Source organism: Colius striatus, chromosome 1 (genome assembly GCF_028858725.1).
Source record: "Colius striatus isolate bColStr4 chromosome 1, bColStr4.1.hap1, whole genome shotgun sequence".
Lineage (NCBI taxonomy): Eukaryota > Metazoa > Chordata > Aves > Coliiformes > Coliidae > Colius > Colius striatus.
The window spans coordinates 126225044-126297132 of NC_084759.1; the positions used below are offsets into that span (position 1 = coordinate 126225044).

The 72089-nt window shown below is 37.8% G+C and overlaps 1 protein-coding gene across 1 annotated transcript; it reads right to left on the reverse strand.

The window, feature by feature from the left end:
* Nucleotides 1-18518: 18518 nt before the first annotated feature.
* Nucleotides 18519-37138, reverse strand: SHISAL1 (shisa like 1). The gene is made up of 4 exons (XM_010197625.2): nt 37072-37138; nt 27791-28004; nt 20182-20505; nt 18519-18552 (listed from the first exon to the last, which is right to left on the reverse strand). The coding sequence occupies exons 1-4, from the start codon at nt 37136-37138 to the stop codon at nt 18519-18521; spliced, it is 639 nt and encodes a 212-aa protein (XP_010195927.2).
* Nucleotides 37139-72089: the final 34951 nt, after the last annotated feature.

Here is a 72089-nt window from a genome sequence, read left to right on the forward strand (position 1 = left end):
CAACCCTCTTAGTGAAAATTTTCTTCCTTATCTCCAATCCAAACCTCCCCTGGTGCAACTTGAGGCCAATACATTACAAAAGTGAATGCTGTCAACTGTCTTAGACATTGGAGGAGCAGCAATGATTGTTTACAATCATCAAAAATGGGTTACTAGAAAAAGTCAAGTGTACAAATTATGAAGCGGTGCAATTAAAAAAAAAAACAAATCCATTTCAATACTTTGTAATGAGTGCTGGTAAATCTGACTTAAATTGCTTTCTCTATTTCTTAAGAATCTCACCTCTTTTAGCCTGGATTAAGCTTCTCTAACTCCTCTAAGGACTAGGGGGATAGAAATTGCATTACATCACTTGTGAGCTGCTCATTGGCTTTAAAGGAGCTTTAAAGAAAGCTTGGGAAAGATCTTGCATTCCAAGGGGTTAGGCTGGCTTGGGCACATGCATGGGAGAAGGAGCTGCTGGTGGATGGCAGGTATCTGCTGACAAGGTCCTTGGTTGTGCCGCAGTCCTGCAGAGGAAAGACTGGTGAGTCAGGAGAGGTGCAGGGCTACTCTCTGTATCAGAGGGAGATACAGAAGCTTGAAGGATTTACACTCTGCTGCTGCATATTTCTTAGCTCAGTATGAACCCCATACTAAGGCCTGCTAATTAATAACACGCTAGTGTGCATCAGACATGAGATAAGGCACCTCACATCAGTAAGAGTTTTTATTTGTCTCTTTAGGTTACTTTTTACATTGATTCCATGACTTCTGGTTGCTAATACAGAGTTCAAAGATGGGTTTAAGAGGAACACTTTGTCTATAGCATATGTTTGGGCTTCATCCTGGTGGATCCACTGGTTCAATATTGTATCCAAGGTAGTGCTCTGAGCTGCTAGCCAGAGAGCTGGGAAACAAATTGCAATCAGTTAGAAACTGCCTCCCAGCTCTCTCCTGCAATGAAGGGGAGGACACTGCACCAGCACTGGTTTTGGCATAGCATATGGCCTTTTTAAGAATGATCTGACTGCTTTTTTAGTAAGAGAAGCTTGAGATCTGCTCAGATCCCAAATCTATCTCACAGACAGATGCAGGAGAAGACTTGGCACTTGGAGTGAGCCTAGAGAGCTGCTGCAGGCAAGGACTTGCCTTCCCCGACTCTTCCACCAGAACCGCGACTGTTAAAAGAGCAGCTGGCTTAACTTTTGTTATTAATATGGCTGCCTGGCTAACAGACCAAAGCTAAGAGAGCAAACAGGTTTCCTGTAGAGTTTCTGGAATATCTATAATTGTACAGATTAAATTCGTCTTTTGTCCCATCAACTAGGTTGGGTGGGACAGGAATGAAACCACACAGGATACAATTTTCCCTATTTTTTACTAAAGGCCATATTTTACAATTCTCACTTACAAAAAGCAATGATGTGAAACCAATAGGGTTGCTAACATAAATAAATATTACTTACTGTGAAAAATGGTTTCTGAAGTAATCCTATGCTTCTGAAAGTCAGGTGTTTTTCAGTTAGTAGCAATGTTTTTCATTTGATAGTTCCTGAAATTGTTGATACTCCTGAACACAGTTCTGGAAAGTAAAAACATTCAGGAGAATTTCTGAGGGTTTTTAAAAAGGAAATATGAGGCATTCAAAGTTCTGATTTATAAGTGTTGAATAGAGGAACAGATGAAGTTTTGAGGACATAAGCTGAAAGATGATCACTGGGAAGCTGCATGTGTTTTACCTCACTGAAGCATTGCATTCTGACTGTTAATGGTCTGAAATGTTCTCTTCCTCCTCTTATGGTTATTTCAAAAAAATACTTAGAACACCCTGGGCCTTCCAAGGCATCTTAAAAGTATGTATGGCCAATTATAAGTAAAACTGAAAGTGTGTTGGACTTATCAATTTGCCAGTCTGACAAATTTGCCAGTCAAATTTTAGCCAGTTTGGCTAATTTGCCAAATTCTCCAGTCACTACCAGGGTGTCCAAAGCAGATGTTTCACTTGAGGCTGAGATTCATCTGGCTGATCGTTTCCTGCAGGCTAATGTGTGGCAGCTATTAAATTACTGATACATCTGAGGACAAAGTAATTTGCACGATTCACAAAAAAAACCTGCCTTGGTTTCATTATCTATAGGATTTGAATTGTCTTCAATTTTTTTCAAGACCTCAGTGAATCACAATGCCAAACTGAATAGTGGTAGCATGTCATGAACTCAAGATGCCTTGTTCCACTTAAGACTGTGCTCATTTTCACATATATTCAGCTAACTGGACTGCCCGGGTACATTAATTGCATTACTGTCATAGAAGAAGAGGAGTTGAGATGTTTAGACACATAAAGGCCAAGAGCAACTATTGCCAAAGGCAAGATAGTATATTTTCACTGCATTTTTAATATCTGGAGCAAGTACGTTGCTTTGGAGAGGAGGTTACTGCTATATGTAATTAAATGGCATAGATACTCTAAGTGAGTTTCATGTCACAACTTTAGACATCAATATGATTAGATGTCTTAATTTTCAGAGTCACCTCCAGCTCCTTAATCATCTACAGGAAGCAACAGGAACCTCTGCAGAGTTACTCTACTTGTGGTGGGATAGGCATCAAGTCGGATGAGTGATGTGGAGACGTTCTTTTGTCCTTACTGAAATCAAATGAAACCGATGGGTAATCAGTTCAGGTATAGGTGCCTAAAAGTCCCACACCTAACTTAGGGAATGAGGAGTCTCACAGTCCCCAAAAACTGAATTATAAAAATCTGTAACACTAGGACAGATTTCTGTTACCATCATATTTAGTCTCATACTGCCACATGCAAATATATAATCTTCTATGTAAATATATCCAGTATTTACAGTCCAGTATTGCTAAATCCAAGTTGTTTTGTAGTTTCCATGTTCTGTTTAGAAATCTTCTTCCCTCATGTTTATTCATAAGCAGATTCATGCATTTAAGACCTATAACATACTAAAATATTTTGATTGAAACCCCAAAGCCTGCTAATATTCCCCCACAAACATCTACCCCTGGGAAGAAAAGAAGCTTCTTACTCTACCCAAACAATTCTTTTTCCTCTCCTCCACAAATTTCCATTGTCTGAGTGTCAGGAGAGGTGTATTCCTGTGAGGCTTGTGACTATAGCTTGTGACTGACCCCAGGAGATGTTGCATGCTGCTGTGGATAGGGTAATACATGACTATTCTTTGAAGAAGGGCTTCATATTCCTTTTTTTTTTTCCCCTCTTTTTTTTTTTTTTTCATAATGAAATATCTTGGTACTGCTGTAAAAGCTTTTAATAAAATCTGTGAACCTTTGAATATTTCTACATCAGTGGTAAGGACGTAATTATTTGAATGTCTGTGATTTCAGCTTAGCCCAATTTTCCAAAACCTGATGTCACTGGCTTTCAAAGTCTACTCCTACAAAGGAGCTTTGACATATCTAAGATACTCATGTGTTCTTCACATTTGCTGAGCTCTTATACAGTAATGCCAATCCATACATCCAAGATCCAAGAAAGCACAATGAAAGGTACAAGAGGCCTTACAAGAGTGTGTCCTTCTATGTAGAATTCAAGTATGTTGTATGAGGAAAAGACTTCCTTTCCTGTAGGTTGCCGATTTGAATTTAACAGATCTGTTACGAATTGAAAGTGAGATTTAAAAAGTAAACAGTTGAACTTGCCATGTGATTTACGATGTAGCTTGCTAAGATGCTGCCATTCCCTGGTTATAAAAATCTCCTAATGTACACAAAAAGTTTATTGGGGGTATTTTAAAAACAAGCTCAACAAAATTCAGGTATAACAATAGTGTTTGATTCAGAAAGAAAAGCAGTTACAGAGTGTATTCTTCTATTAAGTGTAGTTAACCTCTGTGGGTTTTTTTGGTCATTCTTTTGCCATGCCATGATCAGTAATTTATTTATAAAAGGACATATTTTAAAAGATGTTTATGCAAGCTATACCCAGTGTAGTGTATCTTTACTCATGTGGATGGTCAATTCTAAGTGTTGTAATAGGTCTTTGTAACTTACAGCTGAGGTAAAATGCAGCTTCATTATGTAGGATGACGTATGTGGTTTGTACCTTGATATTAATTGAGCTGTACAGAAAAGTTAGTAATTGTGGCCAATCTAAGGAACTAGGTGGGTGTATGTATAGTGATACCAGTGCACACTCACTGTTTATGTATGTATGTGTATATCTGTATCTATGTATCTATTACTTCTTTATATGGCTCACAGTTTCTGTATATAATCTCACACATTTTATATATAGCTATAGCTTAATTTATTTGTAAAATTCAAGAATTAACTACTGAGCTAAACAAAAGCAGACCAACCTACATGAGATGAATATTTTGCTCCTTTCATAATCTCTTTTGGTCCTAGTGTTCTTTGCCACCTTGGCATCAGCAAAATCAAACCTATCAAAATTGCTAGCCAGTGTGTCCTGAAGTCCAACAGAGGACAAAATCAAATACATTAATAGAAATGGAACTGTTAAAACAAACTGAAAGGGAGGAAACTGCTAAGCTGAACATGTGATTTGAGTCTTTTGGTACCATTTGAAGAGTTTCAACGTGCTGACTTCTTTCAAGGCACATGGAAGTCAATAGAAATGAAAACCACTGAGATTTCAGGGGATTTTTGTTAGAAGCAGGATAAAATGTGGGGCTTTTTTCTTTTATTCCAGATTCGATTTGAAAGAATGGTAAAGTGGTAAAGTCGGTTTCCAAACTAGATCAGATTAATCAGTCTTCTTCCTTGGAGGTCTTCAAGACCCACCTGGATATGCTCCTATGCGACCTGATCTAGGTGAACCTGCTTCTGCAGGGGGGTTGGACTAGATGATCTCTAAAGGTCCCTTCCAACCCCTACCATTCTATGATTCTATGAATATATTGCTAGAACTGGATCCCAGCGGGATCATCCACAATTCTTAACAATGCTATGAGTATATTGCAGGTTCTTCTCGTAGCAAGGTGAGTGTTTCAGGGATAGAGGGGTTAGAACAGTGTCCCTGAAGAGGAAGGTGGCCAGCTCCTGTGCCTGCAGCAAGATAGGTGGTGAGCCTCCAGACACTGAAGTTGCTCCTCAGTCCCAACCTTGCATCTGCATTTCATTTACTAAGTTATTCCCCTTTCTTTCTACTGTTTCCATTTTTCTATCCTGTGAATTAAAACCCTCCTACAATAGCTGCTGCTTCCTCCAGGAGAGTTGATGTGCGTGCTGCTTCCCTTAGCCTCGCCAGAGGCTGAACTTGCTCTAACTGCAGAACAGTTTATTTAGCAATCGAGAGTCTGTTTCAGTACTTGATTTTTTATCCCCAAACCTGTACGTTAGCCCAGAGTTGAATATTTACTCAGAGTTAAATCAGCTTTTTAATTTACCTCCCATACTACTGGAAATGATTTAATTTCTGGAAATAAAATGCATATATGATTTTATGATTAACAGCAGATAAAAAAAAAAAAGTATTTCTTGAAATAGTTATTTCTTTTTACCAAAGAGCCTTTTTTCCTACTTTAAATATTCAGTATTAAGAGGGCTAGTCTTTTGACTCAGAGCTCAAGAAAAAATATGTAGTAACTACTGTCTCAAGAGCTGGATTTCAATTTATTATGAAAGATTCATTGTGTTTCCTGTAACTGTTCTTTCTGTGCATGTTTTTTTTTTTCCTCAACTGAATTTGTATGGCTCTTCTGGAAGTATTTATTTTAAAATAAATTTCTGAAGATACTTCAGAAAAGTGTATAGAAAAGCTTTTTAACATAAAAAATTATCAACAATTAAAAAAATGGGAATAAAGCTGTTGCAATTTAGTCTGGTTACAGTTTGACTTCCTGTTGTAGATCCAGTGTACACTTTGCCTATACAAGCAATAAACAACTTTTAACTTTGTTTTAGTTAGGAGCAGAATGGGAACATCCACAATAAAATCACTGGAAAAAGTACTTCATGTTGGAAAAAATGTTAGAAAGACATTTATAGGAAGGAATATCTCTTCTCTCTTTCCTCCTTGCATTTTTGCATCCTGTCTCACAGCTGCATCTAGACATTGGTGTGCTGGGGTGTAAAACATCCTTTGGCTGCAGTGGGGTCTTCGTGCATGGATCAATGACAGTGTATGACACCTGCTGAGGAGCATCTCTTGAGTCACAGAAAAAGAAGAAGAGCATTTGCTTGGCATCCTTGAGCTGAGGTATCCTTCTTGGTATGGTTTGGGTTGAATGATAATTTATGAAGCATGGAAATTTTTGTTTTGAACAATTATGACTGCCAGCTGGTGGATTATTCTCTGTTTGTGCTATGTTATTCTTCATTATTTACTCATTTGTTTGCATGTGTGTGCACATTTTGTATGGTGGACCCACTCATTTTCTCAGGTAGACATTTAGGCTTATTGTTGTTGCTCAGTGATGACTGTGGTTTTCAGGTGTGCGACTTAGTATTAGATGAGAAGCAGAAAGACCATAATAATTTACAATGAATAATTCAACAATAGATATCAATCACATGCACACACTATAACAGAGAATCCTGCTGTGCTGTGTCAATTTTCTTCAGTTCACTATAATCTTAGAGCACTTCCAAATGAAAAATTGGAAGCCAGTTACTTATATACAAAAATAATCTTCACCTCTTCAACTGTGCTATCGCCACTGGCTTTCTGTGCCTGTAGTTCGTGAAGAGGAGGATTTGGCAGCTTGTGCCAAGATGAGACTTTGCCCAGAGATTTCCATTCTTTGGCATGATTATGCAATCATCGTGTAGTCTCACTGGCATCAGCAACAATTATGCAGCAGCTGCATAATCAGGCGTTTATTGGAAGAGATGGGGAGGAAGAGGGACACGTTTGTCCCCTGTATTCCCTAATGGTAGAGGGTGAAACAATTGGAAAAAGCATTGTGTGATTTTTGATGTGCAGCTGTTGACCTTTGTTTTCTGACTGCTCTGTAAGTCTGATGGGAATGCAATGCTAGGAAAATGTGATGCTTAGGTCACAACCCCATGCAACACCATGGGCTCAGGGATATGTGGCTAGAAAGCTGTCCATCAGGAAAGGATCTGGGGCTGTTGACCTACAGCCGGATGAACATGTGCCACTGGTGTGCCCAGGTGGACAAGAAGGACAACAGCATCCTGGCTTGTATCAGAAATAGTGTGGCCAGAAAGGCCAGGGAAGAGATTATGCCTCTGTATTTGGCACTGGTGAGGCTGCACCTTGAGTACTGAGTTCAGTCCTGGGCTCCTCACTACAAGAAGGACACTGAGATGCTGGAGTGTCCAGAGGTGGACAATGAAGGTGGTGAAAGTGTTGTGAGGAGAGGCTGAGGGAGCTGGTAGGGTTTTAGCCTGGAGGAGACTGAGGGGAGACATGATCACTCTCTACAACTACCTGAGAGGAGGTTTTAGTGAGGTGGGGGTTGGTCTTTTCTCACAAGTAATGAGTGATAGGACAAGAGGAAATGGGCTTCAGCTGCACCAGGGGAGATTTAGATGTAAATTAAAAAAAAAAAAAAAAGTCACCAAAAGGGTTGATTGGAACAGGCTGCCCAGGGAGATTGTTGAGTCACCATCCCTAGAGGTGTTCAAAAGACACATGTTCAAAAGACACATAGGCTGGGGTAGGGCAGTGCGGTGTGCTTAGGGATATGGCTTAGTGTTGGATATGGCAGTTCTAGGTTTGTGGCTGGACTTGATGACCTTAAAGGCCTTTTCTAACCTAAATGATTCTATGAATCTATGAAAGTTGTTGTTGGTGTGAGTCTTCTGGGAATGAACCTCCACACATTCCTTAGACAAACCACATTTTAAATAGCCAGTCTCCTTAGAGTCCTCAATTTGGCCTCTTGTACAGACCAAGTTTCCCATCCAGTGGCTCTTGCTTACATTCCATGAACTCCCTTGATAGTTTAGAAATCACAAATAATGGGTAATTTGCTGCATTTCAAGACATTTCCTTGGTGAATCACCAACTTTGAACAGAAATGTACACTTAGGTGAGATGAATCCCACTGTCAAACTTCAGCTGGTTAAATGTTAGTGACTTGTATAAGCTCATCTTCGAGTATAAAGTCAAAAAACACAATAAAGAGAAGCTTCTATCCTAAGAAAGATGGGATGAATAGCCCTCTGGAAATGGCTCTTTCAATATGTCAGTGAGGATGCTTAAATATACAGTCGATTCTCAAGTTTTAGATGGCTAAATTGACTGAGGTTAATCCTGCTTTTTATTACCAGTCAATACTTGTATAAATCAGTCTTCTAGATATGGATCTTTTTCTGCCTTTCTTTGCTATAGTCCTCTATTATCAGAAATCTCCTTGCTATGAAGAATTTACAGACTGAGATCAAATTGCCTTTTAATGTTCTTTTAGCCTTGAGCTTCTTAAAATTTCTCACAGTTTGATAGACTTTCCAAAAGTCAGGTAAGCTCTGCAGCTCTTTCTGAATGTTTTCCTGTCTGTCATGACAATGTTTTCTGTTACAGGCTCTAATGAAGTCTACATTTCCCTCTAGCAATCTCACCATTGGTGTTCAGGTAGCAGCTCCTTGCTTCTAATTAGCATCTCTTTATATACTCAAGAATTGTATTAGCCTGTTCAGCCATCACACTGTATAAGAAATTGATGATTGTTTGTTACCTATTTTGTTACTGGTTCTAGGATACTTTGTATCAGTGATATCTACAAAATAACAGTAGAGAGTGAGCTGCGCCATTACTCCAACTTTATGTGCCTGTTTCTACTACTTAACGTAAAAATGTAATCTTACTGTTGTGAGCCAGGCACTTTGTGTGCTAAATTGCAGATACCAAAGATGAGTGTGGTATAATCAGCCTTTAAGAGCTGATTTTACAGCCAGATATATCTTTGATCTTTGCAATGCACTTGCAAATTTTTATATAACTATGGGAGACATACATACAAAATGGATGCACTGCCAAAAGTTTATGAAACCTTTAATGACTCCCTTCATCTTCTCTTAGACATTCTATAAGAATCTTGAAATCTTGATGGAGCATTAGATTATATGCTACATTTTGTGAGCAAATCTACTCCTGTGCTTCCATCCGCTCTCCTCATAGTACCTCAGGTAAGGTGCAAAACTCAACCAGAAGAATCAGCATTCACATATGTTTGTGTGTAGAGCAGGCTGAACCTGAGAGAGTCAAAGCTCAAACCAATAGGTTTGCCTCTGTACTCCCAGGATTACTGCCTCTCAGAAACTGTGATACGAAACTGAGAGTGGGGGACAATTACTTCCTCTTACAGTATACAGTACTACAAATTTTACAAAATTCTACACAAATGGCAACAATGGAAGTACTGTCAAATACTTTCAGTGTGGCCCTCAGTAATCAGATAAGCTTTTATGTCTCGTCTGTCACACAGAAGTAACAAAACATGACAAGCTCATGTAAGCACTGTATAGATAAATACATCACAGCCTAGTAACTACTCATTTATTTCTATAGTATATAGGAGCAGCGCTAACTCCAGCTATAGCCAGTGGTCATGGGAACTGCCTTTAAGAAAGACAGGGAAATGCCAGCCAATCCCCTGGATCGTTTTTACTAATTTTGTTTTTTAAACATTCTAGGTGAATTCTTGATCCACCTCACTGTCCACACATCCAACCCGTACTTCTGAGCTTTTCTATGAGGATGTAGTGAAGGATGGTGTCAAAACCCCTGCTGAAGTCAAAGTAGACAACATCCACTGCTGTCCCCTCATCTAGCCAGCCAGTTACGCCATCATAGAAGGCTATTGAGTTGGTCAAGCAAGATTTCCCCCTGATGAATCTGTCTTGACTCCTTCTGATAACCACCTTTTCCTTTGTGTGTTTAGAGATGACATCCAAGATAAGCTGTTCAGGCTTAGGGCTGACCTGCTGGAGAGCAGCTTTGCAGAGACTGACCTGGAAGTTCTCGTTGATAATAAACATGAGCCAGCAATATGCCCTCATGGCTGAGAAGGCCAGTGGCACCCTGGGATGCATTAAGAAGAGTGTGACTGCCCTGGTGAGGCCTCATCTGGAGTACTGTGTCCAGTTCCAGACTCCCCAGCTCAAGAGGGACAGGAATTTCTGGAGACAGTCCAATGGAGAGCTACTAAGATGATCAGGGGACTGGAACATCTTATGAGAAAAGATTGCAGGACCTGGGGCTGTTTAGCCTGGAGAAGGGAACACTGAGGGAGGAACCTCGTTAACACTAAAGGGTGGATGTCAGGAGGAGGGGGTGATAGTTCTTTTGTAGTGTTCAGCAACAAGATGAGGGGTAATGGGCTGGAAAAAAAAAAGTTCCATTTAAACACAAGGAAAAACTTTCATGTGAGGGTGAGGGAGCCCTGGCACAGGCTGCCCAGGAGGGTGTGGAGTCTCCTTCTCTGGACTCACCTGGACACGTTTCTGTGTGACCTGATCTAGGTGGACCTGCTTTAGCAGGGGGTTGGACTAGATGTTCTCTAGAGGTCTCTTCCAACCTCTACCATTCTGTGATTCTATGTTTACACTAATCTAAATAGAATAAAGGAAAAAAGAAAATGAGGCAGAGAGTGCCTTCATAGGTAACATTTGTTAGGGTAATGAACTTGGAAAGATTAGGACTTAAAAATGAGAAGATGTGGATTGTTCTTGTCACTATCCTAATGCTTAAGGAGCTTTTTCTTTTTTTTTTTTTTTTTTTCCCCTATTGACCTGTCTCTTAACTCCTCCGAAAGCTGTCTCCTACAGCTAGCATCATGTTGTAGACTTTCTTAAATATAGTTGTTGGGCTGCTTACTTTTGCTTTATTTATTCCCAGGGAAAAGATGGGAAGAGCCAACCTGAGTGAGAGTTGGCAAAAGCCAATCCAACTTTTTTATTTTTCCCAGTATCATCACAATGATGTTGTATTTTGAACATAGCAACGAAAATGCATCCTTTTTTTTTTTCTTCAGTTGTTCATACAAGCAGTGGGGCCTTTTTTAAAATTAAGATGCCGTTTTTTCTTGTGAGTTTTGAGAGGCTTCAGTGAATAGTAAAAAAATCAACTCCCAGCCCCTCATATAACTTTCTTCAAAATGTCTTAAAATACAAATTAAGTGGGTGTTCTTCTAGTTGATTTCAGTTGTCAACTTCAGCAAGAAGAAGTTCAGGAGATTTGTTGGTGATGGAAAAGGGTGAACTCTGTCTGTTTTCCAATCGCAGTTTCTTCAGAACTTTTTAGGTGAAACTGTGCTGGAGATGAGCTGTTAGCATAAGAATGATAACAGGTGCAGGGTTCAGCAGCTCCCTATGACTCATCACTTTTCAGAGATGAGAAGTTGAGAATGCAATAGAAAATAACTTGCCTCGCTCTTTCGCGTGACTGATTAAAATCTGTATCACTTATCAATGTAGAATATAGTTAATGACTGTTTAATTAATTTACTGTAATGTTTGATGAAGCTCACTGCAATTAACTTTCCATATGCGACTAGATGACAGTAAGGGTTTTCAACAGGAAGAAGGCAGCCTTTGTAGTGTGTGTCAGCTCTCAGAACAGCATCACTTTAATGACTGTAAGAAATTGCTCTAATACAGACCGGCTCAGAGCCCTAGCTATGCAGGTTCCTTTGTGCCTAGGCAACTCAACTATGCACCAGTCCTTCAGGAAGAAAAACTGTAGCTGGACTTTGTCCCGTTTTAGTTTTCAGCCCAATAGTCATTGTTCTGCCAAGCGGTCCAATAAAGTGATGTGCAAACACCTTTCATTGCTGCTTTTAACACTTATTGTAAATGGTTATGGCTTCACATCATTTCACTTTTGAGATTCTTTGCAGCCTAAATAAAGGTTACCAGTACATACAAACACCAGGAGACAGAGTACTCTATTGGGAAGTGCAGTAGCTTATTTATTTCACATATAACCACCCTTTACAATTATCTTTATCCTCCTGCATTTTGTGATTGGTGCCTAGTTTCCATCATTTATTCCTTTGATGCTGCTCTGTGGGTGCTATGCAATGTTGCGCTGATTAATTTCTCTGGTGTTTAAAGTAATGCATCTCACTTGTCCCAAGATCAGCATTTCTGATTGTGTTCCACTGACATTTATAATATTCCTGCCATGTTTAATGTCTTAAATTGGTGTTATCTTTTTAGTATTTTCAAATTCCAAGAAAATTTTATGATGGATTTCAAAGTCTTTTTAAAGGCATGGTTTTTTTTTTCTGCAGTGAATAGATTTCGTTCAAAACTACAGTTGTATATGTCTGTATATGTACTCATGACAGTGTCGACCACGTAACTTCTCCAAAATCTTTTAAGTTCTTGAAAATTGTTTGCTGATTGATATGGATGTTCTCTCATGACTTAATGAACAGTAAAACAACTCTACTGTTCCTCCAATTTCAATGCTTTGTGATCTATTTTGCTTATGAGACTTAAACAGCCACATATCTGGTATCTTCCTGATGATGAACAGACTGACTGCGTCTAATTGCTGGCCTTTTCTTGAACTGTGCAGTGAAACATCATTATAAAAGTAAGGTCATACAAACATGTTTTATCACTTTTCTGATGAAATGCCTAATTACTTGCTGCGGTTGTCTTTGTCATGATCTAATCAGGGAACAGTGACAATAACAGCAATGCTGTGGTAAATCCTTGACCTCAGCTCCCGCTGCAAATAATTGTCTGACATTATTACCATTTATGGTCATGCACTCAGCATTATCACATAAGCTTTTGATGATTTCACTACACTCTCTGGTATTCTGCAGTATGCCATTATTTCAAGTAGAAATTTTTTGCATACAGTAAAAGATCTTCTCCAACCCCATAAAAGGATTATTTATTACATACGGCATTTTGTTTAATAACAGCTCTGAGAATAATAAACTGGTCTATATACACTCTTGAGCTCTACTACTTGCTTGTTCCTCCTTGAGTTAGGGAGTTCTGTTTCTTGACATTCAAAATAGTTGGAAGTTGATTTTCGAATGGGATTTTACTTCAGAGACTCTTATTTTCATCTTCTTCATTCTCACTTCTGTTAAAAGCACTGACTAGACATAGATGTTTTACAAGTGGTCTTAGTAGTTGGTCTCTGGACCATAGCCTACTTAAAATGGACAATACTCTGTCCATTACTGTCTTTCATGTTTTTCCCCCCTTTTATTTGAAAAGCCCCTTTTTTCAGTTTGGACATGAGTTACGTTAAATCTCCTGCTTAGAAATTCTGTTGCAACTTTGCAACACAGGAAGGCTTGCCTGTTTCTTCCACCACTTGCAATATCTTTGGCTGATGCTGTTTATTCTCCTTGTTGATTGCTTGTCCATCTGTTTTATTTAGTCTCTAGAAAACTAAGAGCAATTAGTTGAATTTTATCAATGCAATTAATTGAATTTTATCAATGTAATAAAAGCTGCAGTCCCTGACAGTTAAAGCTTAATACAGCTGAGACTTAATAATTCAATACAAGGTACGGGAGCTACTCACCACTTCATAACTTTGCTACTCTAGATCCAGCTACTCTTAAAAGCATGCCAGAGACAACTAGGCTGATTTTCAATTACACTTATGTTTACAGATCTAAATCAGAAGTGACTGTGAGCATCCGACTTAGCTTTTTAAATGCAAATGTCAAAGTGAAATCAGCCAGCCTGGACACCTTTGATGAGAGAAATGGCATGAAGGTACAAATGTGGGTATGGAGCTCAGCTGTTGTACTCCATTAGACTTGCAAGGTGGCCTGGGCTGTTTTAAAATTTCTCTATGATACTTCAGAATCTAAGTGAGGAACTTTAGAACAACCTTGCTGTTTTATTTTCAGTGCATATATAAAATGTGTAAAATGTGCATGGGCTATTACAACTGCTAGTGAGCACCTAAGACGATGTAAGAGGTAGGAGTTTCATAACTACTAAAATAACCATAGAATCTTTTAAAATTAAGTGGTTTGTGTTGTGACAGAGAAAATGGAGTTGGTAGACAGAGCTTGGGACATCACTGTGTGATCCTGTTGTGTTGTGACTTTGTGCAGTACAATTGTGGGCTTAATTGGAATCTTAGGATTTCACACAAATTCTAGGCTGCTATCTGCTACTTCAGTAGCAGTTGTTTGTTACAACAAATCCAGTTATATGGATTTGTTATACTAAGATGCAGTAATGATCTAGCTGCAAAAAAGTCTACTCAAAATACATGAGAATGTAAATATGGAAAATGCTCACAACTGGTTTCTAGTATTTTTACTAGCTTTCATTTCTCAGTGTACAGAGTTCACTTAGCAGTAGTCGTCAGATAATCTTTTTACTACTCATTTTATTACCGTATTTAGGTTCATTTAAATCACTTCAACTGTACAGACCATTTAAAAGAAAGACTTTCCTGAAGGTGATGAATATGACAGTCCCCATTTGATGGAAAGGCTGAGAAATAGATAAAATGGAAATATCAATCAGCCCATATCCAATGAATTTGCAGATAAAGAGAAGGTAGAGAAATAAATGTTGCAATACAGGGTCTATAACTTTAGGGGGAAAAGGAGAATACGGCATGAAATGAACAAAATGTATTATATATGTATCAAGGAAAGATGTGGTGTCTATCAATATAAAAAAGATTGCCTATATTCAGATTGAAGTGGACAAAAACTTTGCATATTGGCTTAACTTTACATGCTAGTTGTAAATTTCTAAATACAAGGTTAAAAGAATGCACTAACTCAGGTATCTTGAATAATTTGTATTCAAATGACAAAAAAAATCAAACCAAAATCTTCCCATTTATTTGCATAATGATAGTACTGAGGCAAGTAAACAAGACTCAAGAGTATTACAGATTTTGAGATGTTTGTTTCAAGCCCAGTGTCGCTTTGTGCTATTGGTTTCCTGCCCTGACATCAAATAGAAGGCTAAGCAGGAGAAGGGCTAATGCAATGCAAAACAAGTTTCAGCATCTGGCTTTTCCAGGAGAGAGTGATTTCATTAGCTGTGCTTTTGTTTTTAAACAATTTCTGTTTTTGCAGTTATGCAGTTCCTAGCAAACAGACAAGAGTATTTAAAGAAGACATGTTCAACAATACCCGTTCTTCTAATCCAATATGTTTTGAAGAGAATGGAGGTACACATATAATGGTAGATGTCTGTTACCAGAGAGATTCTGCAGATGATTTTAATTCCCAGTTATTTCATAAAAGCACTGTAGGAGTATTCCATTTTATTCCTTTCCATTTTTTTCAAAAAAAGCCTATTGGTGCTCTGGTTTGCTGTATTTCATTTGTATACAATATAAAAACCAAGGTAGGAGCTGTGAAAAAAAGCTATGCTTTGCCCTGTGATGAAAATTTTGCATCTTTAAAACACTATCATTGTATTCTTGTTTAATGTAATGATTTTGCTAATGTAAGTTTCAGGCTTTTCTTATTTTCAAAACACATCATAGAATCATAGAATGGCAGGGTTGGAAGGGAAGGAGGCAGATTTTGTTCTTGTACTGAGAGGAGCCTCTGTATGATCCCCTCCCACCAGCCCAGTACCTAATGTTTCTAGTGGCCACATTCACACTGCACAGGTGACCTACTTCAGTGCCAATGTCCCAAGCTAGGTGACATGGGCAAGACTGCATGGGCAGCTATTGGAAAACATCGAAACAGAGGAAGTACTGTGGATACTTCACTCCAGTGGTAGCCTGTATCCTCTTTCAAAATGTGGTATCAAAGAGAAATCTTTTACGCAGACTTTTTAGCCATTGGCAAAGTATTTATTCCCTGTGTTTTTTTGCACAGTTGCTGTGGACATGCTCAGTTACCTACTGGCTTCTAAATTCTGCCTGTACTTTTATAGGCTTTTTTCTCTCATTCATAAGTGCTTTGGTTGTCATTTGAAGAGGTGTCAAGTAGTAGGTGAACAGCAGCAGCCTATAAACTAACCTATTTGTCTGAAAGACAACTTGACTCAGAGGAATTCAGAGCAAAACCAGACTGCAACATATAATAAAGGAAAGTAAAATAGACTTGCCTTTGTCTAATCCATTCAAACTACATAAAGAAAATAAGCATTGGCTTACCCTACTGGGTTGATATTTTTCCTGATTCTGGACAATCAGCAGGCTTCTGAAACTGTGAGTCATGTAGCATAACACATATGACCACATACAGAGCAGACATTGCACACACCTCTGTGAGCTGTTGCGCAGAAATGGAAGGAACAGAGGTAAAAGATAGACTTCAAGACAGTATTCCCTGTGATTTGTATTCTTGATGGAGGTGACAAGGAGCTGAACATCACCAGGGTAAGGCAGAGAGATCACGTTCACCTGTTCCCCTCTCACATCTGGAAGACAGCACAGCTATGGAGAATATGGAGAGGCTGATAGGCTGCCCTAGCCCACACCTCCTCTTACATGATCTTCTTTGCTAGTCTGACTGTTTTAGTCATCTTTAATCAACAATATTCACATGGTTGTGAGAACAAGTTTTTTTGGTAGTCAGGATTTTGATTCCTCAACTTACAATGTGTCGTTTTGTGACACTTGCACTTTGTTGAGCAGTAGTAATGATTTCCCTGCTGCTTGTTGCTGTTTCAACTCCAGCTGTTAAAAGCCTGCTCAGGCTAACCAGACTGCAGATTCTTGCATGGACCAGTGAGCATGGAAGGGCCCAGCTCATGCACCTCAGCCATGGCCTGGAGGAACCACCTTGAGGCAAGCCGCAACTGTTTAAGCCCATTCACTTTCAGTCTGTGACGGCATTTGGGGTTGTGGAAGGGACATCCAACAGGACCTTCAGACCACACAGGCCTTTGGACAGACCTCAGATGGTTTCCATACTAAAGAAGAAATCAACATTAGTTGGGCCATAAAATCCATACACTACATGATGAAGCAACATTATGCTAAATCAGGCTTGATGTTCCGGAGATTAATGATCTTCCTTCCTGTCCTTGCACAACACTGCAAGCCCTTTACAGAGCAGCCAGCAGCATGTATAAAGGATTCCAGACTTCTTTAGTTATAACAATATTAAAGCTATACATGGTCCTCTTTGTCTCAAGTGAATAATAAAGTGATCTGCTATGACAAAATGTTTAAACATCTTGGGGATGGTTCTACTCAATACATACTATGACTTGCTTGATTTTTCTCTCTGATATATCTGTTCCAGTCATCAGTTTCATTGCCAATTCACAGCATTTAAACTAGAACAAGAAAATAAATGATCTTTCTTGGGATATTTTTTTTCTAATCCAGGAAGATCCCAGACTGCTTTATAAACTTTAAGTTGTTCCTATCATCTTTCTTGGGATAGTTTCTTACAGTGACAGTCTTCTGCAAAAAGGGCACCTAAAATCTTCGGTGTTGCTGACAATCATTGCATCAGTGTGCAAGAATCATTATCCTACTATCATCATGTATGTCTTCTAGAATGGGTATGTTTTTTAACTGTATTAAGATAAATGTAGTACAGGAAGCAAACAACTTCCAACAAAATCCATCATCAGAAAACTTTAAAAACTGTTTTGGAAAATGTTTTTAACAGTAATTTGTGTTACTTGGGATATATGTGCAGTATCATAGGATTTAAAAAAATCTATTTCGTATTTTCAAAAAGCTCATCTATGATCTGTAAACAGTTCTTATGGTTTTATACCACCAACATACATATAGATACGTGTGATTGTGAGATACTAAACAAATATGCTTATTTTCTATACAGAGGGAAAAGCCATGATAAGTTCAGTTCATTAAAAATGACAACAACAACAGAAAATTCGATTTTATAGATTGGAAAGTAGCTCTTAGCAAACCATCTAAGAGGCTGGCTTCATCTGCTAGAATAATGGACATTCAGATACAAAATTATATTAATACATTAGGGATTTTTAAAATCAGAGATAGAAATTACAAATCCAGCAGCTTCATTATACCTCTTCACTGACAGTATGACTACATTTTGAGAAGGCTGCATGGAGATTATTCATCAGACATAAACTGCATCAGAACTGGAATGTGAAACAGTCTAATTTCTATATGGCAAAATCACCGTATTTTCATGTATATAACCTGCAGATTATCTAACTGAGAAATAAATAGTCAGATAACCTTGTCATACTCCCCAGGGTCTTAGCAATTGTAGTATGCAAGTATGTCATTTTCTGTGTGGGGAAATGTTTCCTCAAATACCTTTTGCATACTAAACACCTTGCCTGTGGTCACCAGTGACTACTGTGCTTTTTCTTGGTATCCAACTCAGACTGAGTCATCTATGCACTCAGTTAAAGGGTTGTCAGTTTATAAGTTGCAGGTTATAAGTATGAAAATATGGAATTTCTTGGAGTGTTTTACATGCCGAAATACAAGGGGTAAATATGGTTTTGCTGAGGAAACACCTACTTCTTTCTGGCATTGAAAAATTAAAGGATTTGGGGAAAAGGAAACAATTTCATGGGAACTGAGGGCAGACAGACAGTTCACTGGGGAAGGGGTGAGGGTTACTGGAGTCACTTATCAATGCTCATCTCCTGCACACACAGGAAAATGAGCATATGGGACATGCTCACCTGATCCTAACATACATTTTCCGCTTAACACTTCAAAAAAAGCAAAAAAATCACAAGAAGTCAGTAATAGAAAATGATCAAAAATCCTTCAGGAATTATTGACTAGTTTCTTTTAATTTACAATGGTATGGTGAAATTACCAAATGATATAATCAGGCTAATATTATATAAATTTATGCAGTCACTATATTTTTACATACACACACACACACACACACACACACACATATATTAAGTTAGAATACAATTAATGTACTTCAAATGTTAATCCTGGCCATTCTGCCTGAAGACTGGGAAATCAATGTACAAAAAAGCTGAAGGAATTGAAAAAAAAGGAGAAAAGAGGAAGAAGTGAAAAGAAGAGTGCTTACAACTAAACACAAGCAAATCTCTTTCCTATGTACACTTTCAAACTCCTCTGCTTGGACACGGCCTGCTAAAACGATCTGCACTGGATAGATCCAGTACTGACTGCTATGCCTAACAACCTACTCTTCCACTAACTCATCTCCCTGAATCAAACTGTCAATATCTCTTCTAACACGAAAAAAATTTCAACCCTATTTTTTCTAGATTCACCTTTACAATTGAAGAGTAAATTTTGAAATAAAAGGACTATTGTTATCATTTTTCCATTTGCAATACAATGCTATCCAAAGATTTCAGACCAAGATCAAAGCTGTGGTTTAGGAACTGCTGTAATCTTTTTTCACTCTGCTCAATCATAGATCACTTTATTTTGCTAAAAGCCAGCACTCAGCCTTCTAGAACACTTCTGAAATTCACTGTTGACTTTGTACCCTCTTTGTCCTCTTTCAAATCTTCAAGATCTCTCGCAAAGGAAAAAGTCTCTGACTTTCTTGACACCATATACAGAGTTTTATTCGGTACTCTTCCTTTGCTTCTGGTTTTCTGTTTTTTGGTGTTTTATTTTTTTTTGTAAGAATAATCCAAAATTATTCAATGTAATTTTGTCACATGGCTACCAGTATTTATTTAATTTAATTAAATTAAATTTAATTTATATTGCATGTTCTGCCTGCTTCTGAAATATGTCTCCCACTTGGTCTGGTTTTTAAAAAACAATATTTTGTGTTTTGCTTTTTTGTTTTTGTAGCATTTAACTTTACAGTAGCCTACTTGTGCCAAATGAGATCAAGCCATTCTTTTTTGGCTATGCACATAAAAAAACCTAACCTGGTTTTTATTTCGTTTCTGTGCCTCATGCCACAAATAGTGTGGATTTGTGACATCTCACATTGAAGCTATTATACAATCTTTTAAAACCAGACTAACAGATATATAGATAGACATAGAAATTAGTCTTTGACGTCAGTACAGAATTCATTTTATAATGGTCGATGTCGAACAAAGATTTGTAGTTTATTTGTACCACAGACTAGTACAATTATTTAGCACTGAGAAACTGAAGCATCTGTTTCTCTGGGAACAATATTAAAAGATGACGTAATATGTTCCAGAGTAATAAACCACTCCTAAAAGCAGTAATTCTTTAAAACAGTTCAAGACAGAAAGAATTATGTGCTAGAATGGTGCCACCCAACCTGAATTTGCAGGCACTTCCAAATACAGGTGACTGTTCACACTACAAAATGACAGAGTCAAAAAATGTAGCACAATATGGCTTAGCTTACTTACCAGGCAGATGTACTCTGAAAAGACATCAGGGGTGGGCTTAAAGCATCTCCTTTTAAAGTATGTACTGTCTGTGATGTTTGAGGCTGTGGCCGAGTTTGAGGCTGTGTCTCTGGTTGAGGCTGCGTCTGTACCTGGTTTGGATCCTGAACAGGGTTAATCCACCGGCTCTGTCCCTGTGTCATCCACTTTCCCTGGATTCCCCACCGTGCCAGGTAAAATTTGCAAATATCATAGTTCATTGAAGAGTAATATAAAAGGTCCAATACCAGCAAGATCACCACAAAAAAGCCATAGATCCACACTCCTAACAGTGCACTGTAGTTGCTATGAAAGGGGGAAAAAAAGAAAAAGAAAACATTTATGTCATCTATCAGTAATGGTCATTGTGTTCATTTATCCAGACAAAAGAGACAAAAATGTTGTTCTAATGCATATGTCCTTAAAATATGTTTATTATTTCAATCTAAATACTGGTATATGCATGACATGGGAGGTTTTTAAATACTGAGGACCCTTGTCTTACAAACACTTTTATTTCTCCTTCCCACCTTTGTCTTTATACCAGCACATACATTTGACATACAATTAGCTTCAATGCCTTAAGTGAGATCGCTGAAAAGTACATGGTTGATGGGTCATACATCTTATTCTGCAAATTCTCACTCCAGGAAAGTCATCCTACTTAAAGTGACAGGGCATTTATAAGAGTGAGAATTAACCATATGAAAATTTGCTGCAATAGTTGAGATCAAGAAGTGTCTTTACTACTAAAAACATTCACTGCTTTAAGAATACATCTTAAAAGGTGCTTATTGTTCTTGGATTTGCTCTTAATTTCATAATTAAGATTGCTGGATACAGAAGATATCAGAGGAGGTATAGGCTTTCAAGAGCAACTGCTAAAGTCTGCTGGCAATAAATTTAGGAGGGAAGAAGATTGACAAGATCATGTTATACAATGCATTCCACAGAAAGGAAAATATGTACTACATTTATATGTATATGTTCGTGAAGTTATTATGTGTGTATATATAGATTATATATATCTCTATAGGTAAAGGCCATGAAAATTAACAGCTGCTTACATAGCTATGACAGGTGTCTAAAGACATTAAAAGGAAGAAGGAGAAGAAAAAAGCAGGAAAAGGTATAAGAGATCAAGAATTTAGAGACCAAAAAGGGGAAGCAGTGCTAAAACTACTGCTGAAGAGGTGATATTATTAAAATAAAAATCACTGTCAGGTGTAAATACAGCTTGGACTGGAAACTGTGAGTATGGAGGATGAGGTCAGAACAGAGAAGGAAAAAAAATGGGTAAGAATGAGATTGTTATGTATACATCAAAGAAGGCTAATCTAGACCTACGAGCTATGTGGAAGTATGTGTACCAGACTCTGAAAACAGGAGTATGTAGAAGGCATAGTAGTACAAAATGTCATTAGGAAGATGGTCTTGGAGAAACATTATATTGAAGAAATAGGTGGGCAACCCACATCTATGTGTACTTGAACTTACATGGATAAAACTGAACACAATCATGCACTCTTAAAACACACATCTGGAGAAACTCTGAAGGATCAAAATGGAAGTGCTATGAGAAGACAAAAGTCTGAGAAGACCTATTATAGGTGAAAGCCAGAAAAATATTTCAATATTTTAAATACGTGTTTCAAGTCTTTTTGGATTTAAAACATATCAAGTCTCTGGCTTTGAACTTTCACTTTCATTTAAACTTTTGCATGAGTCCTTCATTTTGCATTTTTGAGAAACTCAGGATTTAAAACGAGAAATTTAAAGATCACGGTTTTCATTTCTGTATTGCTGCCTGTCAGCAGTTCAGGAAACTGATTCTCTTTCCAAGGGAATGATTTTTCCACTACACACATATAATGTGTTTAAGTTACATGAGATTCCATAGCAAACAACTCTAAGTAACAAGGAAGGTCAGGGCTGTTATTAGGTCCCTTCCTGTGTAACTTTAGGATTATGCAAGCCTAGGTTTTAAAAAATAAGTAATAGTACATTTCCAGGAGGATTGGAAGCAGTCAGAATATAGTTCTTCTGAACTTACACATGCATGACTAACTTCACACAACAGTGGGTAGACCTATGTAATGCATTAAAATCTTTGGAGTTTAGGGACTTCAAAGTGTAATGGGATCTTGTTAGTCCCAGCTTCTCAGAAACACTACTCTTGACTTTCAGGGGACTTGTGAGAATGGAAATATTATAAAACACGTAATTTATTTTCATTTTGGCAACGTGAGAGGCAGGAACATTTCTTATCATTACCTCAAATTAATCTGTTTATATTTTTGGTATTTAGTTTCACTTGTTAAAATTTTGGTTTATGAAAATTAGTTATTTTGAGTGTTCCAATTTAAAGCAACACTTTAGTAATCATATTGAGTGTCAGTTATCCATCTGCTCCCTCTAAACATAAAAACAAAAGGCTGCTTTATTTTAATTAACAGACAGTGGGACAATAGCAGTATAAGATAGGCCTTGTGAAAAATCACAAGCAATTTTACCAAGAAGTATAGTTTGTATGGGAAATTCTGTACTTTGATGTTTTCTGTTTCTCAGTCTATTAAGATGGTAGAAAATGTTAATTTTGCTGATGGATACAAATTATAGTAAAAATTAAAACTTTCAAACAAATTAAGAAATGTCTTAATTAGTAAATAAGCAGCCCTATTTACACTGAATACCAGATAGGTCAGATATACAGAAAAGAACTAGGAATAAAAAAAAACCTCTTAAGGCTTTCTCTCATTTCATTGAACTAAATGATTTAATTGTAAAAGTTCCATCTTGTAATCTGATTTTCCTGTAATTTTTGTGCATAAGTTTAATTTAAATTCAAGTGTGAACAGATTCCAGATTTACAGAGATTCAAACTATAAATGTTTGTTCCTTTACAGGGACAGTGAAGTATATGAAGTTGTTTTGGTGTGTTTGTATCTCCTCTCTGCTTCTCTATCTGGAAAACTTGCACTGTCCTGCAAAGTGCTCTTGCCTCTCCCAGTCAATCATTTTGGAGGTTTCTGTTTAGGTTCAACAGAAGGTTTAGCAATGTTAACACCGAAAACAATTTCTAAAGCTATGTTGCCCAGTCCTCTGCTGCTGCTGGCACACGAACACAAAAAGTGAATCTGGAGTTAAAGTTACACAACAATTTCCTTTTAGCTTCTCTGTGAAAACAGAGTAATTCCTGAACCTATCAGAAAAGTTTAGTAGCTTATTATTTTAAGATACTTCATTTTTCATAGAAATATAATGAATATATATCGTATCACCATGATATAGAGCCTGCTTGAGTAAATGGGAAGATTTACTCTGATGTCAAGGAGTCAGAGAACAATAAATACTTTTACCATCCATCTCCTCCTATTTCATCTACGTAATTTTGCTTAGATTTCTCCAACTTCCCTACACACAAATAAAAAGCCAGGTGTTTTTATTATTATTCTCACTCATGTGATTCCTTCCATTCAAGTCATTAACTTTTTGAGACAGATGATAAGCAGGTTAGGACCGGGCAGTAGTTTTTTTGGAAGAGTTTGTTGGGTTTTGTGTGCAGGACGTGAACAGAAAATAATTCATTTGGTAATTCAGGCTTCAAAAACCCCAACAAATCAAAACAATTGTGAGCATAATTCTACAACTGCAGAGTTTGAATGTGGGCAGATGGCCATGGAAACTGTTTCTTTCCTTATTCTCCTTAAAAGGGGCTGTTATTTTCAGTAGTAACACATTTTAAGTGTTGCCCCAAGGAAGTGCAAGCTTACATCCTAGCAAATGCCTTGGGTACTTCTAACACTGAGGAAATCTGTGTAGTTTTTGCATGTATGCTTTAAATGGTTCTTTTTTTTTTTGCCTCCTATTTTGGTTTTACTATTCTATCAAGACCTTTGCCTAATCTTGTGTTTTCCTACAGAACCTGTTATTGCAGTACCCAAGAGATCTTCCCAGCTGAATTACGTCTTTTTTGAAAGCTGGTAGTGCATTTTTAATTTTTTTTTTTTCTTTCTTTTTCTTAAAGTTGATTTTCTGGGAGATATTTAAGCCAATGTCAGCTCTGCAGGGGACATACTGTACATGGAGAAAGATAGTGCTATTTAATCCTAACCTTACTTTTGATGCAATATTGTACTGTGGTTTGCAAAAGCCATTCAACCCTGAAAAACTGGAAAAAGAGGTAAAGAAAAACATGGATGCATTACAGACTGCCATAACACTGTTCCAGTGTCAGATCAGGGAATTCTGTCATAGTTGTAGTGCTGATAATCCATTGAAACATGCATAACAGAAAATCTGAGAGAGTCTAAAATACTAGATTCAAGTGAATGTTATTTTTAAGAACAGCTAAACAAGCTATTAGACAAAGTTTTATGGAAAAATTCTTTGGAGGGCAAAGCTTTTCTTGTCTTTTAGACATCACTGGCATTTCTATATTTAACACTAAACAAATTGTTCACATGTAAAAATATTATAGACTGATTAATCTGTATGATCACAAAGACAATAATACGCCAGTATTCTGCACATATGAAAACATAGAGATCTTTTGTTATGGTAATGGGGAAAAAAAAGTATATAAACCTGTCTACATTATAGTGTGTGACTGTAAAAGATGAATGTGTTTTTTCAGATATGCCATGACAATGAAGTTACAAGTCATTTAATTATTTTTTTCCCCTCAACTGTATTATAAAACAAGAAATTTGTTTTTATTATCATGAGAATGGCTAAGGGGAAAAATGAACCAAATAATAATATTGATTCACTCTTCCCTGAAAACCATAATCCTTTTTTTCAGTTCATTGCTATTCCCATATCCTAAACCACTCTCCCCAGTCACAGTACAATAGGTTTCATGTCATTTTTTTTTCAGTGGTGTGTGAAATTAGTTCTAAATGAAGAGCTGACTTTGTTCCTGTAAAGTGAACCCTGGATGTATTAGATTCCAAATAAAGTTAAGTTATTGTATACATTAAATAAAGTTAGAATGAATTAAGTAAGATGCTTTTTACAATGCTTTTAATGTAAGCATCTAGGCTTCACTTCTTTTTGCCCCTCCACCATATACTAAAATTATCAATATGTTTTCTATTAATCTCAGTGAGCTCAGTGTGAGATTGCTCTCCCTCTCTCTCACTAGATTGGTGAAGTTTTACACAGAAATTCTATTTCTCTCCATTTTCCTGGCTTTAAGTAGTTTATCAAAAGTGATGTATCAGGAAGTTACAGTAAGGCAAAGCCAGTCCCACTCTTGCACTGCTCTAAGCTACATCTCCAGAAGCTTTCCCTTGTATTTAGCATGATTTCACATATCTTTGCCAAAGATCTGAACTGAAGACATATACGATATATAGTCTGCAAGTGGTAAGACTCAATCATGAGTCTTACCACCAAAGAATACAGAGGCAGCTCTTTCTCCATTGCAATTGAATGAAGTGGCTTAAAAAAAAAAGCTAAGTGAAAACTACTATAATACACTATGTTCTAAATAATTCATTAAATAAACACTGTAGTTCATAAAATACCAAATTAACTTTTTCCCATTTAGGAACCGCACACACACGACTGCCCTATAATATGAATCTCCCTGTATTTCTTTCTGTGGGTGGGTGTGCATTCATCTGTACAAGTATAGATACGAGTGGGCACTCAAACAAAGAACACAAGAGGCAAAGAAATGTTCTACATCCCAGGGTATATTTTGCAATCAGAACTGTTCCTCTGTACTTGTCTGCTTTGGAAAGTGGCTGACCGCCCTGTCCATTTTTGGTTGGTGGTGAAAGGAAGAACAGAAAGGCCTTACCTTAGTAAGCTCTAGTCATTACTACACAAAGTAGTTGCTGAGATATTGAAAAAACCCAAAGCATTGGCTTTCTACTTGGCTGAACTACAACTCTGCAGTAACATCCCAAAATCTGTAATGAAGCTGCCTGTTAGGCAGACTTGGTTGCTCAGCAGTGCTAGTGCTGGATATTGAGCAGTAAGGGAAGAAATAAAGCAAATTTGCTGTGTGCAGCACAAAGAACTGGAAAAGTGTGGGGCAATATCCACACTAGTCCATCTCTTTTTATATCCCTCTGAGTGTGAAACAGTTTCTGTCTCTGTCTGTGACCATGCACACAGAACTACCGCACTGAGAGTCCTGTGAGGACCTCTCTTCAGGCTGGCATCCAATTACTACTGTGGAAGCACAGTCCTGCCAAGCAAACAAAGAGGGAGTACACCCTACTTTTACCAGGGAGCTTACACAGGGTATGCATTGCATGAGGGCACTTGAGCATACTGTGGTATAAACAGTAGGTTGCCTGAGGATACATGTGTTTTCAGAGTTAGGTAGCCCAACGTGAGGGTGTACCAGTGTCTAGATTGTCCAGACTGCTCAAAGGATGGAGAAAAATAGATAGTCTTTAACAGGCCTGTTAGACTTGAAGTATCTCCCCAACATTCTGTACAGTAAGTTCTCATGAAGTTCTCAGACACCTATCGAGTGTGCAACTTCTATGTCTATGCAAGATTCAAACTTCCCTAGGCAGAGCTGTATGAGGAGTGGTTGCTAACAAAGACAACAGTCTGCTGACTCCATGGGCTGGCTACTGCTGGAGGCAGCTGCATACAGTGAGATAGAAGAGCTGACATCAGTATTCAAGCACCACAGCCTCCTACCAGCTTTTCACCTGCTTCCATGGGAATGAATGACAACACATTGACTGATTGTCACACCACATAAGAAAACAAAAATCAATAGACTGAAATTCCAATTGTCTTTAATCTGTCCCTTCCTTGCCCTGGAGAGGCTGGATACCAGACTAAAATGGCAGAGGAAAGCAGGTAGATCAGAATTCAACCTTGGGGGCACCACATCTACTGAAAGTTCCCCTCTGCATCAAGAGAAATTGCAGTAGATTAGTGTGCCCAAAATGTCAAATACTAAATAGGAGACAGACCACAAGTGAAGATTTTGTCACTGTAAATAGGTAATCAGTAAGAAAGATCTACTTGTTAGTTATGGGTTCTTTAGAAAAAAAAGTTTCTGACGTTTATCTCAGAGGAGAGGCTCCAGCAGTACATGGAAGTATCCCAGGCAACAGGCAAGGAGACCACACAATGTTGGTGTATAAGCAAGTATCTTCTGTTCCCCAAGGTCAGTGATTACACAAGATTTATATTCAAAACCTCAGAGATTCAAAATAGTGTATTTGGGTTGATATGGAAAATGTCAACTCACTCGCTCTCTCCCCTTCAGACAGCTTTGGGGTTTATTTTTACTGATGTAAATTTAAACATAGTTTGGATCAGACTGGAGTTGGGGAAGAGACTCTCCTAACTTTTATATGTAACTTTATATTTGTTACATTTATACGCAACTTTTACATATGTGCCTCTCCTAACAATGTTTATAGCCCGTGTCAAAACAAAGCAAAGCATCCTTTCTTTTAGGAGTTTCGTAACAGCAAAAACCTTTTAGTGTTTTTTTGTGTGTATGTGCGCAATTATGCTAAATGCTTCCATCATTAAGTACACCTCAGACTACGTTATTAGACCAGGAACAGTTTGGTGAAGAGTACTTTAAAACTCATTTACTTACTTATGCATATATCCATCTGCGCTCCCTGTTAAGTTCATCTGCATAACAGTCTGAAATTCTGTCTCATTGCAGCAGTATTTAAATACTGTGTTGTTATGGTGACAGCAAAAGATGTAAGATTTATTGTCAGAAAGACGGGGGCAGTGAAAACCAAAGTGGTAGCGACCTTTGTAGTCCGTATATGGCTCGCAGACCCGAAAATGTGCAGACAACACTGTAAAACAAAGAACAATATTGGCTTTGAGAGTCACTGATATTACCTGTATGTTATGAATCATGATTTTTTCATTGGTTAAGCTTAAACAATTGTTGTTTGATTTCTGGAAAAAAACTTTCAAGAGCATAACATTCAGTAATAAAATATTACAACACTTACCCTCCTGTATTTTGTCTTTTATTGCTACAGTCTTTCTGATTACTACTATTTCTTGTAAGAGAAGAGATGCACCCCATGCCAAGTACAAAAATATTTAGAGAAATGTTTTTATACTGCTGCTCTAAATACATGGATACCCATAATCACCCACCAATCTTCATGTTTGATTCTCCTGGGATGACTTCACAAAAACAAAATGTCTATGTAAAAACTGCAATGAAAGTTTGATTTTCAGTCATTGTTCTTGACAGAAAATATCTTCCCTACTGTAAAGGTCATTCTTTGGTAAGTATTATTCTGCCAGAAATAGTAATTACAGAACAGTATAACAGATCTGAACAACTCTGAACTTGCAAATAGATGGAACTAATGGAAATAAAGCTATTCCTGGGAGGTTCTTAAGACTTCTCCTGTATTAAATTCTCAGGTAAAGTGTTTATTACATGTCTGAGAACATTTTTTGCAGGAATATATCACGTTGATTTCACCATCACTTTTCCTGGAAAAAAAAAGAAAAACAAATGCTCTCCATATATATCCTTTGAATACATGTTTGAGGCTGATTGCTGTGTGGCAACAGGCATACTGTGGTTACATCTCCATAGCAAGACTGTGTGCAGATGCAAGCTTTCTGACCACGCTCTAAGCCTACTGTTTGCAAACAGCTGTGATCTGGAAGCTGTGCAATCATCTTAGCTTCCCTGGGCTAATCAGCCATGCAGAGGGACAGGGATATAGACCCTTCCCAGGACATACATAAGCAATCACGTATGATATCCTTGTTGATCTGAAAAGTCTTGAAAGAGACAATATTTATTTTCAAATACTGACAACAGTTTAACTGATTTATAGGTTTTGTTGTGGTATGCCTTGTGACATCATTGTGGCATGCATGGACTGTACAGACTCCCCAAAAAGCCTTACATTTTAAGGAAAGCGAAACATAGAAGTGAAGAGTCTGTATACTCTTTTTATCAGTGAAACATTTTTCTCTGATCAGAGAGCAGAGGCACAGTGATGCTCTGGGTAGGTGCACTTCTTAAGGTTACAACTAATAAAGGATATTCACTTCAGACTGATAGAATTAAACCGTGCAACATAGTGTCAATGTATGTACTTGGCTTAATGTATGTACTACTACTATTTCAGCCATAGAGATCTGAACTGATCTGAACTGATCAGTTTGACAGTTCTCACTTTTAAGCCATCTCTGTTTATGGTGCATGATTTCTATATTGCTTTACCAGTACAAGATATTACAGGTAATGACTTGCATGAATTAAGCTTAACTGTGTTGTATCTCTCTGCACATAGTCTCTGTTGATCCGTAATTGTATCTACGCATCTTGTGCATCTAACCCTTATTTCTTTCTAAGCTTATTGCTTTCTAAGCCTTCTCCTAACATTTCTGTTTCTTAATTTTATATAAAAAAATATATATTCATTTCAAAAATCTCTCGCCCTCTTTCTGTAGCTCTAGTCCCATTTTAAGGCTTGTGACAGTGGAGACAACTTCTTTATTTGTGCCTACAGTGGGAGTCTAAAGCACAGAGTACTAAACTGGAAATAAGGTAACTTGTACTGCCCTCTGAGTGAAGGAAAACCACCCTAAACACTTTCAACTTGTATGTCTACACATATACACACATGCTGGTAGACGTGCACACATCCCTGCCATCGTTACTTTAAGAAAACAGAAAACCCTTTTGTAGATTAATTGTCAGGAATTGAAAGTGCTAGGAGAATATTTCTAAATGAACGTAGATATTGAGAAAACTAATTACATATCTGTCTTTGTCTTGCTTGGGAAAAGTCTGTGTTCCAAATCTGAGGATGCTCTAGTCAGTAAAGAAATTGTCTTTAGACTTAGGCTTTCAAAACACACTGTAACTCTTGCAACAAATCTGCATGTTCCAATTATGTCACAAAATCCACAAAGCGTATAATTGCCTGAATATAGATTTGTTTGAACAAGTACTTATTTCCCTCAACCTTCCCTTAACTAACACAGCAGTAATGAAAGTGTTCCAGGATTTATTAAATTTTGGAAAAACTCAATGGTTGCAGTTAGGAGGAACCCCTGGAGTTTTACAAGCAGAGCCACCAAAAACCTGTTGTCCAGAACCATGTTCAGATGTCTTCTAAGTATCTCCAAGAAGAGAGACTCTAAAACCTCCCTAGACAACTTCTGTCAGTGCTCAGTCACCCTCATAATGAAAAAGTCTTTCCTGACATTCAGAGGGAATCTTCTCTTTCTGTTTGTGCCTATGACTGCTGGTCCTGTCATCAGGTACCACACAGAAGAGCCTGTCTCAGTCTTCTTTACATTCCTCCTTCAGGTATTCATATACTTTGGTAAGATCCCCTGGAGACTTCTCTTCCTTAGACTTAACAGTCCCAGCTCTCCCAGCCTTTCTTCAAATGAGAGATGCTCCAGTCACATTCACCATTCAGTGGCACTCTGCTGAACTCTCTTTAGTAGGTCTGTCTCATACTATGAAGTCCTACACTTGACACATAGATCCAGATGCGGCCTCACCAGTGCTGAGGGGAAGGCTCACCTCCCTCAACCTCCTTGCAGCACTTCTACTAATGATGCTACAAATACAAAGAGCTTTCCAGCTAGCTGGTCCCTAGCACATACTGGTGTCTGAGGTTGTTCCTCCCCAGGAAGGTGCAGGACTTAACACTTCCCTTTGTTGAACTTCACGATGTTTATGTCACGGCATTTCTCCAGTCTGTTCAAATCCCTCTGGATAGCAGCACAACCCTATGGTGTACTAGTCACTCCTCTCACTTCTGTGGCAGAAGTAAGCTTCCTGAGATAGGCACTCTGTCTCATCATCATGTTAGTTTTAACTACATAACATTTGGTTTTGGAACAGTTAAATCTAGAAAATAATGGAAGAGACATGAGGCATTAGAGAAATTCACAAACTAAACAGATCTTTTAACTAAGTATTTGATGTCTAATAAGAAAAGGATTCAATTCAGTTACTTAAATGTAGGTCTTTAGTGCCAGCTGAGATTTTCTTAGACTGTTTTGTCTGGTCTCCAGCTTTCAGTGGAGGAGATGCAGATCTCTTGCAGGTCTGGTGTAGACACAGATGGTCTGGGGCAAGTCAAGTGGTATTAGGTGCTCATGGTTATGCATCTATAAAGATTTTTAAGTGTTTTGTAAAGGTTTGGTATCAACTTGCAAGGGTGTATTATGTGCATTACAATGCATGTAGTTCCACGAGTCACCATGACTAGGAAAAAAGGTAAGGCTGCTGCTGATGTCAACAAACAATAAGTCTGATTATTTGACCTAATAAATGCAAGTGAAGGGGTAGCCTTCATAGTGTAGCACTGCACTTCCAATAGTGACACTTATCCACAATATTTTTATTTACTGTACCCAACAGCAGAGCACTCATTTAATCCTCTCTGATAAATGGCTAACTTCAGATGCCTCAAAGGAAGATACATATGTGCTATATTGAAAAAGCTGTGCAATAAACTCTCTAGCAAGAAAAATGTCTTTTCATTCTTCCTCTAGGGGCTGCTTATGTCCTGAACATTTTTGTGTTTAGGTTTTTTCTCCCTATACCTTGTTCAGTGTTCCCTCTACTCAGCTGAAGGGGTAACTTCCACTGAACCTACAGATTTCTTATTAGAATTAGATGGCTTAATGTATGTACTACTTCTGTTGCAGTCATAAAGGAAATATAACTTGATCTGAACTGATCAGTTTGACTGTTCTCACTTTTATCGCCATCTTGATGTATACATTCTTAGTTGGACTATCTACACTTTTATTATTATATGATACTATATAACATATACATTAAATATATAGACTATATAATGATACAATAATATGTTATTATTATATCAGCTAGGAGACAAAATTTTCTTCTTAGATACCTGCAAAATCTTGGCATGCAACACATTTTATCATGCATTATCAATAGATTTTTTTTTTCAAAATGCAGGAATAATATCTTTTGTGGCTAAAGATATATTAACTCATTTTTCCTTTTAAAAGTTACATTAATACAACTACTTACAAGTTAGTAATTTTTAAAGCCTCCAGTATAGATGATAGTTTCAAGTTTAGGACATTCTAATGGAAGATATTTGTTGCTAGAACTAGCTTTGCAAATAACAGGATAGCAACAAAGTAATTTCTCATAGTTTATTACTATAACGTAGCTTAGGTGAATTACACCCATATTAAGCTACCACAAGTGAATAGTAGCTCTGCAAGGTTGTACCTTACTTATATATACATCTATTACATGTTATAAAAATTAAATTTAGTTCTTTATGTTTCATAAAGAATCAAATACTTCCATGGTTATTATTCAGTACTGTGAGAGAGATGCTGCATTATGGAGGGATATAGGGGACCCTAAGAACATTAACTTGCTTTTCAGTGCAAACTTTGTTGTTTTTTTTTTTTTTAAAGTTGTGTGTTTGTGGTTTTTTTTTCTTAAAAAACATTTTTTTAAAAGGTTTGTTTTCATAAACCCCTTACTTCTTTGGGAATGAAAACTGGAGAAAAGATGACCACAAAATGAAGGGAGAATGAAGACATCATCAGGTCAGAAAAGCAACGTTTGTAATAAGATACAGTCCTGAGCAAATCCTTAAATAGTAAAATGCATGTCAATGATTAAAATAAAATTACAAATAAGATGACAACATGATGACTGAATTACAGTCTGAATTTGATAGTCAGTGTGTGGTGTGTTAACCCTGTTATGCAGCTAAGCACCCCACAGCTGCTTGTTCACTCCCCCTCCCAGTGGAATGGGTGAGAGAACCAGAAGGGCAAAGGGAGAAAATTCATGGGTTTAGATAAAGAATGTTCAATAAAATAATTAAAAAACCCCTCCCCAGCAACGACAAAAAGTGCACAAGCGATGCTAAAGCAAGTACTTGCTACCACCAGACTGATGCCAGGCCAGTTGCTGAGGAATTTTTGGATAAACTCCCACCTATTCTATTGCTGAGTCTGCTGTTATACAGTATGGAATATCATTTTGGCCAGTTCAGGTCAGCTGTGTCCCCTGTCAGGCTCTTGCCCATCCTGGCCTCCTCTCTGGAGTGCAAAATAAGAAAAAGAAACAGCCTTGATGCTCCTGTGTAAGGGCTGTTCAGCAACAGCTAAAATATTGAGTTGTTACCAACACTATTTTGGTCACCATTCTAAAAGACAGCACCATATAGACTGCTGTGAAGAAAGTAATCTCCATCTCAGACAGACCCAGTACACTGTGAAAAAAATATCAATTTATTGTAGTCTGTGTAATTTTACTTGCTATCTTTGCTTCTCTGAAAATCAGATCCAATAAATCAAGTGTAATTTTCTTAAAAAAAGTTTCCTTTTCCTGAAAATAACTTTGCTTAAATCCTGAGGATTAAAGAGCCTTACTTCTATAGAAATACTTCAGATGGCAGGGGGTTTGGACTAGATGATCTCTAAAGGCCCCTTCCAACCCTTACCATTCTATGATTTTATGATTCTATGAAAAGTATTGTACCTGAAAGGCTCTTGTCTTTTGCAAAGATGGCAGCTGTTCCTGAAGAGAAGCTGCATGTGAAAAGCATTATTTTACATGTAAGTGATATAGATGCTCCTATTTCTGTTCCTACTAATTTCAAGAGAACAGTCTATCATGCTTGAAATGACTGATTTAAGCTCATCTTAAGATTTTTCTACTCCACCTTAGAAAGTAAACAGACAGTTTATATCAAACTGTTAGTCCCCTGTCTGTACACAGTTAGAGATCTGTGTAGTGCTGATTAAATTTTTAATTTAGCTACTAAATATTTAAAGCCCAAGACTTTCAGAATGGATAGTCTTTATAAGCTTTCAATATGGATCCACATAAATACTCACAAGTACGTATTTTACTTTGATAATTTTGCTATATGGACACTCCTCTACTATTTCAAAGAAAAAACTACAGTATTGTGCAAATTATTGGTCAATTTTAGCTTGTTAACATAAGTCTTCCTGCCATCTCTGGTTTTATAAATATTTCAATCCATTAAATAGGTATCAACATTGCTGCAAAGCAAATCTAAGAGTCAGTGGTCAGAAAGGGCATTCATCTGCTATGACTGCATTCTGCTCCTTCCTTTATTACTTATGCTTTGTGGATCTAGTTCTACTAATAAGTGTCCGTAAATTCTAAAATTGCATGTCACCGTTATCTTGACAGCACTGAAATAAAATCAGTCCGAAGTTTCAGTATTCTTAATCCAATTTCATCCTTTTTGAAAAGGGAGCCACAGCCTACTTCATCTTAACTGAAGCCTTTCCTTTCAGCACTAGTTTTTCCAGCCCTGAGAGCATTTTGTCTATGTTGACCAACTGCATCTACTTCCTAACCACACAGCTAAAACTGTCAGACTTCATACTCATTCTAAGCCACAGGCCTTGGTATCTGACCACAGCTCTGCTCCACTATCACTGTTCCTGCTTTTCTCGTTTTCTGATGCAAGGAAGACTGGGCTCTGATAAGAGCTGCTCTGGGAACTTTTCTCACATCCTTACTTTCATTACACCTGTAAAGCCAGTGAAAGTCATGCCTCTGATTATTAAGTGAAGTTTTCTAGCATGTACACAGGTTTCAGAAATTTAATACTAAGATTGTGAACCTTATATCAAAGACTTGGAAGTAAAGCCTGACCTTTCAGACAAAAGTAAATCTATGGAGCTTAAAAGGAGTCATCTGTGGAAATCTCAAAGAAGCCATTAGATTTTCATTTTGGCTGGATTTAAGAATGATAGTAGTATCATTCCGGTGAGAGTAGCATCTTTTTTTTCACCTGTCATTCTCACTGCATAAAGCCAAAATTCCTTTATGGAAGCTGATCTATCTTGGACAAAAGAATTTACATTTATACCGCCTGAAAAACAAGTTTCATCCTTTAAAATGCATGCAAGTTAGAAATCACTTAAACCCACTCCTATAGATGGTATTAGTAAAATTTTCCAAGAAGTACAGTTAAGCTAGCATGAAAAGCTAGTGATGGTTTCAAACAGCTTGTACTCTACTAATGGATGTCAGATAATAAAAATACTAGTAGCCAAGAAGCAAAAAGATAAGGTACGTATTTATTGAGACAATAGTTTGTGATGTTCATAAATTATCTAAGAAGCAATATGTAGTTAGTTTTGAATAAAAAAAAAAATTCTTCTAAGATAAATATCAGAACATTGGCCTAATGTCTGGCTTTGAAGGAGTTTGTATATGTTTCAGCAGCAGACTACTTCTACTCGCATACAGTGTATAATCACAGTGTCCCATTGAACTGGAACATAGGCATTTATATCTTGAGGAAAATGGTTGAAGAAGTGAGATCTCAGGAGGTCTCTAGTAGTAAATCCCCTATAAAGGCTGGTAAAGGTATGAAAACTTTACAGAAATCAACAGAAGAGACTAGAGCAGAGAGAAAAGTTTTGTGATTTTGATTGCTAGGATACATTCACTGAAGTCATCTTGAATAATTCATTCATGCACCAGGGAAACAGCTTTCTGAAATTACTTTAACCTCGAAAACAACAAAGAAGCTGCTACAACCCTTGTGCCCAACTTTAGTACATAGGAGGAAGACAGTTGCATAACTAGGGATGCAGCACCATATAAAGAGATATCAGTGGAAGGAGTCTAAAGGAAAAGAGTAGTTTAAGCTTAGGCAGAAAGGTAGTCTAGTTGACTACATTATAAAATTATTAGCAAGAGGATTGCAATGGTTATAGCTAAATAATAAAGTCTAATTAGAAAGCACCAACTTAAACATCTGCAAAAAAGCAACGAGACAACAGGCAACAAGATACACACTTGAACTTGAGAATCTAACACTGAATATTATAGGCATTATGTAGACAGTAGTAACAACTCTTATTGGAGCATGAGGAAATGTCAAGTTATATACTAACTGTTAAAATTTTAAGTATGGTGCTTAGGGATGTGATGTAGTACATGGGAGTAAGGAGTGATGAGTTAAAAAAGGTCTTTTGAATTAAAATATGCTTCAAGAATGGAGGACAAAAGAGGTACTGAGAGTTAAAAACTTGTAGGATCAGATCTATTTGGACTAGGAGCAATTTTTGTTTTTTTTTTTTTTTTAAATATTCATGCATAGTTACAGCAAAACTTAATGTAAAAAAGGAACTCCTGAAGAACAAATGCAATTAATAATTGTAACATTTAACTAATTCTCTGTCTACCGACTGACAGATTTCTGTACAAAACCTTTCTGTGTGCTAGTAGTAAAAATCTAGGGCAGATCTACCAAGCATCAGAAGAAACATCTCTGAAACTGCTCCCTGGTCCAATTAATTCTTTAGATTCAAGAAAATAACATAATTTTGTATAACATACTGTCATGCTTTGCTTTTTTTTTTTTCAAATATATATCAGAAAAGTTACATTATATCAATTGTGTATTCATCTCAAGACTATCTGAAATTCCAAGTTCAATCTTTCATATACCTTTTATATACCTTTGTGTGCACATATAAAACCACACAACTGGAACCTGACTTGCTCTGCTTCCAATACGCAGAACTGGAAATGATAGCATTGATGTAGAGCTTCCACTTTTTCTTTTAGATGAGTTGAAAAAACTAGAATTTTGCAACAGTAGCTTTGTTTCTTTTAAACTTTCAGCCTGCTTTATCATGTCAGTGTCCCATCACCTTTTTTCCTTCTTAAACTGAACTTCAAATTGCATTTCCAGCAAATTCCAACTTCCAATTCTTAAATACAAAGACTTTTTATCTATTACTCAATTCCCAATCCATTTGATCTTGTTTGTTTTGAAGGAACTCACTATTAAATTGCAACTAATTATTCCCTGTGGCAGACATAACTGAAATATAAATTAAAAGTATAAATGTTACCTGCTGACAAGAGTAATGAAAGCAGAACCATCAGCACATTCAAGGACTGTTGACCACAACTTGTCATCGTTGGCTTTCATTGATCCATTAGAGAATTACCTGTTTGACAAGATGCAATATCATTGTTAAATGTCTGTTTCATCTCGCTTTCATTGTTAATCTTTTATTTCCCCACAAAGCTTTGGTAAAAGCCACACACAACAAGAAAAAAAAAAAGTACTTTTTTCTGGACTTAGAAATAAAATGAAATAAATTCTCCTATTTACGATTTCATTAAAAATCCTTTATCATTTCATCAGGACTATATATATCTGTATACATATGTATACATCTATTTACATACTTTTCATTAACCCAGAGTAGAGATGAACCCTACAAAGTATTTCTTGGATATTCACTCCTTCTCTGTAATCCACATTCAGCAAAACTGTGGTTGTTTTACTGTCACAAGAATGGACTGTGGTATTATGCCTATAAGAACTAGAAAAATATAAACAATATGAAAATAAATTGTCTCTTTTGAAAGTCAATCTGTTTTACCCCATTAGAGGGTGCAGTCGTTCAGAAAGTGAGTTGAGATGGTTGGAAATATTTAAAAAAAAATTACATTTAAATTATATTTAAAATGTAATTTTACATTTACAACTACAACACTAGGAGCTTGGGCTATAAACCAGGAAGCCTAGATAGAGCTATGGAAAGCTAATGGGGTGAGCTTAGCTTGAGTTGTTAATCAAAATTTTCTAAGGTGTTTATAAAGGAGCAACTTGGTAAAGAGAAAGGAAATTGGTAATTTATGTCAAAAATTACACTGTTTGTGAGAGATCAAGAGGAATATGATGGTAAATGCTTACAAAATGAGTGCTGTATTTATATGTAAATACTAGGTAGTTTACTAATAGGTATCTACTACAATCTGCTGAATCAAATTAAAATCCCAAGACCAACTGCACCTGCATCTAACAAAAATACTACATCTGGCACAAGTAGATTCTCTAAGAAGTCATATTAGCACATGACAAGCAGCAGATCACAAACTCAAAACTCAGTATAACTTTTGTACAAGAAATCATTATATTTTATAAAGTTATCTGCAAGCATGATTAATATCCAAGTCACTATATTTGTAGCTTTAAAATAAGTCAGTTCTTCCAGGGGAAAACAATTAGAAATCATAACACCATGAGGAAAAGAAAAAGTTGCTCAAAACTATGACTGCTAATTAAGACTCTTCCTCTAAGTATCAACTCTATTTAAAAATATCACCACCCTTTTTTCAGAAGGAATATCATCTTAATTGAAATGACAAGCAGACAAAGTTATAATTACATAAAAACCACTGAGTAGAAGCCAGAGGTCAAGAATGTAGGAGTTTAATCAAGAAAAACAAATACGAAGAACAAGCTATTGCCAATATTTGAAGGAATAAAAAGAATATGAGTTTTTTCCCAAGTAAACCCGAGTAAAAGCTGCAGGAATTCTGATAGTGACTCATTACTAGAGGGAAAATGTGGTTTTAGTAACAGCTAATTAAAAAGAGATCAATAAGCACTTCTGTTGTGTATCTGGGAAGAGACAGATGTTTGGTTTAGCTGAGACTATTAAATATTTCCATATCAAGAATAATTTAGGATGACATTAATGAGTTGATACTAAGGTTCATAATTTGGTATTTGCAATTCCGTGTAATTTGTATCCAGTTATTTTAGAAGAGCTGGCTGGGGGACATAGATATCCTTTTTTCAGTTTGATGGGAAATTATGGCAGCTTTTGGAGGACCTGAAGAAACCTAAGGACATTTTTAGAAGTAAATGAGATAATCCAGGCAATTACAAACTTGGGAGCATGATGTGGATCTAGAGAAATTTAATGGAATGGTTAATACTGAACCGAATTAATAAATAATTAAGGGGAGAAAAGAATGAATGCATATCACTGTACTCTTATGGTAGACAAATTTTATTTCTTTCAGTGTTGATACTGATGAAGGTAAAGACAAGAAATAATATGGTAGATTTTTAAAAATATCTCACTTATTAGCATACAGTTTGACCAGGCAGTAAGAATGATAAAAGACAAAAAAAAGCTATCAGTAATGGAAGACTAACTGGTACTGGAAATAAGATATATGTTTCTTGAAAAGTACTGTCTTCCTAGTAATTGAGTACATTTCAGTCTTACTAGCAATTTTTTAATTAGGACTGTATGTAGAAACCTAGAAGCTTTTCAGGAAGGGGAAGATTTATTCCATTATGTCGAATAGAACTGGCAACAATGACATTGGCATTTTAATAAAATACAAGCATCAAAACCTGGATTAAGTGCCAACTGGGAAGATCATACTAAGAGACTAGAACACACATTAAAGGCTCAGAAAGTGATAGGATCTGTGTAGATGTATACAATATACATTGTTGCAATAGGGTAATGCTCCAATTTTATGACGACCGCTTCAGTATCATAGCATTCTTTCAGTTGGAAAAGGCTCTTAAGATCATCAAATCCACTCATTAAATGGAATATGATAATATTTAGGACAGAGATACAAGTAACATTTCGCTACTTGATTTTTTCTTTTACATGCCATTGTCTGACTAAAGCAGTCATATTTAGTGCTGTATTATAAGGACGTGTCAGTTATTTGAGCTTGATCACTCAGGTGGAAAAGATGGGCAGGAAAAGATGTATGGCATGCTAAAAGAAATTGCAGAGATCATACAAAGTATTTCCTAATGCTAGGCTACAGAATACAGATGATAGAAACATGATAATTAGTAGTAATCTAGCTGGCTAATTTTTTATGCTTATTACTAGTCAAGACTGACAGAGCACTTGAAAAATCAGACAATTACATTTGAAGGAAGGAAGGTAAACTTGATTGTAGCTTTTTGTTGTTGTTGATAGTCCTTTGTTGTTTTGTTTTTTAAGAAAATTTAAGGGCCTGGAAGCAAAGAGGTTTTCTTTCTAGTTCTGTAAATCAGTGATTAGAAGGATGGTCTAATGCACCAGTTTTAATTTTTAATAGGCCATTTTAAGCTTATTTGCAGTCACTGTGGAGGAAAGTAGAATGCTCATTTTTTTCCATAGCCCTTGAGATTCCTAGCGTCACACCTACTTCTTCGTTCTGGTAGCAATCACAAGTACCTCTGCAGCTACATCGTAAAGTAGACTAACAAAATGGTTGAAGAATTGCAGTTTTAGAGAGTTTTTTTTTAACACTCTCTACTTCAACATGTCTACTGTGAAACAGAAGAAATAGAAGAAATGGTCCTTTCTTATGTTTTTTATGTGCTTTGCTATCTTTTTGCAGAATAATATTATGTTAGGAATATTGCTTTCCCTTGCAGAAGATCTAACAAGGAAGGATTCAAAGAGAGCACTATTTAAAGGACAAGTGGCTGTAATGTTATGACCAAGGAGAATAGACATCAGTGTGAGACAGCAGGTGAGTGGCTTTTTGTTTCTGCTGACAAAGAGTCTACAATTGCACTTTAATTTCTAGTCTTACCACCACTATGAAACAGAACATATTTGCCTTTAACTTCCCTCCTCACCATGGTCTTCAGCTGCTGAAACCAGATATCAAAGCATTACACCAGGTTTAACTTTTTACTTGCACGCCATAAAATTTACCTCTTACTTGGCTGATACGTACATTGCTTTGATTATTCTTATAGTTTTATCAAACTGTCTTTTCTTGAAGAGCATCAGTGGATCATTGGAAAGAAAAGCTGCCAAGACAAATAACCATTGTCTTTTGGCAAGATTTTTATGTAGAAATATTTTTCTCCCCTCACTTTGAAAGAAAACTGTTTGGAAGAGTTAAGGTGTTTGAAAAACATTACAAATTTTGAATTTCTTGGTTATTTGAAGGAACAAAAGGAGCTAGCAAGAGACATAGAATAACAGAAAATAAGGTGATTCGAAATCATTTAATCCTGCTTTCTATCACAGCATTAAGTACATCTTAATGTATATAAAGAATTCTTAGCAGAAGTTCACAGAATCTCCACCACTAGAGAGGTTTTCCAGTTTTTTTGGGCAATTGCCTTCCAGTGTTTCTCTAAGTTTATGGCTGAAAAGGTTTTCCATTGTCTAACTTGCAGATCCTGTGCTTTGATTCAAATTCATCCTATCCCCAGTGGAGCTGCAGAATGATTTACCTACAAATACATTGGTCACACCTCACCTTGTATGTATTAACTAAAGAGTGATGCAAAAAGTGTTGTCACATTTTCACTCAGTCTTTTCTTAAGCTAACAACTTCCACTTCTTACAATCTTTCCTTAAAACACATATTTGTTACACCTCCTATACCTCCTCTTACATCTATCTCAACACTTTATGGCAAGGTTGTGTCTACAACTTTTGAGTAGTTTCTGTTGCAGTTGGTTCTATTTTCTTAGTGCCCAGAAGGTCCTAGTAAATACCCCAATAGCTGTCAACTCTTCCAAGGTCAATAAAATTACAGCATTACAAAAATGCAGAGAGCCACAGAGCTTCTGCTAATTCTCATAGTTAATCAAAAGATACATAGGATATCACTGTTATACCAAAATAGATACACTTACATACAGACATAACTATATAGCTAAAAATGTACCATCACATGGGACAAAACTGAGGATGACTCCCACTTTTCACGTTAATGTCCAGCAGGTCTTTCAATCTTAGTAAGTACCAGTGACCTGGCCCTGAGAAATTGTACCACAGCAGCAGTAGCAGTGATAGGCTTCCCTCCACTTCCTCCATTCTCTTCCACAGTTATGATTAAATGATACCTAGAAAAGTTTTCATTTCCATAGTCTCTTATTCCCCAGTTTTCTTCTGGAAAACACCTGCACTAATCTCAGTCATGTTTTAGCTGTGCTGCACTTCCTACATTGTTGAGACAAGGAAGATCATCAGCAGGGAAACAGCTTACTCTCAACCTATTTGCTCATTTGAAGACAACAGACAACACTGGCTACATTGTGGCAGCAGTAAGGTGATGAATATGGAGACTGTGACAACCATAGTGGTTGAGAAAATTGTTTAAAAATCATATGGAAAAGAGAAAGCTGTGATGCAAACCTAACTTCTAGTCTAGGTCTGGTCACTTCTCACATTAAAGTAGGCTTAAAAACACATCTAGTATGAATTCATGAATGGTATTACAGCAAAAATACAGTCTTATTACAAAGGCAGCAATGTAAATGGCATGAAAGGAAACATGATTATTAAGAAAACATGTAGCTTCACACTGCAATAATCTGAAGAAAATGGTTGTGAAACACAGATACTAGTTTTCAGCTGACAAGTTGTCTTACCTGAAATGATTGAAAAATAAGTATGAAAAGCAACTGCTGGTAGAAAGCTTTTTGGATTACAGTGCAGCATTAAACTTTACTCAATGTCTCTTCCCCAAAAATTACTGTAGACACATACACCTGAAGTTAAGCACATGTGAGTCTCTACACAACTGCAGATAAAGCATTGCAGGGTTTTAGTATTGTTAAATATGAGTAAATTTATATTACGCTAACTTGGTCATTCAATTTTTCTCCTTTATTTTGTAAATTATACAATTGTTCTCCAAACAGTTATGAAGAGACAATGTGCCTGAACCTTAAAATATAAAGTTATTAAGTGGAGCTTGAAGGCTACCTTGTGAACTTCAAGCAGTTTATAACTTTATTAAGAGGACATGGCCAAGAAACCTACACATGCTGCAATTGCCAACTGTCAAGGCCGCTTATTTGCCCCTCTGCCTCTTTTACCTCTTTCTCTTTTCACCAAGCTTTAGTCAACCATTATGACCTGTCTTACACCTGCATCCTGAAAGACACTTCATACGCATTCAAGTTTGAAATGGATTTTAGCAGTTCCTATCCTGACTATGCAGTACAATGCACAGTAGAATTCAATACAGAAGTTAAAGGGTTCCTTTATTACAAGAGAATTAATTTTAGAGAATCAGTGGTACATTCACACCTTTTAATCACAAAATTTAACTACTGAGAAACATTCTTAAGACAATAGAAAATCGTTATTGACAGCTAAATTCCCCACTTTCTCCATAGCAAAACTAAAGATGTTAGAATAATGACATTACTGTAATGTAGCTGTAATGAAAATGAACTTTTGCTAGTCAAGTTCTTGGCGCAATTAATTATTTATTTGCATATGGTAAGATAAATATTTGATTTCCTGGATTTATTGCTGATGAAGGTCACAAAACTTTAGAATGGTATCTGTCCTACAACTGTCCTTCACTGTATACATTAGAACTCATTTCGTGGAAAAATATCTAAATCACTTTGAGAAGACCATCAGCTATATAAAAATAACAGCTACAATTCTGATGATATACTGACACTGATAAGTAACTTCAACTACAAGTTAATGGCAACTTTCTCATAAGCAAAATCCCTTCAGCAGCCAAGAACTGCAACCTTTCCTAATGCTCTGAACACCATTTAGCTTTGTGAAGGAACTGAAATATTCATATATTCTCATTTGCATGTACTGTATCAGCATGAGTGTAGGCAGATGACAGAAATTTGTTGCAGTCATCCAGAATCCTTATTTTTAATGAACTAAACTAAGTTGAGATCTATACCTGGATTATTGAGTCAAACAAGGCAGCTGGGTGATTCTGTGCAACAGCTGTGTGTGCTGAAATGAGTGATTCATTAATGAATTAACAAACAAATCTAGTAAAATGAAGCTATCAAATCTGGTCTATTCATGGAACAAAGTAATCTGAAACAACTGAGTTTTGACTCTGAAATGATGAATGCTCTTTGTCTGTCATGAGGAAGGGAACGATAAGGAGACATACACAGTTTTGTAAAAATTTCCTAAGAGAGCAGGACAGGATTAAAGTGATTACAAATCTTTATTGTCAATCAAGTTATCATTTCAGCATTTAAGAAATGCAAAGTTTTTCTCCAGGGAAACTTCAGTTTCTGGTTCTGAGCTCGTTTCAATATAGAACCAGAGCAACTGTACTTTCAAATATTAGAATTTCATAGAATCATAGAATGGTAGGGGTTGGAAGTGACCTTTAGACATCATCTACTCCAATGCCCCTGCCAAAGCAGGTCCACCTAGATCAGGTCACTCAGGAGTGTGTCCAGGAACGTGTTTTGAAGACCTCCAGAGAAGAAGACTCCATAGCCTCCCTGGGCAGCGTATGAGAGGGCTCCCTCACCCTTACAGAAAAACAAGACTGGCTCCAGAACCGATCCCTGTGGAACTCCACTGGTCATAGGCCTCCAACTTGATTCTGTGACACTGATCACCACTCTCTGGGTTCTGTCATTCAGACAGTTCTGGATCCGCCTCACCAACCACTCATCCAATCCACATTGTCTGAGCTTTCTGACAAGGATGTTGTGAGAGACAGTATCAAAGGCCTTGCTGAAGTCAAGGTAGATGACACCCATTGCTCTCCCCTCATCTAGCCAGACAGTTATCCTCTGATAGAAGGCTATCAGATTGATCAAACAGGATTTCCTGTTGGTGAATCCATTTTGAGTCCCCTGATAACCATCTTTTCCTTCATATGTTTAACAACATTGAGAATGAAATTTCCAAATTGAGAATGAATTTCCAAATCTTATATTAATAATGTAATTTCTACTCCTTTATTTGAAAGTTTTATTTTTAAAGATGTTATAGAGAAAATACAAGAGGTTATCAAGGTAACATTAGAGGTTTTACAATAGGCATGTCTTAAAAATCTGTTACAGTCTCTAAAATCTGATAATATGTACATCTATAAACACAGCAGTAAATCTGGCTAGTACTTTTTTATTACTCATTTGAGAATAAAAGTAATATATAAACAATTTATCTAGAGAAAAATAAGCATGAGAAAAGTTTGGGGCTCACCAATGTGTTGTCAGCTATATATATACAAAAATTAAGAACTACCTATAGTCTCTATGGGGACACTTTTGATACAGTTCCCTTTCAAAATGACCTCTTCTGAAAAAGAAAGCTTCCTGTAAATAGTCTGTTGACATTTAATTTCATTCTCATGTTCTTGAACATCGTTAATCATTATCTGTATCTAAACAGATTGGTTTCTAACCTTCTGTCACTCTGCATTCGTAAAACAGTTTAAAAAAATATGTTCCTCAAACAGGAAAAAACATAAGTTAAGCGAAAGTTTAGGTGGACTCAGAAAAAAGGATAAATTTACACAGCTCAATTTCAAAGCAATTCAGAATTCTCATTAATACTTTTTTCCTCTTTCCACCCAGTTTAGAAAGGTTATATCCTTTTAGAAAAATAAATTATTACTCTATTATTTTACAATCTAATTAAACATTCCAAGCCCCTGTATGGGTACCAAGTTGGGCTTTAACTGTGACTAATCACTAGGCATCAATCCTTGTAAAGTTACTACCTTATGCGTGCCTTGCCTTACAGTATTAGAGCTAGTGTTTTCTAAAAGGATCTAAAATGGTTTTCTGGCCAACAAGTGTTGAAATGATAACTTGTATTCCTATTCAAAAATGTTTCTATGCCATTTAACACCTCTTAAAACCAGGACACTCTGCAATGGGAAAGCAAGCTCATTTTGCTGGCACAGTTAGTTAAGACAGGAATGGGTGTAAGCCCTGATTACTGTAGCAGTGCTGGAAGAAGCTGCCAGTTGTGGTTAAATTAGAAAAACTATGGGTTTTTTTTTTTTTCCATCTCATGATGATCATTTTACTATGCCAATACTATGTAGAGCTTATCTGACATAGATAGATCAGTTCTACAAGTATTTTGGCAGTATTATTTTAACTTTCCTAAGAAAAAAACATCTCAAAGTGCTCTACAAGCCGTTTCAAAGTGTGAAATGAAAGCACACCAGCTGTTCTAGTACAGACCTACATATAGGCTGGTCTACCCTGTGAAGAAATATAGGTTGCCTCCAGTATTTAAGTTGGTTCATCTGGAACTAGACTCATCTGTCTTTTATACCATGGAGTTGTGTTCACATACCTTAGTGCTGGCAGCAACAAGGCTTATGAGAAATAAAATGGCCCAGTGTCGTGGTTTCAAGTGGGATAGAGTTAATTTTCTTCCCAGTAGCTGATACAGGGCTGTACTTTTGATTTAGTGTGAGAATAATGCTGATAACACACAGATGTTTTAGAGCAAGTGCTACTTAGCAACAACTAAGTGAAGGATTTTTTGGTTTCCCAGACTTGGTTGGCAAGCAGGTGCACATGCAGCTGGGAGGAAGCATGGCCAGGACAGCTAACTCTAACTAGTCAAAGGGCTATTCCCTACCACAGGGCATTCTGCCCAGTATATAAACTAAGGGAGTTGGCGGAGGGGATGGTCTTAAAGGACTGCTTGTGCTCTTCATCATTTGCCCTACTCTGCATTTTATTCAGTTAGGTATTTTTGCTTGTTATGTTTTAGTGGACTAAATCAAGTTTCATTTTCTTCCCCAAGTTGTCTGTTTTGCCGGGGACTATACGTGGCAACTAAGACCTTCCTGTCCTTAGGAGCCCTCAGTACTTAGGTCTGCTTTCAGTCCTTTATTCCCAGATGGGCCTAAACCACAACACTTTCCATTACATTTTTTTAAATATTATAATATTGATGATTTTGTTTTAGTCATTAAACTGTTTTTAGTTCCCTAGTTCTCCTCCCCATCCTAGTGAGTGATTGAGCAGCTGCATGGAACTTAGTTGCTGGCTGGGCTTAAACTACAACACCCAGGTAGTCCCATGTCCATGTGCACTGTTAGTGGTGATTCTGGGATGGTTTGGCTCTTGTACAAGCTTCTTCAAATGGTACAACTTTTTCACTTTTGAAATCTGAAACTAGGTAGTGTTGACTTAAGAGGCTTCGGATTCCAGGAAATGTTTTGTTCAAATATTACCCACCTTCTCATTAAAGATAATGATGAAAAACACTCAGTAGAGTAAATTGAGAAAGAACCAGCCTTCATTCTTTAAAACATCTGTGATGATATATTCAAATGCTTCACACACACCGAATGTTTCTTGGTAATATCACAAGTTAAGGCTGTTCTTAAAGCAGACTAGAACAGGATAAGGAGCTGTCACTGTACCAGCCAAGGAAAAAGGAAACTGTGTGGGAGACTTGAACCAACAAATGTTGGCAAGAAAAGCTGTGTGGTAGAAGATGGGAGTAACTTCTTTTCACCTGTTCTTTTACTCCATTCCTGTTAAACCACATCCACCTCACACTGCAGCAGAAAATTATGTTTTTCAGTCCTTTACACTTAAAAACAGCTTTATAATGTATTCTTAGGAGCAGCACATGCCTGGGTTACTGGAACCATCCTAGTTCAGAGCTATTCTATTTATAAGAATTAAAATTTTGTGACCCTAAAAACATTGACTTTTTAACAAAGTTAAGGCAGCAGAACAACGACAAAAAGTGCTACTGTATCCTTTGATCTCTAATCCTAGACAGAAATAGTTATAGGACAAAAGAAAGGATAATTTTTAGTAGTCAGAACAGCAGGTGTGGAGGTTGCCAAGCAGAAGGAAAGAGGCATGCAGAGCAACAGAACAGTGGCTTTCAACAGTTTTTGAGGAAGCATTTTGGGAACTGAAAAAACAGGTAAAATAAAGCTGTGCTGCTGGTGGTGACATCACAGACCCCAACCTTTGTTGCATGTTCCCTGTTTCACGGGATATAAAAAGTGCTTATTTTATGTCTGACTTGGGGTTTGTGCAGATTTTTGCTGTGCATAGAGGTAGGTGTGAGCAAAGTTGCTTAAAAAGGTTTGTACAGAATTCCACTGAAATCCTGCTTCTTGACCTCACATGGATCCAGCATTGAATACCACCCACCCCCACCCTTGAACACAATGGAGTTGAGGAAAAGTGACTGGAATGTACCAAAAACATTAACTGCAGATTGAAACCACAAATCATTTAGAAGAGGTTTCCTTTGTTTAATGTTTATTTGTATATGCTCCTTGGGCAGGCATACATCATACACATGGGACACAGGCTATAGTTTTAAAGAAGAAAATCACTGCCCCTGCTTGGGGTCTGTAGTGAAGTGATTGGGTCCCTCCCACAGGAGGGACCATAGTCCCTCCGGCCATAGTCACTGTCCCTGGTTTGGGGCCTTTAATGAAGTGAATTGCTGCCTCTGGTCCAGGGTCAGCTTTAGCAACATGAGTTTCTGCCCCTGTCACAGGGTCATTATCAAAATGAGTCTCTACCACAGATGCGAGATCTTTGAAGAAATGAAAACAAATCTCAACTTCACCAGTCTTCTCTGTAAAATGCAGGGGAGTCTCTGCTCCAGCACACCTCCTCCTCTCTTCCCTCACTGACCTTGGAGTCCACATGGTTGTTTTTATCACTGTTCCTATTCCTTGCACCACCACCAGCCAGAAGAAGAAGAAGGGACAGAAGAAGGAAGAAACAGGAAAAAGAAAGAAGCCTCGTCTTCCAACTTCTTAAAAAGTGATTGTGGAGGCGTCTAATTGGCTCAGCCCCAGAAGTGGTTCTGGCTCAGAGCTGGGGAGAGTTTTGAGCAACTACTTACAGGAGCTTGCAGAACCATCCAGCCAATTCCTTGTCCACTGGCTAGTCCATCTGTCAAATCCACATCTCTCAAATTTAAAGATAAGGACATCATGCAAGACAGTGTAAAATGATTTGCACAAGTCCACTCTCCTTTTATCCACCAAAGCTGTAACCCCATTGCAGAAGGGTAAGTTTCCTCTACATAGAGAAGGGCAGCCCGTGCAGGGTTCACACCTCTGTGTGTGAGGTACCCCACGGACGTGCAGGGAGGACTGGTGTGCAGTCCACCTGCCCTGAGGATTGATAAAAGGCAGAAGCTATCAGGGATAGACTGACTAAAACCCCCATTCCCTTCCCCTCTGGGCTGGTCAGTAGGGGAGGAGGTAAAAACACCGGGATCGGGACTCTGAGCCCAGGAAGAGGGGAGGGATGAGGAGAAGGTGTTCTTAGAGGGCTGGTTGGACTCTTCATTGTTGTACCACTCTGTGTTGTTTTATTTTTATTACGTTTTGAGGATTTAAGGTTATGCTTTAGTTGGTGTTGCATTAAATTATTTTCTGTTTTCTTCCCCTAGCCGAGTAGCCTGATCTGTTTTGTCTGGAACCTTAGGCGGCAACTAAGCGCTCCCTGCCCTTTAGCAATCCTCAGGTCTTTGGTGTTTGAGGCTAATAGTGGTCTTTTGTTCCTTGATGGGCCTAAACCAGGACAGAAGGATACAGGGATATCAGTATCAGTTCAAAATATCCTTACAGAAAACAAACTTAGGTGTCTTCGTAGGGTCATACTTAATCTTCACCTTCAAGGATAGTGAGGAACAGGACACAACTTGGACATGTTGAAGAAGTAAAAGAAAAAAAGTAGTTTTAAATCACAAGAGTGATTATAAAAATGAGATGCTTTGTTTCCGGAAATTCCGGCCAAATAAATGCATTTCTTCTCTACAATAATATACATCATATACATTACCTCAAAGTCTATGTAAATAATCTCTCAGCACAAGAACACAGTCTGGTCCCCATGACTGATTCGTTTGTATGTCTTGGCAATATGAAATTAGTTACATTTGTTAAGTGGCAATTTTATTGTGCTGTAGTACAGGTAGTTTTAGCTATTATGCCTGAATTGGGAACACAGAAAACTTATCATAAAACCTCATCATAAAACATTTGACAATAAAAAGCTAGTGCTACAGCATCTAAGGTGGGGGGACAAAATAGGCATGCAAATTTTATGAGCAGAGAATTATTTTAATCTTAGTACCTCAATGCATTTTCAAGGTCTGTTCCCAAACTTGGTATCTATTCCAATGAATTTTTTTTACTCTCCTAATAAAAATGTAATCCTTTTGGCAGCCATCACAGATGCTCATTGTGCAGTGATTCGTTTTTCACTAACCATAATGCCTTTGTTGCCCACTATGTAATATATTTACCACTATGGATGAAGTCATATACCCCAGGCAACCAATTGTGTCTTGGGATAGCAAATCACATGCCAAATTATGAAATCCCTAGAACTCAAATGTAGTTGAACTGAATCTAATGGAGCCTCTGAATAGCAGAGGGATTTTTTTATATTTAGGATTAACCCACTTCAGCTACCCAAAAAATTTATTCTAGAAAAATCCAAAACTTTATTTCTCTGTAATTTATAGAGTACGAGAAATACACTCTCTCCTTGGTCAAATTAAACATACTAGTTGATTTAACAGTTGTGAAGGTTTTTCCTCCTTGAAAAGGCAAAACCATTTCTGTTTAACCCTATTTAATGTCACTCCATTCCTTGTACAATATGCTTTCATTTTTCCATATGGCCAGCAACTCAGAAATCTAATTCTAATGCCAACTTCATTACTCTGAAGTTAATGACAAAAGTTTTGGTATAAGATCACAAAATGGAAGTTTTGATTCTTGACAGTAGATTTTTAGAAGTATTTCTGTAGGTTATAAGGCACTACAGTGAAATTACCACAGAAAATCTGTCATATCAGTCATAGGTGAAAGCCAGTTTTCCTTCTGTAAAGCAGACTGCCAGATATTCGAAAGTCCATATGAGCAGAAGTTTGTCTTAGAGGGAAATTTCTTATGTATCTCTTTTTATTAGAAGCTTCCAACATTTTGATGAAAAAACTTACTCATGAAAACTCTTTCATCTAATTCTCACAACAGTGAATTATTACAGTTTTCTTCTTGTTTCTATAAATGTCTGCTCTTCTCTGGAGCTCTTATAAGGAGCTTATATACCTTATATGGATATATTTTAACTCAAGACTTGTATTGATCAGTTGTAAAGAAACAGTAAATGCTATTGGACCAGTTTAACATTCTTTATTCCTGCATTACAGGAGGGCTAATCTTCCCTTGCTGCATCACTTCTAATTTTGTATGTCCTTTTGCATCCCACCTTCCAATAAACATCTTTTCAATATGTTCTCTGCAGCAAGTCTTGTATCACTTGTCATGTGAGAAATGCGGGAGAAGCTCAAGAGTCCTTGATTAGGAAGCTTGAATTACCTTTTAATGAGGCTTGGATCATAATTCTTATTTCAAAGATGCACTTAGAAAATTAAAGAGTATTGAAACACGAATTAATTTGAAGTAGTAAGGAAATGGTTTCAAAATGTTTCACATTAGATTGATGTTTACATAACTTAAATATCATGTTTTCTTTCAGAAAGTACCTCACAGTAGTCAAAAACCCCTATCAATTAGAAACGCTGTCTAGTGAGTAATAAAAAGTCATTTTAAAGGAGACCTTGTTCTGAACCTGATATACTTCTAGCTGAGAGATAGAAGCTAAGGATACTTTTGGGTCATATATTTTCTTCCCTCACTAGTGTCTTTACCTGAACAGCTTACTGAAAATGCCAAATAAAAAGAGTAAAACTGCAGTTTTACCTTGTTCATAAACTCTACGCATAGCAGCTTCTGGAGGGAATTTTGAACAGATGAATTTCCAAAGCAAGTCATGCATTTCATCATATTATAAAGTAATTAGCAATAATTGGGAAGGCCACTAACTTACAGAAATATATCTCTCAGACTAAAAAGAAAACTCACCTCAAAGTATACCACTGATGAAAAAAGAATTTAAGAAAAAAATCATACTTTGGAAAACAGTTAATCGGGCTTTTAACTTGAAACTGCAACACTGCTGGAACCAAGTGCCACTTAATCCTTCACAGAAAAGTTCATAACCAGGCTAGGCACCTGCACTGTAACTGTCTTCCAATGTCTTAAACTTTGTTGCAAAGGGGCTCTTCAAATGAGAACTATTACAAAATAAGCCCAGAGATGAGATCTAAGTTCATCTGAAGAAGTGATAATTTTCTTGCAGGAACTCAACAGGTAGCAACTGGAACGTAAATGTCACGATTTTCTTCTTTACAGGTCACAGTCATTTGATAATTAATAAAAGTTGCAAAAACCACACAGCTGAGAATCACTGATGCATAAAAAGAGTAAGCCTATTTGTTTATCCAGGAGATAAATACCTGGGATCTTCAAGCAGATAAAGCAAGTCATAAAGAAATCCACACGGCATTGTTTGTTAAAGTAAGCAGAAAGGAAAACTGTCTAAGAATCAAGACAAATATGACAATTAATGTTTACAACCCAACAAGCAATGAAGAGAGCCAAAGCTCTCAAATGTTATAGCAATACATAGAATTCAGAACAGCAAATCCCTGACTGACTGCTAAATGTGTACAACACAAGACAAATAGATACACTTAAGAAGAGACTTGGGGGGATATCAGCTCAGTGAACTTGAAACAAACTGTTAATAAAGCACTGCCTCAATTGCGAGTCTATAATACAGCCAGTTAAGAAGAATATCCAGTGAAGGACCAACAAACACTTGCGATTAAGGTCATTCATTTAAAAATCCAGGCAGAGTCATATTAGTGTGACTGTCCACAGACATTTTCAAACTTTCTGTGGGAAGAGAGTGATCAACATGTTTTTTTGAAAGCCAAAATTAGTATTAAAAAGGCAGATTTTCCACAAAAGTACACATACAAGGTTTCATAGCAAATCAGTGCTTGAAAGTGCTGTAAATGAGGTATTTGGTTTCTACTGTTTGTCTTATAGATGGAGGAGAACAAAAACCAAATGAATTTAGTCTGTGTCAGTGGGTCTCTGAAACTACTTACATCAAGCAAACATCAGTACCACCGGAATGTTAGCAAAAACGTCCATCTTCATAGCATGGGAAAAGGATCCCAACTATCTGTCTTGCCTCAGTCAGCCTTCCCATCATGCTAATAAGCTACTAGCTAGCAGAAAAACAGTATTTCCAAGATGATGGAGAAACAGAATAGGAAGACAGTCAAGACATGTGTGGTATGTGAAAACACAAAAAACCCTTGAGCATCAGGGCATCCTACAGCACATCTTCTGGGCACAAAGGTAGGTCTTCCAGCCCGTGAGGAATTTTCTGGCAAAGCATGAACAGAGGTAGACAAAGATATATGTGCATGTTTGTGGATTTAAGAAAGAGTACAATGCAAGAAATCTAAAAGGAATTTTGTTTTATTTTAAGTAGTTACATAGTGGGCACTACAGCAAAAACTTTCCACTATAATGGATCTATCAAAGTGTCAACACTACACTGCAGCATCTAATTACACTGTTACTTCTTATCCACCTTGCATCATATTTCAATTTGCCTTTGTAGTTGGAGCATGAAAAGCATTCTTGAAAGGTTCATTGTACGCCAGGAAAAAAAAGAAAAAAGAATCTTAAGTAAATAACTGTGGTAAAATATAAATGTCACCTATTTTTACTACTAAAACCAGACTAGAGCTTCTTTGCTTTCAATAAAATTTGTTATTGAAAAGAAAATCTCCTTGTATATTCTGTATAACTCATTGTTCTGTTATGCAAACACATAGTTCAGATTATTCATTTGGATGAAGACAAACACATTTATTCTCCCATTGTCTCAGTGCTATGAGAAAATTAATGAACTTTAAAGCTATGCATACAGTAATTAAAAAAAATGAATACTTCAATCCTTCAGAACTTTCTTACCGGAAAGAGGTAATCAGATAATTAAGGGACACTGGAAACCAGCAGTTTTGCAAGACAAAATAACTACTGGTACAAACATTAGTATTTTCTCCACTGTTACAACTTGATTCAATTTGAAAGTGTGCATACATGCCATTCCATATATTGAAGCACAGGCTGCAGACAGCACCTAACAGCCTTTAGTTGATACTATTTTTCAGCTGTGCACAGGCTAAAAATCTATCCAGCTGCTTCAGAACTGCATGACCAACCGACAACTTAGGTTTCAAGTGCGTTAAGTGCAACAGAAATATATAATAACCACCACATTGTTGGCCTGTCACTGTAAGCACACCCTCTCTCCTCTATACAAGTATTGTTCTGTCACAGTATAGTCATTCTTTCAAGAACAAGCTTTTTAAGGTGAAAATGATTCTGTCATTAATTACAAATAGCATGAGTTCTGTTCAAACTCTAGAAAGTTTTGCTTCTGGAGGACAAGTGATATGGAAGTGATTTCTATCCTGCTGTTTGAAAGATCTCTAGCATTTTTAGACATCCATCTTAATTGACAAGGAATATTCTTGGATATTAATTGTTTTTTTCCTCTGAAGCATTTCAGAAAAGTTTTAAAATCTGACAGGTATATTCACACTTCCCTCACAAAATATACCATATGATATATAAAAAACATATCTGTAATATACATTTTACTGTATACTTGATATATTATATACAATGATTTACATATCTGTCAACCGGCTAAATGGTAGATCCCTTGAAATATTTTGCCTAAACACTCTGTTACTCTCCAGTGAACCAAATTATTTTGCAACAATAGCTGAAATTTGCTTTCCCAAAGATGTAATGATTACCCATACCCTAACCAAGGTAAAGACACAGGGAGGCAAAAACCCTAAACATCTGATGACTCACTGAAGACGGATAGTTTCTACATGGGAAAAACTTATGATTTATAGAAGGAAGATTTGACAGCCTTAAAGATTTTCTTCTTGTTTGGTATTTTTGAGGAAAAACATCTTAAAATTGCCTTTTGCAAGAAACTCAAGCACAGCATCCCCCAAGGATACATACTCTAGTCTTAAAGCATTCTGTGTAAACATGGGGAATTCTGATCACTTTGAACGTCTCTTCTCTCAGCACCAAGAACGTAATTTATATTGCTGACTGAAACACTACATAGTGAGAAAAAAAAACCAAACCAAACCACTACATACCTTTCCTGTCTCAGAAACTTTAAATCTGTATAAGAAACATAGCACAAAATCATAGTGAAGAAATGCTTCCCTGTTGTCAGTTGAGAAAAACCAAAAATCTACAGAACCATGAAGACCACAGGGCAGGTATTCTATGAATGTTTCTGCTGTCAACCAATCAAGTACCTGACTATAGATAGCATCATCCTCCCATCAAGATGCTCTAAGTTAATAGATTTTTGGTACAGACCAACTTTTATTGCCCTTTTTTTTTTTTTTTTTTTTTTTGTGATTCCAGGTCTCTCTTCCTCCCCTCATCAACTCATCTTCTGGAATCACGTGTTCTGCTCTTTCTTCTGCTGCCCTTGATTCTGAAAATTTGTAAGGTAGACACGTTCCTTCTGTCACTACTCCTCCACAATGGGGCAAAACTTGACAGACAAATGAGATTAAGCCCTTCAAAATCTCTGTGGCAGAAAGCAAAGAAATATGCAGGCTTAATAGGAGAAATTTCTTGCCAAAAATTTATTTTGAAGAACTTAGGCAATTCTACATGACTATGACAAGTCCCTGAGACATACGTTTGCTTATATTGAGCTGAATCCCTCTTCAAAGTATCCACACCTCAGCAGAACACTTTCTGGCATTCCCCTAGAAATCACTCCAGTAGAAACCATACCTCATGATACTAAGTAACTGGGGGATAAAAGGGTAAATGGATCTCACATTGGCAAATGTAAAGTAATGCAGGGAGGAAATCCCCCTCCCCTCAAAACCTTTGCATAATGGTAGGCTCTCACACTAAGTGAACTACCGCATCTTAAATATGAAAGCTACAATAAAAAACATTTCTGTATGTCAGTTCTATGCAGATAGTGATTTAGTATTCAGAAAGCAGATAAAATTTCAGAAGCTAATGAAAAAAAAAAAAGGAACAAAAGAAAAGCTCATTGTATCATGGTGCTTGCTTATGATTCTACATCTCTAGAGCTGGAAGGAGAACAGGAAGGAATGAGGAGAATAATAAGAAGCATAGAATGTTTTCTGTATGCAGTCATTTAAACAGACTAGGAAGATTCAGCTGTAAGAAATCCATAAAAGTCTATAAAAATCTATAAGTAGCATTGACAAACCGAATAGGCAACAGCTAAACATCACTTCTCATAATGCAAGAACTACAGTATTATCAGATAGCAGTTCTAAAACAAATATAAGGAGGGTTTGGTTTTTTCCCCCCACACAGCCTGCAGTTTAACTGGAACTTAAGGACAAAAGCTTACTTACATTTTAAGAACAAGTAAAGAAATTGTATGGATAAGACCTACAGCATTAAACACAAAACTGTAATGTTTAATGTAGAAAGTACCTGTGATGCAGATAGTCTAAAGAGGGTGTATCTGGGGATATATGACTGTCTTATACTTGCATGATAAAGTATCTAGCCCGGCCAGTGTCAGAGACACAGCAGCAAGCTAGATGATGCTTCATCTGATCCAAAATATCCACTCTTACATCCTTTTTCTGTGTCATCTGCCCAATCCAAAAGAGCCACAACAAAGACCAATCTCCTTGTTCTGTCTCATATCCCTGCAGAATGCCCATACAAAACCAAACAAAGCATTGCTCTACAAGAACAGAACATGACTTCAAAGTCATCTTTTAATGGACAAAAAGATCACTGTTTTCCAAAACTTCTTGGTAGTGGAAGACTTTCTCCAGGTTGTCTAAAAGTCTGCTTCTGGGGAAATACCAACAACCATAGTCTCAAGTTCTAATGTTCAGCTACAAGGCAAAAACTTCAGTTTGATACTTACAAATCACCCTTCACTGCGTCTTACTGAAGAGCTGACTCAGCTTTGTATACTCTAAAGACACGTAATATAATGAATTTACAACTCTGAGTCAAAGCAAGCAAGAGAACTCTTCAAACAGACTTTTACATTCTTGAAAGCAGATTCCTATTAAAGGATAAAGCCACTGATGTGCAGTTATTATTGTGTATAGACAACTACTGTCTAGATAGTCAAAATTGCTCTGGATCCTTCTTAGTTACTGGTCTCTGTAGAATAAAGTCTTCAGAAAAATCAGACTCATGCAGTACTTAAGTTTTTTCCAGGAAAACAGTTGATTCCTTTCATTGTCAGATGAGACGGGAATAAGAATCTTCCCAGTTTTGGTTTGTTTGTTTGGTTTTTTTTGGTAGGAATGTAACATTGTATAGATATTCATCTCTTACTTGTATCCTGCTGATCACCTGTGATTTGAGGGTTTTACCTTCTATTCTAATGTGCATGATATGGTGAAAAACGAGGAAGGGTTTGTGTACTGGTGAACTTTTGGTTTTGATCACAAACTGATAGAGTAAACCACTATGAAAACACATCCTGTAGAGGGAATTTTTAAAATTGTAAGTGATACTTTCCTACTTCTGTCTTAAAGTTGTATGATCTTCATATGTGACTCCATCCTTATAACGTGAGAGATCTGCTAACTACTCGTAGAATTACATTTTGAATAGATACTTCATTCTTGTAATAGAACAAACTTCAGTATTGCTTAGGTGCTTGTTTATATATTTTAAAATACTGATATTTCTCTTTAGTCTTGCTGGAAAGCCTGGATCCCTTCCACAGGGAAAGCAAGGCAAAGAATCTGCCATCCCAAGGAATTTCAGTTGCACCCATAACCACTTGGTACTTCAGAATTCAGGCTCTGTATTTGTTATATCATTACATTTGTTAGCAGTACCAAGCCGTATAACACACGGCTTGTTCCTCTCCACCCAGGATAAACAAAACCATCATACTTATGGATTGCACTCAGCATGGACATAGAAATATGGAAGATGATTCCACCATATGTCTCAACAAGTATCTATCTTTTTCTTTCATACTAATAGCACTTTTTGAAACAGGATAAAACCAGTCTGTGATTCTATGATAAGCATAGCCTGTATGCGCTTAAGAATTTAAGATATCAAGTTCCTTGAAGACCATGTATTTGCTTTGTTTTCAAGAAAAGGATATAGTTAATTTACTCTCTTAAAACAAGCTTTATGGTTCTTTTTAACTGGCTTCTTAAACTCTTCAAACTCTGTAAGTCTCTGGCTTTTCAACGATGGAAAAAGCTCTTGTGGAAGAAGAAAGGACTTCTACAGGAAAGAGGACTTGCAACAATGAGGACTCTGGAAACAAACATATCTTATCATGTGCTCAGGATCCCAATTCACAAGAAAAGGCATGTTCATCTGAGAGGCTGCTCTGTGTCAAATATAATTTCTCCAATAAGGCAATGAAAGTAATGGTTATTTTTTGGTTACTTTGGCAGACAAATTGGGAAAAAAAGAGAAAGGGCGTTCATGTTTAAATGGGATAAACATTTGTTTGGTTTTTGATGCTTCAAACTAAAATACCAGAACATTTACCTCATACCGGACTGAAAGGAAAAGGATAGTAAAATGCAAAGGATATAGGGATTAGGCTCATGAAACAGAAAAAGGATTTTCCTGGTTCTGATCAATACAGCATGAAACAAAACCACTGCCACTAGCACCGCTTCCTATGCAAGATAGGAAGGCGCAATAACTATTTTTTTAAAGACCGTACTCTAGCAGATTTTGGCAGTTTGTAAGCAGTCGCAGGAAACTCAAGCTTTATTAGCCCAGCCCACACCACCATTATAATGCAAAACACTGTCCCTACTTTGGGAATTATAGTAAATGACAAGAGTTCCATTGCTATCCACTATGTGCCTACCTAAGCCCACTTAAAGAGGGATACATGACTGAGAAGGCAAACAGGATGAAAAAGCAAGAGCAAGTTCAGAAGCTAAACGATGAGAAAACTCAGCTTTGACCATGACAAGTGACAGCGCTACAGTTTCACTTACATTGCTTTTTTTATATGGGAGTTCTTGCTTGATGTTTTAAGGTTGGGCTCTAATTACCATTGATTTAAGACTATTGGATTAAATTTCATACTTCAGAGAAAAATAAGATAAAAGAATGCATAGATGAGGTGCTGAGGGATATGGTTTAATGATAGGCTTGGCAGTGTGAGGTTAGTGGTTGAACTCGATCTTAAAGATCTTTTCCAATGGTAATGATTCTACGAAAAATTATTTCTTAAATGTTTAAAACTCTGAAGCTTTGTGAACATATTTGTTCCATATTTTATTTCCATCACTGCAATAAGTTTAGAGTGATGTATTTATGCTCAACAAGTAAAATAATAAATTTTGTTCTTATGTGGACTTACATCCATACTATTGCAAATATCCCACTGCAGTGCAAACTCAGAAAGTTTAGGAGCTAGAAATTAGTTAAAATTTGCCATAGTCATTAACCTTGCTGCAACTCTCATATCATCATGGAGATATTTGACCAATTACAACAGCATAAAATGAACTCACATAAATTAATTTTAATGAGCTGTGCATGTATGCCTATCTCTGCATGTGACTGTATATTCATTTCTCTTATGTATAATAAAGTCTAGAAAAGAAAAAGGAAGCAAGCTTTGGACTATGGCCTTAGGGCTTAAATGAGTAATGATTGATAGAACTTTCCTTGCTATGAATATGTTACTATGAGAAAGATGATAGCAACTGTCTAACAAAGACAATTAATGGACTGAGCATCTCTCTGCTGAGAATGACCCAAAAGTGTGGGAAGCTAATGATAAGAAGTAGAAAGGCAAAAGAAGCATTTTTAGTGCCAATTCTCTTCCTAATACATTTCACTTTGTTATATTTAGATTACTAGCCAGGAGCACATTTTGACTCCTGCAGAGGGGAATCAGCAAGGGTTTGCTTTCACAATAGTATCCCTCAGACACATGGGGCTTGACCCTGCTTCCATTCAAATAAATAGGAACTTGCATCCCACTTCTATAAGTCTGTGGGAATGTCTTGAAAACAGTTATTTCATATTAAAGAAATATTTAAGCCCTGTTCAGTAACTCTTCAACTGTGCTCTTTTACTCTGAGATGAATTGTTTCTTCACTGCAAGATGGGCTTATAATTTATAAATATAGTTCTGTGTAATTATCACCAGCAATGCATGATGTGAGCTGGTTTGGTTTTGGTTTTTTTACACAAAATTTCTTATGCAAAACCTCTTAAATTTCAAGGGGCTGCTTTTGACTGACCCTAGTCAAGAGATGAGCAGTGCTGAATAACCCCATGTACCAGTACAGGTTGGGGAATGAACTCTTAGAGAGTAGTGTAGAGAAAGGTACCCGAAGGTCCTGGTGGACAGCAGGATGAGCATGAGCCAGCAATATGCCCTCATGGCCAAGAAGGCCAATGGCATCCTTGGATATATTAGAAGGTGGGTAGTGAGTAGGTCGAGAGAGGTTCTCCTCTCCCTCTACTCTGCCCTCGTGACACTACATCTGGAATATTGTGTCCAGTTTTGGGCCCCTCAGTTCAGGAAGGACAGTGAGTTGCTGGAGAGAGTTCAGCGCAGGGTCATGATGAAGGGAGAGGAGCATCTCCCTTATGATAAAAGGCTGAGGGAGCTGGGGCTCTTCAGCTTGGAGGAGACTGAAGAGTGACCTCATTAATGTTTACAAATACGTAAAGGGTGGGTGTCAGGAGGATGGAGCCAGGTTGTTCTCAGTGATGTCCAATAGGTATAAGCTGGAACATAACAGGTTCCAAAGAAATACAAGGAAGAATTTCTTCACTGTGAGGGTGATGGAGCACTGGCACAGGCTGCTCAGATGGGTTGTTGAGTGTCCTCTGGGGACATTCAAAACCCACTTTAACAAGTTCCTGTGTTCCTAGGTGGTCCTGCTCCAGCAAGGGAGGGTTGGACTAAATGATCTTTCGAGGTCCCTTCCAACCGTTAACATTATGTGATTCTGTGAAGCTCAGCCTGACTGAAAAGGAAGGGAATAGAATCAGGAAAAAGTTTAGAGCGACTGAGCCCAATCTTTGCAGCAAAGATGTCGACCACACAGAGATTTGTTTACCCTCCTGTTTTGTAGCAAGAGAACAAATTGAAGGCAGTCACAAATGACAGGTTAGATGCAAAAGAGCACGAAGGCCACAGGACCCTTTCCATTTACCACCAGTCTATGAAGGGCTATGGGATGTGGCTCAGTAACCACTGCACTGGCTAACGCCCCTACACTAGATCAGTCCCTCCACATCCATTTGCATGGCTACCAAGTTACTTCACATAGGAATTCACAGATTTGCCCAAACATAGATGAGAGAGGCTGCAACACAAAGTAATAATTATCAGTCTCCAACTTGTGTGTATAGAATCTCCTTGCACAGTTGGCTTCAGTGATTGTTTATTTTCTGGCTAGAGTCCAGGTTTCCAAATCCCTGCCAATAATATTTCTAAAAAGGAAAATTCAGTGATATTTTAATCAAGTAAATGCTGCCATGTCATCATCACAACACTCTACAATAGGATCACAATGAATTACTCTTAAAATTTCAGACAATCAAAAAATGTAACATGTATTGGACTTGCTTCGTAAAAATGGTTTCAATATTGTGAACAGTCACTTACTGATTTCTCTCATGACTTTTCAATTCTGGTCCAACCTGCCAGTGAGTAACTCTCACAAGAAGCCAGATGTGCAACTAGTGTTTTACTCAGGTCGGGCTCCTGCACATATCTATAAGGGGAATGTAACTGCTGATGTAACTGGCAATGTGATATTTAGAAAAAGGAAAGTATTTTTATTTTTTTCCTCCCCAGAAAATAGCAACGAAGACTATCCTGGGAAGATGTTGTTCAGTTTCATTCACACATGGCTCAACATTTCCCCTGCTTTGGGTAGCATTAAGTTCCTCATGACTACAAACATTCAGGCTGATACCCCAGTCTTACCTTGTCTTTTACAGCTTTTAAGTAAATTAAACAGCTTTTGTATAAACATCTTGGGATACTTTGTATCTTTAGAAATGGAAATATTTTGTTTCTTTGTAACAGAAAATTTGGTCTATTATCATGGCAAAACAAAAAGTTTGGTCTATTATCTTTACAGTTTTCTGTCCAAGTGACACACTATGGTTATACCAAATAAAGCATGAACAAAGCCAACCTTAACTACATAAGACAATGTTAGTGCTCTGGATTTAATGTACACTGAACACTCATATTTGCCACTGAAGATAAAGTGTGGAAAGTGGAGACAATTTCCTTGAAAATGTTCACCTCTGCAAAATTTTGTCTATGTTTTCAGATGTTAAAATATTAATTACTTAGGAAGTGACATATTGGAAAGCATGTCAGATTCATAAGACAAAGCTGCTTCTTTCAGCTTTTTTTTTTTTTGCTGGTTTGTGTTTTTTTCTTATAGGTGTAAAAATTGTTGGGCAAATAAGCAAAGAGGAATTTAATAGATGTTGACACTGTTCACCACATACGTTAACCATAAATGTTCACCACAAAACCAAACTAGTTTAAGATGGGAAATAATTATGCTTCCCCTACTAATTACAGAAAATGGTATTCTGCCTACCACATGCTGAAAATTGCATGAAAAGACAGCCCTGGAGCTCACATATTTGAGAATGCAATACAAATGGCAAATGTGCAATCTATAGGACTGAAATGTCTACCCTCCAACCGTTTCCTTGAGGCTTGACAGTTTCATTTAGACAGAGTAGTGGTTTCTAGTGGAAAATTAATGGAAGACGGGGATTTTGGAGAGCAAGCAAGGAACTGTAGGCATCTATGAGCTACATTTTTGAAACTCTTCTGACAGGCTCTGGGTACTTAATTTCAACCCCTCAAAGAAAATTCCTATCACTGAAAAGTGAAACATAAGAGTGTGAGTATGGGTAAGATAAGGGGAAGAAATGGATAAAAAAATTAATACCCAAAGGAAGAAAAAAATTTGTAAAAAGTTTTAGTTAGGAACCAGTCAATAAAATATAACAACTCAAAGTAGCAGAAGTGCAGTCCAAAGTTTTCTTTAATAACTTTCAACAGCCTCCACATTAGCATGGGAAAGGGCCTTTTGCTGCTTCAGGTAAACTGAAATCCTGCTGCCTTTTCTGCTTGACATAGTAAAATATTTTGTGTAATGGCTATTACATCACACTTCACTGCTTCTAGAATTCCTTTCCTGATATAATCTTAGAGGCTTGAATACTGTCCATTAGAATAAGTAGGATTTTTCAGTAACATGATCAAGCCTCAATTGTTTCTCAGGGCAGAATGAGAGCTGGTAATCCTCCACAGTCCTGACAGGAATGCTTTAAAATCTATTGTTTGCAGTGCTTGGTCTGCAAGCATATTGCTATTAAGAACTCTGAAGCCTAGAACAATGTTTGATGTTTTGTGTAATGTTATAGTCTGGTTCTTTATTAGGAAGTTTCTTTCTAGCTACTGAAGTATGTTTAGGAACACATCTTGTTCCTATGGAAATTAGTGAGAATTCTGCCCTTCACTCCAAATAGAGTAGGAACAGACTCCTTGTCTGCAATATCAGATATCCTGGCATAAAGTGGCAAAATTGGGTGGGCCTGCTAAGCTTAACTAGAGTGAAAAGGTCAGTCTACAAATCAAAAGACTGAAAAGGATGAGCATGCACGCAGCTGCTAGGGCTGCTTCCCATGCAGAGGTGCATTCAGTCCCTGCCTTACCCCCAGGGAAGATCAAACCTATACCTTGGCTAAACCCTGCAGAGACTGCCAGGCAGATGGGTCAGCTGCTGTGTTGAAAGCATATCTCCTGCGAGTGAAACTGCCTAAGCAAGCCAGTTCTCCCACAAAAGCAATGCTGTATTATGCCAGCTAAAGATAAAAGACAGTTCAGAAGCAGCATCATAATGGTTGAGATGCTCATACCTGAACTCACAGAAGTATTCAGTGGCTTCTCTCTGAAGGCATTATAAATTGACAGAAGGTACTGAGCTGCAAGTGGTGAACATGCTATCTGTTTTTTTCTTGGTGTGTATTGATTTCCTGGGGATGGGATGTTCTTTCTTTACATTTTGGCAAGCAGTACATGGGCATCTGGATTACCAATTGAAGTAGAAATCTATCCTCTGTCCTATAAACTGCTAGCTGATTAGTTTGGTTACATTTTTCCAGTTATCAGAAAGAAAAGGAAAAAAAAAAAAGGTTTTCCTTCCAGTGCTTGAATTCTGAGCTGTTCTAAAGGTTGTCCTGTGCTTGCTCTTAGGTTTTTTTTCAAGGATTCTCCCAAAAGCAGAGGCTTCTGAAGACTACTGGTTATTATCCAGATGCCAGAGCAAAGATACAATATGGCAAAACCAAACTGTTAACCACATGTTTTTTGCCTCTATCTCTAGACACAATGTAGCTTCTTTGAATCAGAAAAACACCACTGATATTTTTCATCACCAGTGGGTGAACTCTTGAAAACTGAGGCAAAAAGCACAGAGATAACGAAGACATAATACTGCAAAATCTATAGAGGCCGGTAAACAGCTCTGTCTTTGTTTTCTTGGCCTTTCAAACTAATCCTTTTGTTTGGTGTTTCTGACACAGTAAGGCAGTTTGGTCTGCTCACTCTCAGATTTGATCTATCATTTGTGATTTAGCTTCTCCTTTACTGAGCTTCTGGTGACTATTAACACCAGTATTACTACCCAATTCACCAGTCTGGATAACTCTTTTCTAATACCTATCTTTGCTGAATCCCTGAAATTTTTAATCCTTATAAAAACCTTCATGTCTTCATTCCTTTTCTTCTAACATCATTTTCAGTAGGACTCTGAAAAGGAAGATTTAGTTTGCTCCTCAGTCTTCCTATAGTGTATATCACAGTGATGCACATATTGGTCAGTGGCTGAGCCCTGCAACTACTGGACTACATTATTGGTGTGACAAATAAAAAGATCTGGAAGTAATTTGAGTTGGTGTCTCTTTTTCATCTATTTTGTAAGTAGAAAACACACTCAGATCCAAAACTTCCAAAGCAACTAAAGAGTTTGAGCATGTGAAGTTACAGGTGTGCAACATTAGGCATTTTAAAGACCTAGGAGAAGTTTCCCTCCAGAACACATTTCTTAAACAGATTTTTTTGAGTTGTTTCAAACTTGGGCCTTAAAAGTCTAAATCATTTTGAAATCAGTGCACAGAGTTCATAAAACTAAATGAAAGATCAGAAAGGAGCTTTTCTACATCTTCATAATGAGGAAGTGTAATCTTTATGAGGAACAGAATGACCAAAACAGGAGAGTTTTACTTTGCCTTCCCCTGGTACGTGAGAATACATTGCATTTTTTACTTTTTGACAGATAAATTCTGGTGGAAGACAGAAGCAAATCTACCATATATAATGGAAAAGAGATAACTTAAAATGTCAGTTTTTCATCTCTAAACCTTTCATATGAAATAACCTTAGTCTAAACACTATATCAGAAAGCATCAGTATTGTTTAGTGTAACTATTTTGAAAAGACTAAACAACAGTGCAAACATTTTATGGAAGCTTAATTATGTTCTTTATAAACTACTAACTGGCGTAATACAGAAACAGTTCTCAGCTTCATTACTTGTTTCAAATGAAGCTGTATGTTTTATAAGCTCAAAAATATACTTGGAAACTCATCTGCCTGCATGTCTCCTAAAAACACTGGAAAAGAGAACAAAATCAGGAACACCAATGAAAGAAGTAAGACTCTACTTTGGATCTTTAGTGATTGCTCTTGATGAGCCTCTCGTCTCTACTTTGCATATTTTAAATTCATGATTGCCTTATTTTTACATCCAGAAAACTACTACATTCAACCTGACAGCAAACATAGGTGTTCAGGAAAAGCAATAATGAGACATTATTTGTTCTCTAGTCCTTAGAGGATCTCTGAATTTTTTCTCAGAGAGATGTTTTCTTCACATATATTTAGCAAAAGAAATTTTAAGGAACTAGCTTTAGAAGTAACTTCTCCATTATACCTTCTCTCTGCTCTGCAAGAATCTTACTGCCTCTCAGACAGTAACTAATGATCATGCAAAGACCACAGTGTTCAATACAGGACAAATGTTGACTATCGTTTCTTATTACTGTAGTGCAGTAACATTTTGCTGCTCCAACAGAGATCTGTTTGGGCACAATATATGCACACAACAAGATTCTACAATGAAGACCCTACACTCCACATAAGCAAGCCTGAACGATAAATAGGAGAGGATGACTAGGGAAAAGATGAAATAGAAGGTTAAAGTGAATTGTCCAGAGTACATTTGTTACAGAGAAAGATGCTCAATAACCTTCACTAAATATTGATCAAGTATCTTACTCACCAAACCAGTTGGGGGGCTTCCAACATCAAAGAAGTTTAATTCTAATATTAAGTTTATTTCCATATGGCAGCAAAGTTTAAGCAATATGCAGTTTGAGTCATGTGTAGGTTAAATATGAACACTGTTAGAAACATTTTGTTTATGAAAACCAGTACACGTAGTATGATACCAAAGTAACTTGGATATTGAGTAAAATACAATATAAACTCAGGTCACCATCCATACCTATAGATTTAGTCTTCATATCTATGTAGTTTTTTCTACTCCCTCAAAGAGAACACCTTTATCAGTGACAGCTTATATACTCATTTTTTAACAGTCTTAAATTATTCTTGTTCTGAAAAATAACTATGAAAGTAATAAAAGGTTCCTATGAATAATCTTTCTTGCTGCCCTGTTATCAGTCTTAAAAAATAAAAGGAAGATTTTCCACAACCTCCCCCCACCCCCCATGGCATCTAGGGTCTGAGAATTGGACTGGAATATCTATTGTTCTTATTAGCACCAGTAATAAAAGATTGAGTTTTGCAGAGGATGCAAAAAACCAGAGTAAAACCTAGATCACTTTCTTTACCTGTATTGACTGTGCAGCACCTAAGCAGTAAAAATTTAATAGCTCAGTATGGAAATTTAAGTCAATGACATCCAAAGGAGACAAGATGCTACTAAGATGTCATTTCATTTTCTTTCTTTCTCTTTCTGAGATTTGTCATAAAAATTACTTTACTGGTAACTAAGAATTGATAATAGTCAGACAGTCCTCAGTCCCAAGAACTATTTTCAGACAGATGTCTTGCTACTAAGCTGGTAAAAAAAAGAAAAAAAAACCCAAAAAACAAACAAACAAAAAAAAATCACATTACAAAAGCCAAGGTTACAGACACTGATTCCTTAGAGTACTAAGTAAAGGCTTGAAGCCTAATTTGCCCATTGATATTAGCGAACACTAATACATTTGGAATGAGATATATGTTTTAGCACTTTGTTGAACTGAACTGGAGATAGACTCTTCCTCACAGTATAAAAGATACACTTTTAAGTGAATAAACTATTACAGAATAAGACTTATTTCAGGAAAGAAGAAAAACGTATGCTTCTTATTGAAGTTTTCCTACTATTACAACTTACTACTCCTGTCATCTAAAATGGTCACAACTGAACATCTTTCAGGTAGCATTTTGATTTCAAACAGTACATTCTAAAACACTTCTTAGACACTCACGATGCCTCTCAACAGAACATTACATATTAAAATGTTTATTGGGAAACATATAAAAATTTGGAACAATTTCAGATGTTTAACTTGACATATAGATGAGTTGAAAGTATGTGCTTGCTCTCACTTAAAAAAAAAAAAAAAGCATTTAAAACCCTCTCAGGTTGCAATGCTAAGGCAAGTGATGAAGACTGACATTCAATTTTAAAGTCTTTTCTTTCTCCACTATTGTATCTTCTCAGTGGATGTATCTTCTTTGTCATAGTAGATATTCCTACAGATTTCAGAATACTAAAGGCTTATTTTTACCTGACTCTGGTGAAGTTAACCCAGGAAAGCAGTGACTGGTAGTTAACATAAATGGGATTAGAATCACTGATTTCAGATAGATGATAACCTTATGCATCATTTGAAGAGCTAACAGGATTATTCTAAGTTAAATATAAAATATTAAAGAGAGGAATTTTCACCTGTATCATTAGGGGAAAAGGGTTGTATAACATGTATTTACTCCTCATAATAATATATCAAGTTTTAACAGTACTTGATTTTAGAAGTGTTTTGCTTGATTAGCTCATAGCACTTCACAGGTACAAGGGGGCAATATTTCCTTTTGTTGAGACAGAAAGGATATAAAGAAGTTAAGAGACCTGTCAAGGTCACACCACAAGAAGGTGACAAAGTTACACAATAAGCCCCTAGTGATTCCCAGTTCCACTGTAGCAATGAAACTACAGAGACTGCAATAACCCTTTCAAAGGGTTCTGTGCTACTAAATGATACACAAATAGTAAGATAACAAACATCTCGCTTTTCATTACTAACATGTCTAAGGAGTACTTTGAACACAAGTTAAATCGCATCTCAGTCTCAGCTTTACACCTGAAGGAGATAAGACAGTAAAACAAGTACTAAGAAATCTTGTATAACTCACACACTTGCTTAGTCCCATTCATATATCATTAATTAAGGCTAGAGAAATAATAGCACTAGAAGAACACTACGTAGGGGCCACAGGATCATGCAAGTTCTCTTTGCTTGTTTTTCTCCTTGGTGACAAAACACGATATTAACAGGAACACATTTCACGAAAAGAAATTAAATCGGACAAATAGATAACCCCGAAGACTCGGAGGGGTCCCGTTGTCATGGAAACAAGTCATTGCTAATGGGCTTTCCAAGACGTGAGTGATTAATACCTGAGTCCTGTAAATAAATATTGATTCAAATCCGAAACATACACATAATAAACCTACTGCCAGCAGCCCAGATAATGGGCAAACAAACAAGATAGCCATCCCTCTGCCTCACCTTCCCATCGGGTCCCTGAACCGAAGTGTTTGCGTACCGCCTTAGTTTCTTCTCGCACCGGGAGCCACACAAACTTTCCGAAACGCCAGCTGCCGCCGTGCAGCGCCGGGCACAGGCGGCGGCCGCGCAGCCCGGGCCGGCCGCACTACCCTGCTTCTCGGCCCGTCCCGCTTCCCTGCGGGAAAGCGGGGCACTGCGCCCGCCGGTCTCTTCTCCGGGAGCGCCCGGGAGCTGGCAGAGAAGCACCCGCCACCACCACCACCACTCCACCCCCCCACCCTCCACAGCCCCACACGACCCAACCCCTAACCTTGCGCTAAGCCGCTCTCGGGGGCACGGCCACTTTCCCAACAATTGCAGGGCGAAGCTCCGAAGGAAAGCTCGCCGCCGACGCGGGGCTGGGGGCGGCAGCACCGCCGAGCTCAGGGAGCGGAGCGCGGTGCTCAGGAGCCGCAGGACGAGGCACCGTGCTCAGGAGCTGCCTACTACTGCTAGCGCTGGTGCCGCTGCCACCACCTCCTCCTCCTCCACCACCATCGCCCCTCTCTGTAGCTCCCCCTTCCCCGCCCGCTTCTCCCCCTTCCTTTCCTCCCCCATCGTCCGCTCCAACCAGCTGCTCTCCCTCCACCTGGGGCCGGCTCTCCAGGTGCCTCCCACTCCCACGCGCGTCTCCATGAGGCGCAGGAGCGGGCACGCCAACTTCCCCGCCCGGGCATAGAGTGAGGCAGCGGGGGTCGGCTGGGGCTATTGCTGCATGGAGCCCTGTCCCGGCTCGGGGAAAGGCAGAATCGCCTGGAGGTGTCCACTCACCTCAGGAAAGCCCAGCGGTGTCCTCCGGGGATGGGGGGCAGAGGCAGTGCTAGCGGAAGCCGCGGCATCACCGATAGGGGTGAAACCTTATGGGTGCGCGGGCCGCCCACCCTACCTTCCTCCTCCTCCTCCTTCCGCGGGACTCGCTGAGAGATGCGCCGCTCGCCTGCTACCGGCACTGGCCGCCCTGCCGACCAGCCGGGCTGCCTCTGCGGCTGCCCGCGGCTGCCCCCCGCCCTCCTGCGGGGGGGAGTGCAGTGAGGGGGAGGAGGGAGAGAGACGGAGGAAAGAAAGGGATGAAAGGAGGGAGGAATTAGCAGGTCAGGTGCGGCCGGAGCGGCCGCTTTCTGGAGGCTTTCTCCTAAGGAAGGTGGTCTGTATCACTACGGAGCTGGGGGCTCGGAGCCCAGAGCGCGGCGGCTTCCCTTGTGCTGGGCTCTCTCGCCCTGCCTGTGGCTCCCAGGCGGGCAGGGGCGAGGCGTCGGCTCCTGCCCGGCTCCTAGCGTCCCGAGCCCCTCCAGCTCGTCACGAGGGCACTGGGGATTAAGTGTACTTTCAATTTTAAGAGCATTACACTAATAAATAGTGATTCGACGGTTTTAAATTACTCTGGGAGCATTCAGCAGCCTGTTAAGAAGCAATCCTCTCTGGGGATGTTTTAATCGGAGGGATCAAAGCTCGGGCTCCGCGTCCTCCCATGCCTCTGATGACCGGAGAGCCTGAGCGAAAAGTCTTTCTGCTCCGGATTCCTTGAGAAAATACATTCTAAGAGAGTTGCTAGGCACGGGTGGCCAGGAGCTCCATGTGGCAGCACTGCCCTCTGCACCTCTGGTTCCGGCCGTCCTGGCCGGGGCTGCGGCGAGAGATGCTGTGCATGTTATCAGAAGTGGCAGGGAGTGTGCTGGGAGGCTGAGCAAAGGCACTGACACGGCAACATCTCCTAGGAGCAGCGTGACGCAAGCGCCAGCCCGGTCCCGCTGCTGGCCAGCCCAGTGGTAAGGCCCGAAGAGTTGAGAGTACTGTGCCTCGGTACACGTCGAAATAGCCGAGGCTAGCTCTGCAGAAGCTCAGGAACTGGGATAAATGCACATCGTGTAGCAGCCGAAGCCGGATTTTTTTAGAGCATGGCTTCAGCAGACAGGCACAGAAACGCAGGGGCAGAGCAACGCGAGCCCTTCTGCTCTATGACAAGGGGGCGATTCGAGAGCACATCTGTGTGCCCTTGCTGCTGCAACAGCAGAACTTGCCCCTCTGAGACAAAGCCTGAAGCAGCTGTGAGAGAGGAAGATGTACACTGATTTGCTTCTATAAAAATGTCTAGAGCTTCCTCTTCATTCTGTCCCTCCTCTGATGTTACAGCCCTCTAGTCCAACAGGTGGCCGTGACCTCAGAGAAGGAGACCGTTTTAAACCAATGGCTAGAAATGATACCTCTCATGTGAATTCAAATAATAACAAAAACTATTTTTCATTTACATTCTAATGGGTAAATCGTGCAAAGCAGGATGCTCCACAGACACTGTTGCAAGAGTGATGACTCATGCCCACCACATGTGCATTATTTACTGTTTGGGGATGGAGCCATGTTTAAATTAGGCTGCTTGATAACATAATCTGGATGCTCTGAACTGCTTCCCTATAATTATGATCTGGAGGAAGTAAAGCACCATGTCTTAACCTCAGTCTCTCCTCACAACATGTTTTAATTCCCAGTCTTGCATGAAACTACATGTTTGGAATATTCAAGCAGGTGAAGTGTACTTTCTGCACAAATGTCCCACATGGGAAGGAGTAATCACAGATGTGTTCAGATTGGGCAAGAATATAAACTCTGACTTCCTTCACATTAGCAAATTTAGTCAGTTGTTTAAAAACTGTAAGTTGGATGATTTCAAACAGAAATCAAAGGCCCCTGTGAGCTGTGCCAATTTCTTATAGTAGAATGTCTCATTACACAGACACATAAAACTAGGCTACACTGTCCCATTGGGACTAATTCCGTTATAGACATCAAATCAGACTCCTTATGACTAGGTGGGATGCTGATATTTTTTTGTAAAATCATTACAGAGGACAGGAATGGCGGACCAACCATTCATCAGTTTGTTTTTTTCTTACAATTCTATACTATTGTAAATTCCTCCATTTCAAACCTTGAAAGGACAAGGGCAATAAGCTGTTCTATTCTCTATTTAATTTTAATTTTTCTGTTTAAGCTGATGGTATCAAGGAAGCTCTTTCTACATGGACGTAAAGATTCAAAGCTCTTCTTGTGAGATACTCAGGCTCCAGACACTTCTTTTTTTTTTGTGGGCTTTGCTTTCTATTAGTGACACACTCTCACCCTCAGACTTTTCATTGTTGTGAGGGACCAAAACAAAAGCTATGGCCCCAGTCTCCTTTAAAGAAGACACAAATGATTCTGTATTACTCATGACTGTTCCCTGAGGAGCAGGCATTTTTGAGTAGGTATATGCATGAGGGGAAAGAGCAGGAGGGAGGATGTTTATTTTAGCTCTACTCTTTTTGGAGAAGAGAAAGAAATAAAAGAAATGCTGGACTTTTACTAGTTTGAGCTTTCAATTGGCTTTTGGTCAGATCCCAAACCCACAGGGCTGAAATGCAACAAACAGTAATAGGAAATGCAAATTAAGACAAGAAATGAAAATTAAATCCTGATCAGTGATTCTTCCATCCCATGC

Coding starts and splice junctions, on each gene's coding strand:
- SHISAL1 (XM_010197625.2), bottom strand. CDS start 37,138: ATGACAAGTTGTGGTCAACAGTCCTTGAATGTGCTGATGGTTCTGCTT. Junction 20,506..27,790: donor GCAGATGGATATATGCATAA/GTAAGTAAATGA, acceptor CCCCTTTCATAG/CAACTACAGTGCACTGTTAG. Junction 18,553..20,181: donor TTTCAGAGTACATCTGCCTG/GTAAGTAAGCTA, acceptor CTTTTTTTGAAG/TGTTAAGCGGAAAATGTATG.